Source organism: Emydura macquarii, unplaced genomic scaffold, assembly GCF_026122565.2.
Source record: "Emydura macquarii macquarii isolate MOO-44397 ecotype Brisbane River unplaced genomic scaffold, CSIRO-AGI_Emac_v2 contig_2636, whole genome shotgun sequence".
NCBI classification, from domain to species: Eukaryota; Metazoa; Chordata; order Testudines; family Chelidae; genus Emydura; species Emydura macquarii.
In genome coordinates this window covers 24254384-24326472 of record NW_027132773.1, presented here as the reverse complement: position 1 = coordinate 24326472, position 72089 = coordinate 24254384, and the positions used below count along the sequence as shown (strand labels likewise).

The following is a 72089-nucleotide window of genomic DNA, read 5'->3' as shown; positions in this document are numbered from 1 at the left end:
TGCTATACTCTTATTATTCAAGCATGGAATTTCTATCCATAGAGATTCTATGGTACTGTTTGATTCATTTAAGACTTTTACTATATTTGACTCTATGCTCTCTTTCACACATAGTGCACACATAGTGCCACTTCCCCACTAGAATGACCTATATTGTCATTCCTATATTGCCATGGGGTCTACAAACCCCACACAGTTTGACCAGTTTGGTGAGTTTTGAACATGTGCTCTTAACATCGTACAGGGGACTCTTATTACTTCACATACAGTGTTGCCACATAGTTTATCTGGACAATACTGACCAGCAAATTATTAGTTTTCAAATCATATCTTACAAGGCATACCTTGTACAACAATTATTACAGTAGTGTGTAGGCTCTGAATACAAGGGTATATTCTGTCATGGGTGTGGCATCAAATTTATTGCACTAAATGCAGAATACGATTACCTGCTTTGTGGGCAGGTGGCATAACTGTGCATATAGTGCTAGCAGCTCATACCCTTAAGAGGTACAGGATGGGCTGTTGAGGCCAGAGTGACTGAACTGCAGGAGCCAAGGGAGTCAGAGACGTAGGTACATGAGACTTTCAGGAACACAGTAGAATAATCCCAGTCTGACAGTCTCTCTGCTGTTAACAAGGATGAAAGTCTCAGGGAAGGAGAATATTGAGCTGGAGCAGAGGGAAACAATTCCATAGTAGTTGGACCCTCCTTCAAGTTGATGTCATGATATCGTCTCACATTGGGGATACACCTCCTGAGAAAGGACCCCAAGTTTCTAGGAAGAGCGAGGTAATGGGGGATTCAATTATTAGAAATATAGATAGCTGGGTTAGTGATGACCAGGAGAACTGCACGGTAAATTGCCTGCTGGATGCAAAGGTCTCAGATCTCACAAGGTATCTGGAGAGATTTATGTGCAGTGCTGGGAAGGAACTGGTGGCCACTGTACAGCTAGGAACCAGTGACATAGGAAAAAGTAGGAGAAAGGACCTGGAGGCCAAATCTAGTTTGCTAGGTATTGCACTGTTTCATATTCTTAAATCTTGGGTCGAGTGTTGTAGCTATCTCTAGAAATCTCATATTAGTACTTTCTTTGCGTTTTGTCAACTCTGCAGTGAAAGTGTTCTTAAATCGAACAACATATGCTGGGTCATCACCCAAGACTGTCATAAAATGAAATATATGACAGAATGTCGGTAAAACCATGGAGCAGAAGATATTCAATTCTCCCCCAAGGAGTTCAGTCACAAATTTAATTAATGCATTATTTTTTTAAAGAGTGTCATCAGCAGGGAAATGTCCTCTGGAATGGTGGTTGAAGCATGAAGGGGCATACAAATGTTTAGCATATCTTTGCCTGAGGGTATGTCTGCACTGCCGAATGAAGTCGCCTTACTTAAAGTCGACTTTCACCCGTTGATTTTTAAAAGTTGCAACAGCATGTACACACCATGCTGTTTGCGCAGGTCTTGTGTGTCCACACTCACCATGCTTATTTTGACTTTCAAAGCAGTGCACTGTGGGTTGCTATCCCACAGTGCAACTAGCCGCAGTGGCTGTTGGGACGAGTGTCATTGTCCCATGATGCAAAGCTGCTTCCTCCTCCCTTCTTCCCCCAAACAAACAGGAAATTATTTTCACTCCATTTTTTTACTCCACGCGCTCACCGTTGCTGCGGAGACATTGTGCACTATTATTGTGAGCATCACAAATACATTGCGGCTTATCATCAAGTATTTTCAAAGTAGAGCAAGAAGCTGAACCAGAGGCAACAGCGATGTCATCGAGGCTGCCCTGCTACAAGCCATCGAGCAGAACAATTCCCAATTGCTACAGGCTGTAACGCATCATCTGCAATCCGTGGAGCGCTGGTTCTGGTCCTGGGAAACAAGCACAGACTGGTGGGACCGTGTTGTTATGCAGCTGTGGGATGATGACCAGTGCTGCAAAACTTTCGTATGCGAAAGGCAACTTTCCTCGAACTGTGCTCGGAACTGGCACTGTTCCTGAAGCACGTGAATACTCACTTGAGACAAGCTCTGACAGTGGAGAGTCACCATCACTCTGTGGAAGCTGGCAACCCCCAACTGTTACCAGTCAGTTGGGAATCAATTTGGAGTTACTAAATCTACAGTGGGCACCGCTGGGATTCAAGTGTGCAGGGCCATCAGAAGACTTCTGCTACGAAGGATAGTGACTTTGGGAAATGTGCAGGACATAGTGGACGGGCTTACCACAATGGGGTTCCCAAACTGCAGGGGGGGGGGGGGGGAAACTGATGGGACGCACATCCCTATCTTAGCGCCTGCCCACCTAGCAACTGAGTACATAAACCACAAGGGGTACTTTTCCATGGTCCTGCAGGGCCTTCTGGATCACCGGGGTTGTTTCACCGACATCTAGGTGGGTGATCTGGGAAGGTGCATGACACGCGCATATTTCATAATTCGGGGCTGTTCTCTAATATGCTGGAGGGCACTTTTTTCCCTGACCAAAAAATTCACATCGGGGCTGTGGAAATGCCCATAGTGATCCTGGGGGATCCTGCTTACCCCTTCCTCCCTTGGCTAATGAAACTGTACACTGGTCACCTTGATAGCAAAAAGGAGTGTTTTAATAGCAAGTTAAGCACTTGCAGAATGGTTGTAGGATGTGCCTTTGGGCATTTAAAGGGCAGATGGAGGAGTCTCTTCACTAGTCTGGACATAAGTGAAAAGAACCTCCCTTCGGTGATATCTGCTTGCTGTGTTCTTCATAATGTGTGTGAAGCGAAGAGTGAGAAGTTCCCCCAGGGTTGGGCTGTGGAGGCAGAAAGACTGGCCGCCAGTTATGAGCAGCCAGATGCCAGCAGTACGCTGAGAGCTAACCGCAGAGCGGTTTGCATTAGGGAAGCTTTGAAAACCAGGTTCTGCAATGAGAGGCAGGACTGATTTATGTTCCTGTATGTTGTATGCCTTTGCTAAACATTCCCCCCAAAAATCAATATCTGTACCCTCCAAATCTCTCCAGGACAACATATGATTTAATAAAGAAACCTGTTGAAATTATGCAAACTTTTATTTATGAGCATTCAAGTCATGAGTGAAGGGGGGAAGTGTTCATTCAGTCTCAAGGGGTAGTGCGGTTGCTTGCTGGCCCGCTGTCAGTGAGGCCATCGCAGCTTTCTGCTCATCTCCACCAGGGTGGAGGCAAGCACATACTGCAGCCTGGCCATTTTCCTCAGAGACCTCTTGGGGTGGGTGAGGGGCAGGGCAGCACAGCCCTAGGTGGAGGAGCATTATGGAGGGGCTGCAGCGGGACTCTGTCCTGCCTCCGCTCCTCCTGAAATTCCACAAGCTGTCGGAGTATGTCTGCCTGGTCATGCATGATTCACAGCATCTCCTGCGTGGTACTGCGATCATGCTTCTGCATTTCTCTGCCACTCTCCCTGTCCATGTCCATATTCTGGGACAAGGTCAGCCGCCATGCTCTGAGCTCTGTCTCTGCAGCCACGGAGGCGTTCATGAGCTCACCAAACATGTCATCTCTTGTTTTTGTTTTTTTCCCCCCTCTTTCTAATCTGCAACAGTATTTCCACAGCATTTCTTTAGGGTTGGGCCAAGGCAGAGGTGTCTACAGAATGAAAAGAAAGTAAGAAGGTAGCCATTGTTAGCAGACTGAAGAAAATGATACAACTACAACAATGTAGACAATACTCCCCATGCAGTGCACAGGGCAAACAGACCCTCATTCCATTCCTGACATCCCAGAAGGGTCGGCTCGTTGTTCCTTTACAGAGATGGGAAGCAAGGGGATCTGCAGGCAGTGTGGGGGGGGAGGGTATATAGTCTCTGCTTAAACCAAATAAAAGTAATCAAATTTTTTGGTAGGACACTGCAATGTACAGTGTAAAATGTACAAAGGTACAGGGCATCTGCTGTATAGCTCGGATATTTTAAACATGCGCCGTGAGATATCAACTGATGATTATCAGAGCATCTCTCATCACATAAATAATCTGTTCCGTGGGTAATCCCCTTCCTCTCCTCCTTCCCCCCTCCCCCCCCGTAAAAGGACAGAACTGCTAAGAAGAAAAAAACTCACCAGATGTGCCTTCCCCGGGATCATTATTGGTGTCTTGTGTGCTGCTGGACTGCTCTGGGGTCAGGAATAGGTCCTGACTTTCAGGGAGAATGGACAGCCCACTCTCCTGCACCCTGCTCTCCTCAGCCTCCTCCTCTTCCTCGTCCACGGAGTCCTCATCATTGTCCATGGACTGTGACCTAGTGGAGGTATCGATGCTGCGGGGCGGCACCGTGGTGGGATCGCCACCAAGAATTGCATGCAGCTCCTCGTAGAAGCAGCATGTTTTAAGCGAGGAGCCAGAACGGCTGTTAGTTTCCCTGGCTTTCTGATATGACTGCCACAGCTCCTTGATCTTCACGCGGCACTGCTGCGCATCCCTCTTGTGTCCCTTCTCCAGCATGCCCTGGGATATCTTCCTATAAATATCCAGATTCCTTTTGCTGGCTCTGAGCTGAGCCGGAACAGACTCCTCACCCCACAGCCCAATGAGATCTAAGACCTCTGGTCAAGTCCATGCTGGAGCACGTTTGGGCTTTGCAGTAGCTATGAGGAGTACAGCAACAAAGCTCTCTCCACGCTGGCAGCACAGGAAGTGAAAATTCAAATGTTCCCGGGGCTTTAGGGGAGGGGACATTTCCGGGTAGCGTGACCACAGTACAGCACAGCGCGAATGTCCAGAGGTCACAACGGGGCATTGTGGGATACTTCCCAGAGGCCAATAAAGTCAATTTAAGTGAAGTTGTGTCTACACTGACACTAAATCAAACCAATAAATTTGAATTAGGCGCTACGCCACTTGTAGTGGTGGCCTTATTAAGTCGACTTTTGCCACGACTTAAGTCGACTTAACTGTAGTGCCAGTGTAGACGCAGGTGTTCGGAGATCGACCTAAGTGACTTTACGTCAACCTCCGTCGCCAGTGTAGACCAGGCCTGACTCTTCTCTCCTTGATTTCTGCTGCATCAGACAATGGAAGAAACAGAAGTTTCACAACAACAATACTAATGTGTAGCGCATGTTTACTGAATTGGGGATCAAGTCATGACAGAGCTGGGAATAGAATCCAGTCCTGTTCTCTAACCCTCATTGCCTCCAGCTTATAACATTTCCTACCATTTTACTAAACCAAAGAGGTCTAGATGAATTCAGAAGCAGTGAAACGTGTTCTGCTTAGCTGAACCTCAAAACCTTTTGAGATTCCCCCTTCAGTACTAAATACTCATTCACAGTCCAAGATAACACCAATATAAGAATCTTCCATAGACGATGAATTTAATATTTTGAGAAATAGAAATAAATCAAAATGTCAGTAGTAGTTATGGCACTAATAGACTAACATGCCTTTTGGTCATACTCTGCTCTCCAGATACAGATATTAGGAAATTTTTTTCCTTGTTAATTAGTTGTAGAAAAGAGAAAACATATTCTTGATTCCCCAGATGAAATCTTTCCAGTTCTGTAATGTCCCTCAATTACTGGCAGTCCTTCAACTTTTCATTTTAGAACAATCTTGTATCTGCCCACCAACAGCTAAGAACTGATCAGACTTTGGCACAAATTATCAAAGACATTCTTGGTGAAATCCAGCCCCTTTCAAATCAATGGGAGTTTTGCCATTGACTTCAGCAGAGCAAGGATGTCTGTCTAGAATTTCAGTAGTAATTAAAGGGATTCATTTCTCTCAGTGAAGTTAAATCTGTTACCTCATTCCAAAAATTAAATCTTTGGACAAGGCAGTAACATTTGAGGCAAAGTTCCCTGTAAATGGTGTAGAGGGTTTTTAGAGATGTACAGGCTTTTAGGGAATCACACAATGCACCATTAACTTGTGGAATTCATTCCACAAGACTTCATTGAGGTCAAGAGTTTCACAGGATTAAAAGAAGAACTGGACATTTATATGGATAACAAGATTAAAAAGAGAAAGAGTTCTGGAAGGTTATAAACCCTCAGAGGTCAGAGTATAAACCTGTCTCTAACTAATAGTGATTAAAAAGGAACTGTCCTTGTCTAGGTTAGCCCATAATTGTCTATTGCTGGCTTTCATTGCACCTTCCTCTAAAACAGTATTTCTCAACAGGTGGGTCTTGATCTCCAGAGGACTCACGAAAGGCAATTAGAGAGATCACAAGCCATTAAAAAATTGATTCCAGTCTGAAGCAAACAAAATGTCCCTACCACACTCCCTGTATACCCTTACCCTTCAAAGTCAAGAATTCTCTGTTAACCTTTTGAAACACAAACCCAGAAAATGACATAGCTTATCATTGTTATTGTTGAGACTTTTTTGTTCTTCCTTCTATAGAAATGGGGTTGAACATTTTTTACTTCCAACCTGAAAAGGCTCCAAAGCATTTGGCATTGGTCACTGTCACTTGCGAACTACAGGACTAGCTGGGTCACTGTTCTGATCCAGAATGGCAATTCCTATGTATATAAGCAACACCCCGTCTCTCTTTCAGAGTAACTACATTTAACATGAGGGGAATAGGAGACCACTAGCACAGCTCCCTGTCCTTTGTTTCCTTAATAAAAGGGCTTCTCCTCAGAAGGAATTTTAAAGAGAGTGTGGCAAATGGCTAGCTTCACCCCAGGGGGTCTCGTGCTTTTGTCTTTATAGTGGGCCAGGACGTCACCAGTCACCCCATATCCCCAGGAAGGGGGATAGGGACCCAGGCCCACCCACTCCTCCAGGTCCCAGCCCAGGGGCTCTGAGTAGCAGCTATGTGCTGCTGGCACCATACTCACAGCTGCAGTCTTTTCCCCTGGGCTAATTTTCCCCCTTGGTCCTTCTGGCCTCTCAGGCCCTGCTTCCTTGCTGCCTGGACTGGGCTTCCTTACCCAGGCACCTGTGCCTGGGGGAGTATCTCAGTCCTGCCAGGGGCAGGTTTCCCCCTACTGGGTCTGATACCTTTTTCAGCACTCCTCTTTGTGGCGTGGCGTGGCGTGGCGTGGCACAGCTACTCTTCCAGCTCACCTGCTGTCTGTTTGGAGCATAGGTTTTTATCAAGCACCTGGCTGGGCCTTAATTGGCCTCAGCTGCTCCTAATTGCCTTCTAATGACTTCTAGCTAGTTTGCAGGGAAGAGCCCTGAGCATTCTGGGGCTTACATACCTCCCTTCGAGTACTCTCCTACTGCCCTCGCTATATCATAGGAGAGAGACTGCGGTAAGGCTCTTGTGAGTGGATGACTTTGAAATGGCTGGCTGCATACCAGTTATCTTTATTATTGTTATTTATTATTTGTAGTACAGTAGCATCTATTCACCCCAACCAGGGATTGGACTCCACTGTGCCAGGCCCTGATCAGCCAAATAACAAAGACAGTCCCTGCCCCAGAGAGCTTACAATCTTGGTGTCAGACATAATAATACAGGTGGGTAGTGGGTGGGGAGGAGAGGCTGAGGTAAGAAAATCAACAGTTTAGCAGAAAAATGAAGTTTTTTCTGAGTTCTTGCCTAACCAATGTCAGACAAAGGTTTGTTAATATTAGTGAAGTTTTTTAGCTGGGCATAATTCACTGTTTCATAGATTCCAAGACCAGAAGGGACCATTATGTTCATTGTCATTAGTACCTGGCAAGTGGCAAGAGGGAGGATACCCAAGACCCTTTATTTGTGTTTAGCTGAAATGTGTTAGAGACTTCTTAAATAAAAGACCATAGCAGGCAGGATTTCTTCTGATTTGAACCAGTATGACTGGAGAACGTATTGATCCATCACAAACTTCTGACCTCTTGCATTCCCTTATGTCTGAAGTTTCTGCACATCTGTCTGATCTCCATTCTGTGAAGTCTGTCTGGGAGTTGATTAAAAACCTAAACCAAAATTTAGCATATCACCATCACACTACAGATAAAGTCAATTGTTCTGAGTGTAACTGAATCTCTCTCTTCAATTCCAAAAGTCAGCACTATGGACTCCTATTGTTCGACAAAAGGCTGTTACTTTACAGAGAGCACTTGAAAGCTTTCCACTAAGATTTGTTAAATTCCATAACTGAAAAATAATTATTTCCATTTTATTTGGGAGCTGAATGATAAGATGTTAAATGTTGCTAGTAAGGACAATTTTTTTCTTCACAGGGAATTCAGTTAAAGTTACACTTAATTTCAATAGGAGTTGGAAGCCTATATACCTTTGAGAATCCAAGCCTAAATTCTAACATTAGCTATTGAAACTAATCTATTGCCCCCAAAAGAATTATGAATAGTAAATAAGGCCTTTTTCCTTCATTATAGTGATCAAATCATTATAAAACAGGGAACAGGACTGCTGCTAGTTGACCATGGGGAATTCACCTGGTCCTTAGTGTCTCTCAAATTTTAATCACAGAAGAACTTAAAGGCTGATGGTTTATGTCACTTTCATCTGAGTAGAGTGAATTCTGAGGAAGTTTAATGGCAGAATCTGGTCTGTGCTACATCCATCGAATGACAAAGACAAAGTTTAACCTCCAATAAATTACCAAAGAGAGAATATAAAGTCCAGTAAGACTTACAAATGCAAGGAACCCCAAGGCTTATCAAAGATTTATGTTTTTCTAAATAGATTTATCATGTTGCAATATCTTCAATTTGACTCAGGGTCTTTCATAAGCACAAAAGCAATGGCAAATCCCACTATTAATCTCAAGGAGGAGAAAGGTGAAAGTAAATCAGATGGTGGCATATAGAACAAACGAATGATTCTGGTCAACTAATTCATCTTTATTGCACTCAGATGCTCTAGCCTGGAAATATATAGATATAGCATCTGTCCTCAACTGAGATTGCACCATCAAGAGCAGGCTGAAGTTTGTTTTACATAACTACTGAATTTTAGCAGCGAAGTATATATCTAAATATCTTAGTTTATTTTTCTCCCTCTGAAAGGATCACAGGGCACATAACACATCTCTCACTAGAGCTGGTACATTATATTTAACAGGAAGGCCATTGGTTTCCACACATTAAATTATTTCTTTTTAAAAAATCCAATCTCTGTTACAAAATAAAAATAAAAGTAACAGAGGCAAGAATACTAGCAGCCCGTGAGCTTACAAAGCAAATTGCATTTAATTAGAGCAAGAGAATTCCCTTTGATGCTCTTTGACTGGCTGTAAATGACCCCAAAGCTAGAGCAAATGAGGACACATCCCCTTTGTAACCTAAAGCTATTTATAAGGTTCCAACTCAGCAGTTATATCCAGTTCACCCATTTAATAAACATTACGGTTCCAAACCTCTCCAACTGCCAGCAAAACCCAGTGTCTCCAATAGACAAGAGAGCTCTGCTTGACTCAATCAGCAGCAATGTTTATATACATCAAAAGGAGCATTGTTTGTTGACAAATCAAGTGGATATAATCAAGTATATGAATTTGTCTAATGGGAACCAAACATTTGTAAAAATGGTCAGCTTTTGGTTGACGAAACCTATACAAATATCCTTTCAATAACAGGTGATAACATGGTCACACCACATGAGCGAAAAAGACACGTGCAATACAAACCCATGTTTCGATTTTCTGTCTTAGAGCCACATCCTGGAATCTTTAAAAGGACTACTTATGAGTAAGGTCTATAGGACCAAGCCCTTTTGTTAAGGCTCCCCCTTCCCTCAATTCTTGGTCCGCTGACAGAAGCAGAAGTCCAGAGTCCAGCAGCAGGCAATAGAATAGGTTTATTGGGATAATTAAGCAAGCATTAATTCCAGTTCTTCAAACCAGTAATTTTTTCCACACCTACTTCCTGTATGACTTTAGTTTTTATAGTGTATCTTAACGAATTATTTAAAAAAAAATATTACAAGGTAATTCTTTAACCAATATTAGCATAATGTAACATAATTCTCATATCATACCCCCACCATCTTAATTGATTACAATTAGTTATGGGATGGACAGAAGCCATCAAAGAATTAGACAGAAATGATCAGAACAGTGGGTACCATAATGACCAAATAATATGAAGTGTAGATTTTACAACCACAACTGTTGACAAGTGTTTAAAAAACAGATAGAATGCTATCAAACAAAGTTTTTTTAAAACATTCTAGGATCTTTTCTTTATTTGGAGGCATTAGACTGGATCGCCTTCTTAACAGCCTGGTACTACCTTGTTTTAATGTCATTTCTTTGGAAAGTGTGGATATGACCGCACACTTCCCAGCTTCTGGCTGCCCCTGCTGCTTCTGTTTTTGCTTAGCCAAAGTACAAAGCCTTAGACTGTAACAGTGAGAGAAGGCCCATAGACAGGTGGCCTGTGATTTTGAGTCTGTAACTATTTAAGTGATAAGAATATACTTAAAAATCATAGGCCTTTACAGGCATGTCTGAATATCTATATTCTAACACTCCACCCTTTTCTTTTCTTTTCTTTTCTTTTCTTTTGGATCCTCCTGCCCAGATATTCCTGGAAAATCATAGGACATATGCCGACACATTTCCTGATAGGGCCAGGCATCAAGGTGAAATGTGTTGATGCTCCATCTGCCACACTGCCCCCTGTGCCTTCTTTTGTATGGGCATACTACGCCTTCTTTAATTAGTGTTTCAGACTTTCCATTATAGTGGGCCTGAAAAGGTTGGGTCCGGGTTGTCTGTTACACTGGGAGGGGAGGGCTTACTACATTTCTTATGTGTTATAATTAGTGGCTGTGCTTTAGAGGGTTATGCTCCTCCTTGATTGTTTTCATATGCAACATAACTTAAGTATACTTAACAATACACCAGCCTCCATAATAATTCACAGCAACACTGAGAGTTCTGACCACTGCAGTATAGTCCAACATCCCAGCCACCATCAGAAACGCTGCTTCTCCTTCCTTGACAGGGTTAAAATCCTGTCAATGCCATCCTGAAGTGTGTATTGCAAGTGTGTTCAACTATTGGCGGTTGCAGTGAGTTGCTCCTATAACCTTTGTGTACTTTTGTTCATATCGTGTGTCCATTGAATATTGAAACAGTGACATCTGGAATTGTTTAAACCAATTTAACTACTTATTATGGGATGGAGAAGTAGGTGCTGCGTCGATTGTTTATAACAATTAGGTCCACTGATTCATTACTGCACCATAGTTCAGATGGCAACGTATAGATGTTTATAATCCGGTTCTATGCTGGTGTGATTTTGCCTCCTAGTTTTATATTACAGGATTGCATATATTCCCAACAGAATACTCCATACCCCATATACATTACATTTAAATGCCCTCCCTTGCAACAGGCCACTGATCCTGGACGTCCATAGTTATAGGAGAGGGGCACATCCAGATGTTTTCTCTGGATATACAGTTGCTTAACTTAATGATAGTTCAATTCAAACCATTCCACCCTCCCTATCTATCTCCCAGTGGTTCCCAATGCACTTCTTCTTTTTTTGTTACTTCCATAGGGCTCAGGGGGACCACCTTAGTTGCATTCCTTTCCCACAGTATCATGGTAACTATTACACAAGTGCTGGCCCGACAGGTTGAGGATGCTATTTTTCAGGTGGATGGGTATGTTTTTGCAAGTGTGGATAGATATGGGCTAGACTCGTGATTTAACACTGAAGGCCGTTGTTTTGACCAAGCATCCCTCATAAAACAAGGTTACTTACCGGTAACTGATGTTCTTCGAGATGTGTTGCTTGTGTCCATTCCACTATAAGTGTGTGCATGCCTCCGTGCAAAGTTACCCAGAACTTTTTTCCCCTTAGCAGATCCTGTAGGGCCAACTCCGCCACCCCCTGGAGCCCCGCGCACATGCTGCGGTATATGAGGCGCTGCCGGCCCTATGCTCCCTCAGTCCCTTCTTTCTGCCAACTCCGGCAGCAGGGATGGGGGATGGGCTGTGGAATGGAAATGAGCAACACATCTCGAAGAACAACAGTTACTGGTAAGTAACCTTGTTTTCTTCTTCGAGTGCTTGCTCATGTCCATTCCACTATAGGTGACTAACAAGCAATACCTTTGGAGGTGGGTAGGAGTTACAGGTGAGCTGCTCTCAGCACCGCTCTGTCGAATCCCACGTCCTCTTTCGCCTGCTGGACGATGGCATAGTGGGACGTGAAGGTATGCACCGACGACCAGGTGGCAGGTTTGCAGATGTGCTGCAGGGACACTCTCTCCAGGAAGGCTGTAGATGAGGCTTGAGCTCTGGTTGAGTGCGCTGTGATGGTTCCCAGAAGCGGAACCTTCGCGTGCTGGTAGCAGAACTTGATGCATGATGTACTCCATGAGGAGATGTGCTGGGTGGAGACAGGTGAGCCTTTTATCTGGTCGCCCACTGTGATGAAGAGCTGCGTTGATTTCCGGGACGGCTTTATACGCTCGATGTAGAAGGCCAGGGCTCGTCTCACATCTGATGAATGCCATCTCCTCTCCTCCTCCGAACCATGCGGTTTGGGAAAAAACACGGGGAGAAAAATATCTTGATTACAATGAAATTGGGAAACCACCTTGGGTAGGAAGGCTGGATGCAGCCTCAGCTAGAGCGTGTCCTTATAGAATACTGTATAAGGGGCCTCCGAGGTCAAGGCCCTCATGTCGGGGACCCGCCTAGCTGAGGTAAGGCCACCAGAAAGACTACCTTCCATGAAAGCAGGAGAAGAGGGAATGAAGCAATGGGTTCGAAGGGGGGCCCCGTGAGTCTCGAGAGGACCAGGTTGAGATCCCAGGGAGGCACCGGGTCATGGACCTGCAGATAAAGCCTCTCCACCCCCTTGAGGAACCTGACCGACATGGGATGGGAGAACAGCGATCTCCCTTCTAGCGGCTGATGGAAGGCTGAAATGGTCTCCAGGTGAACCTTCAATGAGGCCAGCGCCAGACCCTGGAGCTTTAGCTGGAGCAGGTACTCCCAGATTGCCTGCGCAGGCGAAAGACTGGGTGGAATACCCCAGGACTCCGCCCAACAGGTAAACTGCCTCCACTTAGCCCGATACATGACCTGTGTGGAAGGTTTCCTGCTGCCGAGCAGGACTTGCTGGACCTGTACTGAGCAGGCTCTCTCTCCCTTCATCAGCCACGGAGCCTCCAGGCCGTGAGGTGCAGGGACTCCTGGTCCGGGTGCAACAGTCAACCGTGGTCCTGGGATAGAAGGTCGTGCCGCCTCGGGAGCTCCAGGGGTGGGGCGATCGAAAGGTCCAGCAGCATGCTGAACCAGTGCTGTCTCAGCCAGGCCGGAACAATAAATATAACGTTTGCCTTGGCCCTCTTTATTTTCAGCAGGACCTTGAGTAGGAGCAGAATGGGCGGACACGCATACATGAGGGTCCCCATCCAGTCCATGAGGAACGCGTCAGAAATCGACCCAGTTTCATGACCCCGAAGCGAGCAGAACCTTGGACACGTTGTGTCCCAAGCCAATGTGAATAGTTCCAGTCGGGGAACTCCTCACTTCTGAATATTCTTCCATCATCTGATTGGATGGCCTCTTGCTTTTTCCTCATTTGGGATCCCTCTTTCCACCACCATCACCCCTGTGCCGAAACAAACCCTAGGGCCCCTACTTGTTATTGCTTTCGTCAGAGATGCCTGGTGTCCCTCTCTCACTTTCCCATGGGTCTTTGGAATGGGGTGCCAGCTGCTGATTGCCCATTATGCTCAGGAAGCACCAGATACTGTTCAACTGTTGCCAAATCTCACAGTCTTATTTCAAGTCTCATGATATTGGTGGGATTTTTAAGCCTCAGCTTCCATAATCAAAGAATTGTGTGATAATCTCAGCTTTTAATTTTTTTAAAGTAAGCTTCTAGCCTTCTTGCTTGAGGAGAGAGGCTTTAAAATGTGAATCCCAAAGGCTCAAATGAAAAGAATCCCAAAAGTACTATAGCTTTAAAAATAGTACTTTTGGGATTCTTTTCTGAGGCTTAAAAATCCCACCAATATCATGAGAAGGGCTTGGAAGGAGCTGGTGAGCAGGAAGTATCCAGATCCCAGCCCTTTCAGGGCAGCAGGACAGAGAAGAACTGCACTGCATTGAGTGTTGCTTCTGGTCCCCGACTGGATGACTCTAAAATTCACAAAGGTTTCAGGAACAAGTATGTGTGACACATCCTGTAGGAATATAGGACCACATTGGACCTGGGTGAACTATGATTTTAAATTGAGTTTGGCTTTTACCGTGAGTGATAGGCCCAAAGCATGTGATCATAAGGAATGAACTCATGAAAACAATGGATTGTTTGTATTAAACTTGTAGTGAATCTGGAAACACCAATGTTATCTTATTAAAGATTGGGACTGAGCAATAGAAATAAAGAAAACATAGCTAAGAAGGCAGCAGGTGTAGCCAATAATTGGTGAGAAATGCTTAGTTCAGTAGCAAGGGGAAAATATGGCTAAATGAGATAAGGAGAAAAACCTTTAAGAGAGCAGAGTGCAACCCTAAACTGCTTCAGATGACTTTAGCTAAGATCCAATAACCAGCAATGACATCACTTATATGTTGTCGCGTATTAAAAAACCATGGTTTTTCAGGGATTATTTGTCAGAGCTTTTCTTTGCCCCTCTAGATTCATGCCATGATGGGAATGTGTCTCCCAGGTCTGAGTCAGCTGTGAATATTTAGCCAATTCTTAAAGCTGTAGTGTTGCTAGGATATAGAACATTTGAGTGTATATTCTTAAATTGATATTTTGGGTGTACTCAATCCCAAGTGGCCTTTGAACTAATAAAGGAATGCTTGTTTGGCAACCAAATATGTCCTCTTTCCCTAGCTAAACTTGTATATTTGCTGTCACAAATGTTAGTAAAAGCCAATAGAAGAGATAACAAAAACCTGCTGAAACAAATTCTCAAGACGTGTTCCAATAAAACTTTGCAAACCCTTTCACAATATTTCCCCAAGTCTCCTCTGCATAATTTTCTATAAAATGCATATTGATGCCACAGAGCCCTCCTTGAATACGTGTTAATCGAGGCAAAAAGAGTTTTACCAGGAATAATTGTTCTAAAATTAAAAGCAGAAAACCATATTTGTTGCATATTATTTATTACTTCACAGCATCCAAGCAATTGCCTTATGCTACAAATAAGAGGACAGTGGCCCTTGTTCCAAAGAGCTTACAATCTTATTTCACACATGATGGAATTAAGAAAATATCAAGATAGCAGGAAGGGATTGTGGGAGGATTGACAGAAGATACTGCAAAGAGATCACATGGTTATTCAACAAAGCTTAAAGTGCAATATGGTAGAGCAAAAAGTTTTGTTTTGCTTTGCTTTTGTTTAAATAAATGTCTTTATTGAGTCTTACCTTATAAGCATCATTGTTGAAGTGGGTCTTAAAGATAATTAAAGGCCTACTTCAATTTTCATTAAAGTTAATATAAATCTTTCCAGTGACTTAATGGGCTTTGGCTCAAACCCTAACAGAGACCAGGGCCGCTGTGGACTAGCTCAGGGAGAGCATTCCATGTGTAGTGAATGACATGGAAGGAAATGCAAAAATCTGTAGGAGAAGTAGACAAATGGGGCATCGAGGCTGGCATCAGTGGTAGTATGGGGGTCAGATAGAGAAGGGAGCAGTCACATAAATCTTCATTTCACTCGTTTCTATTTTTTTAATTTGCATAGTTTTTATTTTTACACAAAGACTTTCCAAGGAGTGTTGTCACTCGTCATTTGCCATTTGAGTGGTAAATCTGAGTCATCATAGCTGACCTCTAACTCACCTCTCTCCAAAACTGCCATTCTGATGTTTTAGGCGTTTCATAGTATATACCTTTATTTATATTATGAAAAAGATCATACCGGACACTCTTAATACAAAACAAAGAGCCTGATCTAGCCCAGAATCTTTACTACATTAACTATGTATGGCAATTTTTAAAATGTCGTCGAGAAAAGTCTTCCTCTGTAATTCTCTGGGTGCATCTACTAAATATAGTTAAAACTAGACAATATAAATATTAATACATTGTTCTGTGCAGTGAGAAAATTACTCCCACTGAGCACTAATCTTTAATCCATTTTTTAAAGAAATTGATTTGTTAGTTTAGAGTTTCAGTAAAGCTCAGTTTTAATATTCTAGGAAAGTCTTATGCTCTATCTTTCATTAGATCTAGTCTCTGGCTCTTGTTTCTTAACAAAAGTCTGTACTTTGAGTCTTACTTTTCCAATAGCCTTAATTGGAAATCCTTTTCCAAAAGTTCCAGTATTATTTTATTAGTGCTTCTCTCTTTTATATTAAATTTAATATGAACTGAACTGCAGCTTTTAAACTTTATTTTTGATCCAATTAGCCCAATGTAACAATTCCAGATTTGGCCATTTACAAAAACCCAATAATATACATCAGTTAGAAAAACCTAAGCAAACAAAGCCCCTTTTAAAGTACAATTCCCCAAAAGAAAGGACTCATAATTCTTGGAATTCTTCATCTTTCCCCTGAATTTTCAGAGATGTGTGAACCCACTTGTGAGCTATTTTCTGATTACACACACTCAGGCAAAAAGGGCATTATGATCCTGCTGCAGTTTTTGCTGGAAAAAGTTATTACAAGGAGCAGTGTAACAGCAAATAAAGTGTAAATGGGGGTTTGATTAAAGTCTGGATTTCTTTAGACTTGTCTAGATGGTGCAGTGAAAGGCACAAGTATGTTGCAACTTATTTTGCCATTACAGTGTACCAACATGTCTCAAAAGAATGGATTTAGTTTCAGTACCAGATACTCTTCTGTCTACTGTTGGTTAAGCTGCTTTCTTGCAACATTAAGAATACTATTCTGCCTGGATTTATGAGCCACTCTCTCTAATTTTTGCATAGTTGATATAAATGAAGTATGCAATGCGTCTTTGTCAAGTGTACAAAAAATGGCTGTATGTTATGTGTGACTTAGAGACCTTTCCAGTTATATGAGGGAAGGGGAGCAAAGGGGATAGAGCATATCATGGAAAGAGTTTGAGGAACTGGTTAAAAGGATTGGAACAGACAACCTAATTTCACTTTTCCATAATGTGAACACACTGAAGATGGGTGTGTTAACTTATGTCTGTTTGATCATAGGGTCATTTTATAAACGATAGACTTCAACAACTAGCAACACCCCAGATGTTATAAAACATGACATTTATACCCTGCTATTTGTTTATAGGAAAAACAACGAAGACCCCTGAATTGTAGACTAATAATTCCACCTTCTACATATTAACTGAAAAGTATCATTCCTTGGCCAAATATGGATGTTTGCATTATCAGTGTCTCCATTTATTCTTTCCTGCATTCAGCACATCTAAAATAGCAGCAAACCAGAGTATACCTCAGAACTAAACCCCAGAGCCTAAGATCATGATTCTGTGGTTTCAGAAGCCCAAACGCTCTGGGCCATAAACACTCAGAGAGCCCCAGGCATGCAGGGGAAGCCTAATGTTTTCTTATTATTTGCATTCTCACAGAGACCAATGTAGCTTTCCTGAAGGAGAAGCACGTTCCGACTCTAGCCATGCAGTGGTAAGAGGAAACTGAGAGGGCGTCGACCCGCGCAGGCACATAAGACCTCGGATGTACCACGTGGATGATGCGAGGCACGCACGTGGGTCAATGGACGCTGCTCTGAACAGTTCCAGCTCTGGTGCACGACGCACATGCACACCCAGTTCTGGAATCCACATAGGGACCAGCACTCAAAGAAAAATCTTGAGTTGTCATTAACTCAGATGTACAACAAGCGAGACAGAACATTTAGTCCCCAAACCAAGAAAGGAAGCAGGTCCCCCATTAGTCATTCTTCAGCACCAAGGCAGCCCAGCACTGGGGTGCCTATGGTACAAAGTAATGCATCTTTACCAATCCTTAAAGGTAGTCTTATGGGGATGGGCAAAGTTTCTGTTTTGGCCAAGCCATTTCCCCATTCCCTGGGAGGAACTGCAGCATCTTGTGTCTTGTACTTAAATGCTGTGTAAGACATGTGTAAGACCCACTTTTCAGCTGTGACATGGCTCCCAATCTGTGTCTCTTGGCTGTACTAGCTTGTTGTAAGGCACAGCATAGGAAACCTGAAGAGCAGGTGTAGGCTGTTCCCATCTTTTTCCTGACATACTGCTGGATCTGAGCGTGTGCAAAGAACTGCCAGCATGGCATTTCTGGAATGCTTCTTGACTTTGGAATTTCTTCACATCCTTGAGGTGGCAGAGTCTGGATTTGTGAGCCTTCCTGGCCCACTGCACACGCCATTTTTGTTCATAAGCATTCGGGAGGGGACAGAGGAGTGGGTTTTGTGCTGGAGTTCGAAAGTTTAAGGACTGGGATTTTGTGCTGAGATGGCGTACAGTGAAGGGAATAAAATGTAGTTGTAAGGAGCGGAAGAATATCGTAACGCGAAGGTAGCGTAAGTGGCAAGACTAGGCCTGAGTTAGCGTAAGTAATAATAGCTAGGCCCAAAATGACCTAGACATAACCTCAGGAGGAAAGCAGAAGTAGGCTGATTGCAGAACCAGCTTAAACCAGCTAGGGGCCAGCTATAGCAATAAAAACAACTAATGTCAGCTTATTGCGGATTGGCCCCTAGCTAACTGCCAATAGACTAACAGAAAACAAGTGTTAAGCCCAATCCCTAAATGGATTGAGACATACATAACCTATTGCTAGGTGAAGCCCATTGCTTGGAGTAGCGGATAAGGGGTATAGTAGAGACCCCTGGGAACCGGCCTGTTGAGGCTCTCTGTGGATCCATCAAGATACTTCTGCACATAGGTCCTTATTTCCAAAAAGGAGGCTTCAGGCCTACCCTTAAATAGCTTATATAAATAGCCATTTAATGCCCACCCTATTTAAATAGCTAGTCAGGTGTCCAACTATCTATTTACATGCATAATTACGGTATTTGTACAACCAGTTAAGGGTGTGCATGCAGTTACGGCTGCACTTTTGCTTGTGGACCCAGGTCTCTGACTTTGGCCCACAGTATTGAAAATAAATTTAAAGGATAAATTATCAAAACTCCGTTTGCTTGTCCCAGATGGCTGAAATTGCACATTTTGCCAGATAAACTCTAATCTGTATCTCTGTTCATTCGTGACCTTAAGAACAAATTAATAAACCAAGTATTTTTCATCTTTTTCCTGCTAATATGTGCTTAGTGTCTCAGTTTGTTCTTTAGAGCTAGGTCTTAGCATTGCAAGCTGTATATTGACAGATATATGTTTGACACAGGCCCATTCATTTCCCTAGTTGTTCCATGACTGAGGAGGAAGTTGAGCATCTGTGGGCCAGATTACCTCCCTCTTATCCACAAGGAAGTCTTCCATACACCAAAGAGGAATTCCATCAGCACCATCACTCCTCACAACTGCTGTGTGGCCAGGGTCCATGTGAGGAGGGGAGTGGAAAAAGAGTAGGTGCATTGAGGTATGCCACTCCCCACTCTCTCCAACCTCTAGAAACCTTACGCAGAACGAGAATACAGCCCCAGAGCGTTGTAGCAGCTGACAGTTCCTTTTAGAATGACTTTACTGAAGTGGCACTATCAGGAAACTAGAGGAGAAAAGACCGGGGGTGGAGGAACAGGACTCTGGGATCGACCACAGCCCTTGTTCTGAGGGAGGAGAACCCCTCCTCTCACCTGTACAAGGAGGAAGAATGTCAATTAGGGATTGATTGCAGATTTTTTCTCCCCCTCATGACTTTTAGCATGGGAGGAAGGGACCTGACCCAGTGGCTGGAGTATCTTTTATGCTTGAACTACCCTGCATAGCAAGGCCTGTGGCCCAATATGGCTCTGATGTGCAGTCAGCACAAATCCAGTGATATGCTACCAATATAGTCAACAAGAGTTCCCACAATTCCTGTCCCATAATCAGTGAATTAACCCTGCATGCCAGAAGTGCATGAGCTTGCACATAGACTGGATGAGGGACTGAGGAAGTGTATTAACTTGTTTTCCACTTAAACACTGTCCATGTCATCTGTATAATAACCTAGGAGTGAGACAACACAGCTTGGCCAACACTCTTATTATAAGTGCACTGCATTGTAAACGTTTATACATTGTTCCTGAAAAATATGCTGAGTATATTGCTAGCATAACATAGCACTCAGCTTGTGCAACTGGAAAGGAGATGAGTAGTGTTCCTCTGGGACCATATTTTGAAGTGACTTACCATTTGGTGCAATCCGGTCCATTCCAATGGCCAAGAAAAGTTTTCCAAATGTGTATGTATGAGCCCCAGGGACCAGTTGTCTCTGCTAGGGATGATTAAGCAGTATTCAAAGAAAGGCAGGGAAATCACTTTACTCTCCTCGGTTCACTGGTAGAATTTCAACAGCGGTCTGGACTCTCACCAGCTCATTCCAGTACAGAAGGCAAAAGCCTCATTTGGAACATGGAATTGTCTAAAGCAGAAGTTCTCAAACAGTGCTCTAAGAGTATCTGGTGTCCACAGAACTCTGGCTGGTCACACAGACTTGGCTCGCATTCTTATTTTCCAGCTGTTTAAATGCATTAGAAGACAGCTATCCATATGCTGAACACTCTCCTAATATCATTGCATGTAAGAAATTGCTGTTGTTATCACAGGCATGCTATGTGATTGCAAATAGGAGAAAAGGTGAAAAAGTTGAAAACCCATGAACCTGGGAAACATCATTTCCATATTGTAGCTAAAATAAGCCTTATTTGCTGCTGTTTATTGGAGAGCTGCCCCCTCCCATCACTGGCAAGACTTCTCTCTTACTGTATTGTTTTGGGAGTTAGTTAATTTATTTGGCCACTTACACATGAACTCAGTATTTGTACTAAAGACCTGCTCTGAAGACCACTGAGAACTGGTTAGGACACTCTGGGCTAGAGCATATAACAAAGCTATTCAGTTTACTATTCTGCCTAAGTGACTGAAGTACCAGCATTTTACAAAATGACTTATTCAGAAACAAATTATTTATGAGTCACTGCTCCCTGCCACAACGGTACTATTTGGGTTCCAGGACGTGGGTGGGTGCAAGCCTAAGGAGAGGAGCCCAGGACTCAACTGATTATGGGGGACAACGAATGAAAAAACAGAAACAGGCATGAAAGTCAAAGGGCCAAACAGAGGGAACGTGAGGGGGACACTGAGCAGAGAACCCCAGACAGTGCCCATTATTCCTCAAAAGTAGCTAAGGAGTCAGTGGACACGGCCCAGAGGAACTCTGCCGAGATATGTAATTGGAGGGAGGAATGGAAATAGGCTCCACAGTCACAGAGCACCTCCTCAGCCAACATCCTCTCCTTAGCGTTATAGATGGCCACCTTGGCCAAGGCAAGGAGGAGGTTGACGAGGAGGTCCTGCGACATTGTGGGGCCATGAATGGGATGTGCATAGATCAGAAGGGGGAGAAGTGCAGCCAGAACCTCAGGAGGAGGTTCAAGGAGCTGGAATAGGGGCTGCAACCTGACGCACTCCAGATAGACATGCGCCAGGGTCTCTCTTATGCTGCAAAAGGGACAGGCTTTGGGATGATGGGTGAACCACACCAGATACATGCCTGTGCTCACAGCTCCATGAAGGAGCCACCAGCCAATATCCCCAGCAGGCTGTGGAACCAAGGTGGAATACAGACTGGCCCACCGGGGTTCCTCACCCTCGACAGGTGGTAAAAGGTTACACTACTTGGTATCAGGCCAGGACACAAAGGCAAGGAAATGGAGAGTGTGAGAGAATGGAGAAATGGAGAGCACAAGTGTGTATATATGTCTGTGGCGCAGTTCAGAAGTGTACTGACTGCAAATCCTGCAGCTGGCTTGGGGTGTGCGGAGGTGGAAGCTGGCGGGGCAAAGGCCCAATGAAAAGGTCCGGCGGGCCTGGGGTTAGGTGCAGGTGGGGAGCACCATCCCTCAGGACCCGCTCAAGGTAGGCCCAAGAAGTGGGTGGCCTGCTACAACGGTGCTGGGCTGTTTTGTGTGCCTGGTAACTTGAATATCCTTTCCTTTGATTTTTTTTCATCCCATTTAACTACAATTTTATATTCTAAGTTTACAGAGTTATTTTATACAATATATACAAACAAAATGGAAAGGAAATACAGAGGATACCTTTCAAAAAGCAAAAAAATAGGTACTAAATGAAAAATAGATGTGACAACTGGCCGCTCTACATGGGCCCCAGTTCTCTCATGCTGTTCCAACACTTGGGACAGAGAAAGAGGTGGGTCAAATGTGCCTAAGTCACTTTTGTGCTCCTTGCATGCTGGGCAGTTCAGGACCCTGCCCAGCCCCTGCTATAAGCTAGAGGAGCCTCAGAGCTGCTCTAACTTAGTAAGCTTCTCATGGTCTCTTGTGAGTTCAGGGAAGCAGAGACTAACCATAGTATTCTGGACTGCAGCCTGCCCTTGAAAGACTCCTATATGGCTCCCACACAAGGGGATGGGGCTGCAGGTTTGTATATAGCCACTAACACCAGCTGTGTGCTAGTTGAATGGCCCCATGCACAGAGGGTACTCTCAGGAAGTGATTTACAACCCCTTTTAAGTCTCTTGGTGCTGCATACCATCTTATTATTTAACCTCTGTGCTCCTATGTTTTTGTGTATAACTGCCGAGTTAGGATGAGGCCAATCTCTGCAGTCAGACTCCCTAGTCATGCTATTGTGTATGACAGTAAAGGCCCCTCTACAGTTAAGTCCACTTTGAAAAATTACCTTAAGGCAGAAAAATGGACAGGATGTTTTGAACGGGGACAGCAAGGCAAGTGTCTGCACTATGCAGGCTGGGGCTCAGAAACAGGGCCACACAGTAGGGGGGGATGGGAAGGAATTCAGTATATGCTGTGTAAGGAGACATTCTTAATAATCAAATCCCACATTCACACCCCCTATGCTCTGGGATCCATTCAGCTAGCTCCAAACATGAACCTGATCCCTCCCAGGGGGCCTTGACTTCAGCTTGCAAAGGAGGATGTGTGCTGCACATAATTATGCTACTTAGTTTCTCTATCTGAGTAAAGAAATGAAAATAACCATAAGCAAGGGGGAGGGTTGAAAGCAAGTAAAAAGGTTGAAATGTCCAAAATCTAGGACTGAAGCGGCAGGAATCGACACACACCCTTGGGACTCCCCATGCAGAAACAGTAGCACAGTGCGTTCCCAGGGAGTTGTCCCTAGTGACAAGCAGCATAGTCCTGGTAGTGATGGAGACCTTTGGCGTGGATGTGGCTTGCTTTCTGGTATCTCCAGAGCCCGCTGCAGCAGCCCCACCCCTTACAAAGACAAAAACTGAGCATGGCTGGTAATCACTGTTCAAGGTTTATTGTTTGGGGCATTAGTGTTGGTTTTCAAAATACCAAAGGCAATTAGACTAGACTACGGTTACTTGTCAAAGTTTGAAATCAAGGTTAGATGTAAGAAAACAAAAATACCCCAGACCAAGACACTTGCATTTTTTTTTCCATGTTCAAAGTTGCAAAGTGGCAAAACTGTTTTCTTTTAACTGCTAGACAAATTGGTTTCCAGGCTGTGATTTTGCATGCAAATACCAGTATGCTGCAAACATTTACGAACAAGCCATATGCCCCTGAAAATAGGGGCTTTGACAGAAGTGACAACACAATCTTAATAGCAGTGGCACCGGTATGATACTAAAAGAAGATTCCATCAGTTTTATTGTGTGTGGCAGGGGGAGTGACTCACTACAGCTACATCCAAACAGCATTGTCAAACTGAAGTTGCATCAAAACTATTACCATTTTTATTGTTTGTGTGTATAATTTATAAGTAGTGCTTAAAATTTATAACAACTTTATGGGGAATGCTGTAACCATCTGTCCACATTCCATCTTTACACCACTAAAGCCTAATAGCTTTTTTCCTTCCTCCATCTGCAAACATCTAATGGAAAGATTTAGCCCTTGGTCAGCCCTACTGGTTACCTCTGACGGTCTATTCACAATTAGCACCTTAAAGTTCCATTAACAGGATCCTATTGATGTGTGTATATACGAACAGGTTCCATTAGAATGCATTTCAGGGCGGGGGGATGTCACCAATGTATGGGATTGAAGAATAAGGTACATACAGTAACAAGAATTAACCTTCTTTAGCCTGTTTGCAATGGAGCGAATCCTAATCCCAGTACAGAGCCCAAGTAACTAGGCTATGTGCTGGGGAGTTCTGCAACGGAGCCACTCATGAGCGCTACTTCAGCCTCAGGGAGGAAATGGCCAGTGGATCCCAGGGTGTTGAGGGTAGAATGGCTAGTCAGGCTGTGCAGTCATAGATCCATGGGCTCTAGCCTACTCCTTTACATGCTGATGCCAATGGAGAGCCATTGTAGGCATCTAATATACCTACCTCCCTGCATGAAGCCCTAGCATCCTGTCCCACCCATGAGGTTGGACGACATCACTTCCCCCACTGCAGTCACACTCTCAATGTCTGCTGTGGAGATGTGGGGTGGGATTTGCCGCAACATGGAGAAAGTGATTTTTATTTTTTTAAAGAACCGACAAAAATGAATGTGAGTCATTTATACTTGTGCTGGGACTACGGTACCAGATTATAAATGTGCAAATTCTTAAACAGCTCGTTTCTGCAGCTGGCCATTTAAACAACATTTTGATTGATACAGTCTTTTTTTTTTTTAAACAAAGGTTTGAATATTCATAACTAATGCAATATTAGCACTTGAAAAGAGATATTAATAGCAACATAACCATAAACATTGCATGCATATGCTTATACATCCTCTCTGCAATACGCCTCACAATAAGACACACCAGTTTCTATTGTACAATTTATTCAGCTTCATATTAAAAAAAATTACTAAATAGTTGACAATTCACATGCATAAACTCAAAACATTACTGCTCAGAAAAAGTATTGATTTTTTTCAGTTTTATATTAAGGCGTTTAGGACAGACAGACAGACATTCTGGATGTATGTATGTTTGTTTTTTAAAGGCCATAATTGACTGAAATTTTACATTTGTTAACAAATCTGGTCAAAGTGAGTCCTGGTAATATTTAGTTTCATTCCTTATCTTTTCAGTAGTGTATAGCAGATGGAGGCCAGTGTGATTTGGAAAGAAAAGTTATCTTCAGCAAAAGTTTTCTTCAACAGTGTCTTGATTTGGAGTGCTGAATAAGCCATTGTAATGTTATGTCTGCAAGGACAGATAAAAAACAAATCTATTTACAGAGTATGAAGGGAAATAAGAATCCTAGCAGGTCATTACAATAAAAAAAACAGAAGCCATATGTTTTACTTTATATCCATTTCAAAATGCAGTTTGATTCAGGCTTGGGTTTCTTTCATTTGTTTATTTTAATTAAACGTATTTAGTATTTGTGAAAGATTAACTGACAACCCTGGAGACTGAAGTCTGCTTAAGGTATGTCTACACTGCAATGAGACAGCCATGGCTGACCTGTGCTCCCTGATTTGTGCTCACGGGCTCGAACTGCAGTGTTGTTTCACTGCTGTGGAGACTTGAGGGCTCAGGCTGGAGCCTGGATTATAGGATCCTGCAAAGGGGGAGGGTCCAGGAGCTTGGGCCGCAGTCCAGGCCTGAAAGTGCCCGAGTCCTGTGAGCCTGAGTCAGCTGATGCAGGCCAGCTGCAGGTTTTTTATTGCAGTGTAGACATACCCTAAGCCACAGAGCGGTACACCAGCTGGAAGAGTAAAAACTTAAGATGACTATAAAAGAGAATTATAAAGTCTAGACAGGAATTAAATAAAACAGAGATTTCAACAGCGGCAGGAATCCATGATTAGAGTTAAAGAGCAGGTTATTAAACAACAAGACAATAGGCCAAGCACTGCAAGTAAGCTGAAAGCCACACTGGAAGCAATCAAGAAAGTGATATCATTAGACCACGTTTTTCAGAACTGAGGAAAGAGAGGGGCAATGAGTCAGCAAGTGAAGAAGGGTGTGTTTAATCAGGGTCAGGTGGTAATATTGTGAGAGATAGGAAGGGACCTTGTGGAAATGGAATGACTGACAAGCACATATGCAGAGCAGGGCAATGAGGCTAGAGAGGACAACTTATGAGGGTACAATGAGGAGGTGGTTTCATTCCTCAAGGATGTAGATAATTAATTAATTGTCTTTATGGAGATGTTGGAAGTGACTTTGAGTTCACTAAGGCAGAACCAAGTGTCTGGATTCTAGTCAGAAATGGTAGTTGCCTTGGTCCACCTTGTAAGTTAGTGACAGATTCCAGAGGTATACTTTCTGCTGGGTTTGTGATCTAGGAAGAGTAGTTTCAGGGCTGTCATTTTTTTACTCTGACCAGCTTCCCAGGTGGGGTTTCAGCCCCCATTGCTTTTCCATCCTTAATGGGGCTTACAATGCTCAACTCCCTCTAGTCTCTTGTTCTTGCTGCTGCAGCCCATGTCACATGCAGCATGTCAATCCATCTATTGTCTGGGATCTAAGAGCATCATCACCACAGTTATGACACTCTGAGCAGCGGTTATAGGGCTGCTCTCCAGGAAAAGAATTAGGGTGGGTGAGGTATCTTTTATTGGACCAATTTCTATTGGTGAGAGAGACAAGTTTTTACTGAACAAAGGAACTTGGTCCAATAAAAGATATTATCTCATCCACCTTGTCTCTCTAATATCCTGGGACCAACAAAGCTACAGCACTGAATATAACAAAGGAAAAGAGCTGTGATTGTGCTTTCCTTGACTATAGCTCTAAGGAAGGGACTGCTAATGTGACAGTTTTATTTGTTCCCCTGTGTAAAGCAAAAGTTGTGGGAGTGGGGAAGGAAGAAAATTCCTGCAGTCTCCCTCAAACTGAGAACTAGTTTTAGAAGGAGATGTGAATGGCTGATTACATCATCATGCTTTTTGGTGTGTTGTTGAGGTATGTTTCAAGACCAAGACCTTCACAGATAGCTTACGCTCTTGAGATGTGATATGCTCAAGATGGGAGTTCCCACCATTTCCACTACTTGTTTATCAGGCTCCAGTGTCTGAAGAGGGAGAGACTACTGGGTTAGTGCATGGTAATGATTTCTATTGCTCTGTTTAGGACAAGGGACTACTTCTCCTTGCCCCTGATGTGCTCCAGCTTTGTATAGGATAGAAAATCCTTAGCTAGCATAAATCAATATAATTGCATTGGAGTCAATGGAGCCCCACTGATTTACACCAGCTGAGAATCTGGCACTACATTGCTGAAGGATGGAGAAACATCCAATATTTAAATAACTAGTCTGGAGAAGTGGTCTGGGAAATACTGAATTACTCAGGCATTGTTAGGAGGTATTTGAACACAAAGGCATTCCAGTACAGAGGACTTAAAGCCTGAGAGTCTGCAACAGCACATAGGGGTAATATCTACTTGACAGCTGCCTATGAAGAGGAGTATCCATCACAAGATTATTATATGCTAGCTAGTAAATTACTAGATAACATACTGATATCTTTCTATCCTGGTAATAACAGTCTTAAAGTATCACAAGTTGTGTAATATATTTAGTTTATTTTTAAGATGCATCTTCAAGAGTTCAGTTAAATTAATCTAATAATTTTCTGCAGAACTAAATGTCTCTCCAACTGACTAGTCTATTTGCTTTCTAAAATCTCTACACTGATTAGAAGGATGTGCTTTAATACCAGGCTTGGGTCAAAACCTCTCCAACCATAAAGGCAAACAGATTTTTCAAAGCTGCCAAAGGGAGTTGGATGCTCAATCCCCATTAAAATCTCAATTATAATGTACGTAGTGTACTGAAAGCATTGTCAAAACAACATGCTTACCTATGTTATCCTTCTCTTTACAGGAAATAGAATAGCAGCAGATTTCTCTGTCTTGAATTGCTGAAAGGTTTCTATAGAAAAGAAATTCCATTAATTTCTACAAAACCTGACCCAAACATTTTCCACATAATCCACTAAATTACATGTTTGCAAATTTGTATTCAAGGGGCCCAATTCTAACCTCTGATATGCAACTTTAAAACTCCACTATTGCTTAAAAGTTCATTTTTTAAAGTATTAGAGGTTTAAAAGGCTTCAAAACCTTTATGATTAAGACAGGTTTAACAGAGAAAGATAGCAAAAAGAAAGCATCCATATATGTCTGAGATAATATTTCTCAGTAGTACCTGGGAAACAATGTCTTGTCTTAAAAGGTCAATTTTCACTCTCTTGTATCAGAAACCAAAAGTTTTTACAAGTTATTACATTTTGCAACAATAGAATTCAGAGGATCTCAATAATCTTTGGGAAGTTCAGAACACCACACAACATTTACTAGGTTAAGAACTAAGGTAGCTAAGATTCCTGTATAAATGTTGATGCTGCCTATGTAAAAAAAAAGAATCTGCATCTTAAATAATATTTTTTAATCTCTTATGTACTTATATGACCCCCGCTACTGAGAATGTAAAATAGAATCTGTCACTGCTGGTTACTGCAGAACACTTCCAATGATTTGCCTTTATACCACATCTTTTCAGAGTGCCCCAGCTATTTAGACAGGCCAGCTACTTACAATTTCTCAATTAGCTGTTTTTCATCCAGTGCACCGGGAAGGTCTCTTTTATTTCCAAGGACTAACACCTGTGAAATAATTCACATTCAAATTAATGTAAATAATTTCATGTAAGATCTGGTGGGTTTTTTAAAACTATTTACTGTCACAATTTCATTCTGTTAGCTTTAACACCTAAATATTTAAGACAGATGGCCTACATTAACAAAACTGGTGATTTTCGAGTGCCAGATTGCAACACACTTTAAAGGGCCTGATTTCCAAAAAGGGCTGAGCTCTCACATTCTGAAAAATCACACCCCTTTAAGGTGTTTCAAGTTAGGCACACAAAAGCAGCCAGTGTCACATTCCTTTCCCCCTGTGCCCCTTCCATGCAGGACCATCCATTTAGAACTAGGTATGAGAAGTAAGGGAAAAAAAATAGATGCTTGTGCTCATAACACAGCATAGAGAACATAAAGTACACCATGTATAACTTAAAATTGGATAAACATCTTTTTATTTTATGGAAGACAAAATAAGAGATGGAGGGGTTTTAAAATCATGGTCACATTATTGTTTTTAATTTATGTCACAACCGCAAGTCAAAGTCCAGATTAAAATTAAATTACACATTAAAATGTATAACTTGTCATCCTCAGATTAATAACATTATTCAACTATTAAGCCAAGGAATAACTATAGTAAATAAAGAATAGTTCAATACTAGTTACTTTCAACAAAATAATAAGTAAAAATGACACATTACTGCAACGTGGAAATTACTGTGCCTGTCAGGCAGGCCCACAGACTGTGATAGAACAACACACAAAAAGGAAAGGGACTTTATTATGCAATGCTAAAAATCTCAGATGCCCACTGAACATGAGGGTGAAAGGGAAGGGACACAACAGTATGTGGAAAGCTGATGAAAAACTGAAATAGGAGCTCCCTGTCCTTGTAAATCCTGCAAGGTGCAGCCCCACCTTCTCTTCCCTATATGACTGGCCCAATAATATGCAGAGAGGTTCTCAAATCTTTCTGCTGCACAAGTGGGTGAGATCAGAAATTTTGCCTGAACTCATTCTGTAACATTCAGTTTAATGCAATGGTTTGGATGTCGATCACCTATCTAATCCCCCTCACCTGACTCACTTTTAGCTAGCATTTTCCTAGGCCAATGACAGAACTGAAAGTAGCTGCTCACAGAAAATACTCAGAGCCAAGCAATAGCCCTAGGTTCCTAATACTCTGTGTCCTGGGTCTATTTTCCTTCCCACAACAGCATCCCTGTGGGTGGGCCCCAGGTCCTTATTTGCTGATATCAGTACCCAGGTTGAAGGATGATATAAGGCTGAGGATAACCAATTCTAAAATTGCAGATTATCTTTTAACAAAAGATTCTGTTCCACCTCCTCAATTACTTAATGGTGCTTCAGCAGCTCACATTATTATTTGCCAAAGTCAGATCCTGCTTGAAGATAAATTAATTTTTGCATTCCTTTTTTCGATTCACATTTTGACTTTGCAACAGGTGCCAAGGTCTTCCTTTTTAATATCAAAAAACAATTTTGCTTCAAAATACAATTTTGAAACAAAAAATCGAAGTAGTTCATTCTGAATGTGTCAAAACAGGACATTTCAACATTTTTAAATGCTTTATTTCTGTTTTTTCTAAACAAAATTCTATCAAAATGGAAGTGTTTTATACAACATTTCAATTTTAACAAAAATAGCATTTTTCATCAAAAAACCGCTTCAATGAAAAAATGTCCAACCAGTAATAGTATTGAACATAGCCAAACTGCATCACATTTAGGCTGGGATTTTCAAAAACTCAAGGGAATGGAATTCAATGGGAGTTGGGTGCCTAATTCCCTTAGGTTCCTTTGAAAATCTCAGAGTCAGGCTACAAAGTCTAAATTCACATTTGAACAAATAAGTACATAAATAAATGTATTCGTGTCTGAATATCGGTGACACCATAGCAGAATGATTACATAAATACAAAAACTAAAACACTTACTGGAATTCCATGCAACTGTGGCTTGTCTATCAAGCTGTGTAGTTCATTTTTCGAAGCTTCTACTTTTTCTAAATCTGCTGCATCCACCATGTAACTAAAATGGGAAATTTGTCACATGTACTTTTGTCCATTACACATAGAAAACATTATTAAAAATATCTGAAATGTGTCAAATGTACCTGCTCCTCCCCCCACTGAGCAAATTATTTTTAAAATATCCATTTTTCCTATTTCATTGGGAATAAAGAAAAAAACAGAATTAAATACAAGCTGTGGGAAGGCAGAAATTTCTGGAAAATGTAATTGATCATATACAAAGGATTCTGGGTGTACAAAATATGCCACAGACATGTGCCAGGTCTTTTTACTGAATGACCTGTCAGATCCCAACACGGTTTAAAAAAATATTTTTTGGAATAACCTTCTCAGCTGGCAGGAGATGAGTAGATTACACTCCAAACATAAGGAAACAACATCTATTAAACAGTATTGGGCAAACAGATGTGAAGCATATGCACCAGGCAAATATGTATGTAGGAATTAAAATCTCCAGGAATATTTGAAGTATAGGGAATAACCTTGCATTTGCTAGGGGGACCGACTGGGTAATTTAACAGATCATCTTCATCAATGGCCTGATTTTTGGGCCTGATCTTTCTACTAACGTGAATGGGATTTGGATCATGCCCCTAAATTCTACAGGTTTATATCCTTCTAATGCTCCAATGTTATTTCCAAATAGCCCACGTGAAAGAAATTTCTTCCCAACCTTCTAAATCTGGCTATCAGTTTAACTCACTACATATCACCTAGAATGACTGGGTTAAGAATGATCCCACTTTTACACAAAAGACACTGTTAGTGACCTAATAATTTTTTCTTGTTGAATTGTATTATGATTAATTCTTCTACTTTGGGGCCAGAGACTAAATGCTGAAAAAAACTACTCCATTTTTTAAAGCTTTCCTTTATCTTTAAGGCTTAAAGCACTGTCTACCAAGTTAAATTTAACATATCACCATGATGGACGAAGTAGTTGTACAAAAGAGGTAAATAATGGAGGAATATCTGTAGATAGAAGGGACTGAAAGTGAAAGTTAGCAATATTACAAAAGATATTTAAATCATTGATTTGTAAAGAGATACATAAGGAAGCTTACACAACTGCATTGACTCCTCTGCAATAGCGTTCCCACATGCTTCGGAACCTTGGCTGCCCTCCAATGTCCCATACCTGGAGGAAAAAAGGCTTCCTATGTTATTCAGAATATACTCTTGGTATGAACAGAGATTTAGACATTAAAACAGAAGTCATAAGTTAAAATCGAACATCTACAGAGATGAAGTTGTTCAATCACATGAACAATGATAAGTTGTGTGGCAATGAGGAGAACAGAAGAGAGAATGAATTTGTCCTCCAATGACATGAAGGACAGACAGTAAAAAGTTAGGTGGGGAGGAGAATGAGCCAGTGTAATGATGGATTAATCTGGCTAACTCTACTATCTCAATAGCTTTCACATTTGGTCATTGAAGATGCTTTTAAAAATATGAGGTCCAGATAATCAGAACAAGAAAGAAAATGGTAGTTAATCACAAAGTTAGAGAACCATTCAGTGATGAGACATGACTGATCAGTGCACCACAGGAAAAGAAAAGCTCAAATATACATACATTCTAATTAAGAGTTTCATAAGTTGAAAATAATCACTCAGGCCCCAATCCTGAAAACACATATGCACATGCTTACTCTTAAGCATGAGTAGTCCCACTGACTTCAATGGAAGGAGAAAACAAAAAGCAAAACACATTCTAAACTAAGCTTAACACTTTCAGCAACCTTACAAACTCAGATGATTCTCACCACATGCTGGCTGGTCTGATTTCAGCCAGACTCTCCCCCTGTGATCAGCACTTCAATTGGGAGAGAGAAAAAGAACAGCAAATGTTTCCCCTTTTAAAAATGTTCTTTCTCCCCTCTGGGGTTTCCCCCCCAGGGTCAAGTAACAAACAATGGCTGAGTATGGTTCCCTCCGTGCCCTGAGTCAGTGAAGTCCTTTGTGGATTCATTTGTTGACGTCTAGGCCAGTCCTGTGTTCCTGGAATGTTGAGCTGGGCTGTTCTATACAAGCCTTAATGAGGTGTGAAGTGCCCCTCTGCTCAGAGAGTCTTGTTTGGATATGTTTTAAGCCATAAAACACATCTTTGGGTATATCTCATAGGGAAGCCTCATAACCATACACATGACATTGCAACAAACATATTACTATAAAAATAATGTTCAGTATGTCATGAGCATTCCAGAAGTATCTTACATGACAGACTCTGCATTAAACAATACACAATTACACTATAAGGGTGATCATGGAGGGTTGCAATGTGTCACAGTGCTCCACTTCAGGTGCATGCACCTCTGATCATAGATTTTTGGTAGCATTGGCTGCATGGTCCATGCCCTGTACCTCCTCATGCCTCAATTTGATGGTATAGAGGGGAAAGGCGACATCACTCCAGTGCCCTCTACAAGATGAAATCCAGCCAGAAGCAAGGGCTCTGAAGTAGAGGGGAAGGAAGGAGGGTAGTAGAGCATCCATAGCAACAAAACATCTCAAAGAACTCCAGCTACTGTACAAGTAAATAACCTCTCTTTCTTCTTTGAATGGGGTCCCTATGGTACTCCACTTCAGATGACTCTCAAGCAGTGTCCAAACTATGGGGACAGGTGCTGAAGAGCTTAATCTAGTACAGATTGAAGAACAGCCATTTCAAAGACTGCATCTGCCCTGGAAGCACGCACAATAGTGTAGTGCTGGGAAAAGGTGTGAACAGTTGACCAGGTGGCAGCTTTACCATAGTCAGTGATGTGAGTGTTTTTAAACAGGACAACAGAGCTGAATTGCACCCTGATGAATGGGCAGTCCTCCTAGAAAGGGAGTGGTACTCCAGAAATTTTGTTGCATGACAAAATGCAAACTGAGACCTATGTGGAGAGTCTTTGGGTGGAATAAGGGGGTTCCCTTCATTTTGTCTGTGAAAGAGACAAAGCTCAGGAGAGGCTTTAAAGGGCATATTTCTTCGTACTAACATCTCAAGTGTGAACACTAATTTTTCCCCCAGAGTTGTGAGTTTTGGGGTAGAAGACTGGCAATTGAATATCTTGGTTAATAAGGCAGTCTGAGGAGATCTTTGCCAGGAAATAAGAATGGGGGCATAGGAATATAGGGTAGATCCTCCACAAGGGCTCCCAACTCAACTACTCTCTTAGCCAAAGATGGCTATGACCAAGGAGATTTTGAAGAATAAATGAAGTAGAGTGCAGGTCTTTAGGGACTTCAAGGATGGTCTCCTTAAAACACTGAGAATGAGATTAAGGTCCCAAGGCAGTGTAACATCTCTGACATGTGAGAAGAGGTTGGTGAAGCCCTTAACGAACTCAGAAGTCACTGGATACACAAACACTGAAGTCCCATCAACAGATATGTGAAAGGCTATAACAGCAGCTAGATGGACTTTGATGGGGCTGAATGACAAACATGAGGTTTTTAAATTCAGCAAATAGTCAAGTCTGTGAATGAGGTGTAACTTGGAAGGAGACAATGCTGCTGGTTTGTCCAGGAGTGGAATTGATTCTGTTTTTGCGAATAATTCTCTCTCATGGATAGTTTCCTACGATTCAAGAGTACATTCCATACTTTGAAAGAGCAGTCCATTTTCTATGCCTAAGAGCCCTCCAGGAGCAAGACCATGAGATATAGTATGGGGAGATTATGGTGCCTCAGTGTCCCCAGTTCTGGAGTCAGTAAGTCTGCTGTCAGAAGTATCAGAAGAGGTGGCCATAATGACAGATGAATGAGGTCTGGGAACCATATCTATCTTGGCCAGGTTGTGAAATGATCTTAGCTTTCTCATTTTATCTTGTCAGGATTTTAAGAAGTAACAGTAAGGGGAGGGGGGAGGGGGGAACAAGCATATAGCGAAGTTTGTGGCCAAGGGATGAGGGAAGCATCTACTAGGGAATTGTGTCCTCCCCTCAACCAAAATTTGTGGCACTTCACAAAAAGGTCTATCTCTGGGAAGCCCCAGGCGAAGAATATTTCCTGTAGGATTGGATTGCTCAGCTCCCATTCATGGTCCTGGCAGAAACGTGTCTATGGTGTTCTGCAGACCTGATCGACATCTCAGAGACAAACCTATTTGTGATTTATACACCAGTTCCAGTTTTATTGCCTGTGTGCACAAAGATAGAGATTTTGCTCCCCCTTGGTGGTTTATGTAATATGTGGCTGCTTTGTCGTCTCTCATGATCCTGACCAATTTGCCCTTGATTATGTGTAGTAAGTGGCTGCATGTATAATGGACTGTTCTGAAATACAGTATACTGATGTGAATGGCAGATTCTGGAGGAGTCCATCTGCCGTGAGCCAGGGGGTCCTGAAGGTGAGCCCCACAGCCTAACAGGGAGATATCTGTGGTTATAATTCTTGCTGGTGGAGGAAGAATGGGCCAAGCTTTGTGAGGATCCATGCACCAGTTGAGAGAGTTGAAAACTCTCTGGGGATTAAATAGCCATTTGAACAAACTGTATTTGTTTGGTATATAGACAGTCCTGAACCAGGCTTGAAGGCACTAGAAATGTAGTCTAGCGTGAGGTGTTACACATGTAGAGGCTACCATATGGCCCCGTAGTTGCAGGTAGGTACTCACTGTGGCTTGGGGGGCTCAGCTGGAGATGAGGGTGATAAACCTGTCCATAGGTAAGTAAGCCCTAACAGTCAGGGATTCCAGGGTGTTTCTACTCTACCAGTGAGTAGAAAAGGGCATAAGCCTTGCTAGTTGTAGACTGAACCTCAAGGAAAGACCAACCTTTGAAGAGGCGGTCATCTAGACAGGAGAAGACCATTATACTCAATTGTTATAGTTAGGCCACCACAACCAAGACAACCTTCATAAAGCCTCTTGGGTAAGCTGAGAAGCCAAAAGGAAGCACTCACCAGTGACCGTGCTCCTTGCCAATGACGAATTGCAAGAAGTGTTTATGAGTTGGATGCATTGCTATGTGAAAATATGCATCCTGAAAGTGGAGGACCACAAACCAGTACCTCAGATCTAAAGATGGTATTATTGCTGGTAGGGTTACTGTCCTGAACCTCTGCTTTTATATTAATACGTTCAAAGTTCTGAGAGCCGAGTCTGGTCTTCATCCTCTTCTCTTCTTGGGTACCAGAACATATCTGGAGTAGATCCTTTTCCCAAACAAGGAAGGGGAACTGGTTTGACCACCCCCATGAACAGGTATTTCCTGCCTTATGTCAGGTCGAAATGGGTAATTTTAAATTGTTGGATGCCAACTGATTTTATTTTAAAAATTAGTAAAAATATTTTAGTCCAGTGAACCAAGAAATGGTAGACCAGATTTTATTGTTTCTCTGAAAGCCAACTCAGTGTGGTGGCTCCCACTACTTAGTCACAGACGTTCTTTTACATACCTTGGAGGACATCATGATCAAGACTAAACAATATAATCATAATTATTAACCATGGCTATTTCATTATTAAAGAAAGGAAAATAAAACCTTAAATAAAATAGAAATGACAGAATACAAGCGATAAACTGGTGACTTCTGTTACAATCACTTCTGTATATGTCTCCGTGAAGAGCTTTAATAGAGATTACACCCTGAGATTGTAATGCAGGGCGTTCTTTGTCTGGTAATTTAAGACCAAAGTATATTATTTGCAAAATTATTGTGAATTTAGTTTAGTATCCTTACTTACATACTTACACTGTTCACGTATGTGCAAAATATTTAGTTCAAGAGCAAGTGGATCCTGTTGGTTAGTAACCAAACAGTTTATAATTGGGGAAAGAAAATAGCCTTAACTAAATCCTATAAAATTGAAGAAAATATTTAAATTTGTTTCTTAGAGGAAGCCATTTAAGGCACTATCTTGAGACAGGCTAATTAACCAATATTAAGAATCTTAAATTGAGTTAAATCCCACTATTTCTCTGTTTATCAATGTGTAGGCCCTGTCTCTTCTTCAGGAATACATGGTCTAGCCATCTGGTAATTAACATGAGAAATAGTTAGTAATTTAAGTTACAACAGCTTTTTCATATCCCAGTAAAATCATTACAAGAGTTTAAATCTAATTCATTGGTAGTGTCTTATTTATTGTTCTCTCACCAATCCATGCTGATGTTATAGGAAAGTTTTCTTTGATTGTTGTTTTCTTATCCATCTGTGGCATCTTGCTTGTAAACATGGACAGGATGAGCTATGGAGCGCTTACTGTCTAAGTAGAGTAGCAGGACGTGTGTGTAGAACAGAGCTCATTTCAGAATCTTTTATACCCTTCTCCTTATTTAGAGTCAAGTTGGTTGCTGCCACCCTTTCACTAGCTCCATGCCTTCATGGATAGACCTTAGGACCTCATCTTATGAATATGTAGTCTATTAATGAACGTATAACATTTCTTTAAGTGTCTGTTTTTCTTGTGGCAGGCAAGCATCAGATAACTTTAAATTTTAAATGCTAATTTTAACTCTTTTATTCAGTCTGAGATAGTCTTTCAATTTTTTATTTTTTTTTAAATAATTTGACAGAAAATTAGATTGTTTTCAAAAACTCCAAACACTCCTCCTTTATAAAATTTTTCAAAACAGTCTTTTAAAATTAAATAACTCTTGGAAAGTGTTGAGCCTAAGTTGTTGATTCTACATGACAATTTTAGGAACAATTATTTTTCTTGTCTTCCTGAGTTGGGTGAGGGTTTGCTTGTGCACTGCCAGTAAACAATTAATTCCCTATTAATATAAATATTCTATACTTTAATGGCTTCTGACATTAGTAATTCATTTAGGAAGGTCATTAGATTCCATGTCAGTACGTAAAATATTTTACCATTTACACAAGGAGCTTTGCATTTAGCTAACATATTTGCAAGTCTGCATTTCACAAAGGTGTTTGTCATTTCAACATTTCATAAAGGTGTTTATTTCTTAAATGCTGAAACAACAAACAAATTTAAAACATTTCCAACTACACATTTTCCTCTAAAGTTTAAGAACGCAAGCAGATTTTCTTGCAAGAGGGTGGGGGTTGGTGGAAAGCACTTTACCTAGATTTATTGCTCACATCCTACATTTCTTTTACAACCAGACCTCCTCCTAAAACATGATTTACCTGGTTTATCTTCTTGATGATTGCTTGTCCTTGGGAGCCAGAAGCAGAAATCTTCTGGAATTTCTTTCATCAACTTTAACATTTTGTTACGTAATTAGCAAAACATCTGTCTTGTTATATTTCTAAGCATCACAGCTATAAAATATTTGTAGATAGCTTAACATTCAGTAAAGGCACAAAAAAGTTTGTAACAACCCAATTAAAAAAGTTATATTATCATCATTTTTGCATCAATACTGAAGTCTCTTCCCTACACTTGTGAGATGGGGCCCTGAAAAGAGAAGAGGAGAATTGGGGAGGGGGAGGATTGGTGCTGAAATGAATGGATAGTCTGATGTAATGATTTCCAGTACCCATCTGTCTGTGTGATCTGTTCCCATGAGAGTCTGAAATGGGAAAGACGATCCCCATAGGGTGGGAGCTGTCAGGCAGAAAGATGGTGCAGCATCAGAGCCAGATGGTGGAGTAACTTGTGGCTCTTGACCAATATAACACAGTGACTGCTTGCAAGCAATTGCCGGGTAGGTGGTGGCAGTGAATCATTAGCCTTTCTTGTGGAATCTAGATCTTTCCTTGGGCAGTTCTACCGTCCTTTGGTATGTTTGGAACTGGATTGGGTGAGACCTTTGGACTGCCTGTTACCTGCTGAATTTTCTCTTGGTTGCAGGGTGTAAATGCCTAAGGATCAAAGGACTGCTCTCAAATCCTTTAATGGACTGTAGGGTCTCATCCATGACATCACTGGTTAGAGAGTGGGGTCCTCAAAAGGGAAATCCTCTACCACGTTCTGGACCTCTCTGAGGAGTCCAGAAGACTGGAACCATGAAGCACAGTGCATTACTATGGCGGTTGCCACAGAGCAAGAGGCTGTATCTGCTCTATCCAGAGAGGCTTATAGGAGCCATTTGGTCTTTGGTGATGAGAGCTTCAAACTGGCCCTTTTGATCCTGTGGCAAATAATTAATAAAGTGAGTATACTCACTATAATCTGTATAGTCAAATTTAGCTATTAGGAGATGGAAGTTACCTACCCTAAAATTTTAAAGCAGCCAAAAAATAGCTTTTGTGGCCAAGGTCCAGATGCTTAAGTTCCTTGTCGACAAGGCACAGTTTCTCTCATTGACAGCATCAACTATCAGATGTGTGTGTGGGAGAAGAGGTATTCTGAGCCTTGGTGGGTACATAGTACTACTCCCTTGCAAGTGGGAGGGATAGTGGCCAGTGTCTGCCATACTGCTTTAGATACTGTCAGGAAGGCATCATTTGGTAAGGCTGTCTTGCCCTGAGGAGAGGTGTGGAGAATACCCACTAGGCTGTTGCTAGGGTTCTTACACTTCTTCCAAGGGGATTAGTAAGGACTCTGCTATCCCCTCTTCATGAGGTCCTGGAAGACTTTGAAGTCATCTGTGTAGAATGGGGGAGGAGGAATTACTGCTTCATTTGGTGAGGAAGATGACTTGTCAGATGGTATCACTTTTTCCCCCAACTATCAGTTCTTGCTCCTCAAGGAGCCCTCTTGAGGAGGGGAGAATAGGGCATGGTCCTGGGATACCAGTGGTTGTCCCTCCTGATGGATTCTCTTATGTGAGGGTGCTCTGTAGTACCGATCTCCATATGGGGCCCAAAGATTTCAAAACGACTATTGAGGGGAGGCATAGGCAAAGGGTGGGGGAACCCAAGGGCACTCCTGCCCAAGGAGGTTGTTGAGTGACTCATCGACTAGTTCCTGGGAGCTCTTCTTCAAGATACATCTCAAGTGAGGGGGGTCTCAACTGGAAAGTAGTGGTACTTCTGAGTCCAAGGAAGTATCCTCCAATTTCTAGTCTCTGTATTTGTGAGTGGGGGGCTCAATTGTGTTGGTACCAACATCCATGTCAGTACCAGTGCACATGCCGGCATCAGCATCAAAAGGTGCGACAGCACCTGCAGAAGACTCTTTTTGGTACTCATCAGAAGAGGGGAGTCAGTTTCCGAAATACTCAGAGGTTCATAGCTGTGGAGAAAAGACCTATTACAGATCTTCAAAAGTTTGAAACCTGGGGTTTCAGGCATATGCTGTAAAAAAGAGAAGACCTCAGACAAGGGAGAGAGGCCGAGAGCAGATGAGATGTGTGTGAAGGGGAATATCATGACTGCTGGAGGAAATAATAGCGTGGGGTGAGAGAACAAAATGCACACAAGGGGTGATGGGGAAATAAAATAAACACAATTAAGAAATAATGAATAAAAGACAAAACAGACTAGCTAAACTTGAAAGGCTAACTAATGGACATTATCACCTGAGCTCCGTCTCAGGCCACAGGCAGCTGAGAAGGAACTGGAGTGGCAGAGGGTCTGCCTTCCCCTAAAAACCCTCAGATCAGGGCACATGGATATGCCAGGCACAGCTGCAGACCATGTGGACACTGCTACAAAAAAATTCTGATTAGACGCACACAGGCATGCACCTGAAGTACAGCACCCACAGGGACAACCACTCAAAGAACAACAATTAATTAATTATTCATGTGTTTGTAGAACTGAGATTTTAATTTTCCTACCTAAAACCTATTTATTCTGATTTGTTTATATAGCGGTGAATTTCACCCAGGAGGAGAATAGACCCAAATGTTAATAATCATTAAGTCAGTTGGTGCTAAAATTGCATCTAAAACAAAGTATCACTGTAAGGATCTAAAACTTATAATCACATATGGGGAACTTGGAGCTATATGGAAGTAGATGTTATGTTATAAGATACCCACCTATTAAAATAGTGATGACTACTGAAAATAAAACCAAAGTAATGTATTTGTTCTCAAGACAGAGGCAGAGAGAAGAGTTTATTTCTTAAACAGATTTAGTTAACAAAGTGATAAGATCTGTACCAGAAATAGGAGGCATATGCATTTCAGATCATTTTGGATTTGTAAACAACATATAGGGCAGAAAAGATTTATGCCTTCTAAAAAAATTTTTAAGAATTGTTTTCAAGTTTATTCTCTTTCCCAAATCCACCGTGTTGGAAGCTGCTAAGGCACTGCAGACTCATATGAAAGAGCTGGACTTAAAGAGATCCCTGGAACTTTTTCAACTAGCATGGACCTTACTTTTTATTCCATAGTCTACAAATCATATTCATGTATTGAGCTCTATCATTTGCAACACTTTAGGCTCATATTTTAGATAAAAATACTTCCCAATTCCCAATTATATAATTCCCAGAATGATATGTTACTGCTCCCTCTGGCAACGCATTAATATAATCACATAAATGTAGATTGCTTTTGATCCGCTTTATCAGATTAAGAATTTACACTTTAAGGATAGCAAAATGACCGTTTGCATATACAACATGAGTATCAATTATCACTCTCCCTGACCTTTTGGGGGATGTTTCAGAAAGCCTTAATAAAATCAACCAGTTATTTATAAAACATAAAAAGGGATGAGTACAAAGTTCAATAATGCAAACCTCACACCAATGCCAATATCACACTAGGTCATGAGGACCTTGAAAAATCAGTTCCATATGGTGCAAATCTGTCTGAGTGGGGAGAAAAAACAAGTTATTTTCTTAAAGAAAGAGGAGGAAGGGGGGGGGGACGACAGAATCCAGTCTTAAGACTAGACTTTAGAAAACTATAACGTGTAATTACTCTTGAAAACAAAGTGCTACAGGATGGCGTGGTTTGGAGTAAAAATGAGAATCTGAGATACAAAGATATCAATTCCACCCCTGTCCAGTGATAAAGCATACCTGATCTAGGCCATATTTCTTCAGTTATATGAGCATTAGTCTAATCAGTAGAATCATCCTGAAACACTGGAAAAACATTTTATCTCCAACTGTGTATGAATCAGCTTTCTCAATAAACCTGTTTGCAATCCATTACAGAATATTGTACGGGATGCAAAATGAAATGAATGTATTTGATATGATTTGGAAATCAATGAATCTATAATTGGAGACACTGAAGTTCTCTCTACTAGGGAAAGAAAATAGACAAAACTGATTAATTAGAAAAATGGGTTGAGTCTGAACTGCCATCTGTACCTCTTTGCCTATCCAAATAAAAATGATTAAGTAACTACTGATCATCCTAGGACCGTCCTTTTAATGCTTATTTATTATTTTACGGAGCCCACAATTGTGGTAGGTGCTCAATAGAAAACACAGGCCTCTACCCCAAACAGCACACAATCCAAATGACAAAAGTGACACACAAGGGAGGATATAACATACACCAGAAAGGATAAAGGAAAGACATAGGTTAAAGATACATGGTGATTCAATTGAGACATACATTCGACTTGGTTGTAGAAATGTATTCTTGTGCATGCCCTGTATGCTTGGTACATCACTCATTTCTGCATCACAATATTCAGTGTATAGTGAAAACATATACGCTAGCGATATACTGGTAGAGGAGGGAAGTCATGACTTAATAGCACAAGATACAACTCACTATAAAAATCAATATGTCTAGGTGATATTAAAAGTAGACTTGACTTTAAATCGTTACTGAAGTCTTCTTTGGTCCATCATGATTAGAATTTCCACATTTTAGAGGCAATTTTATCCCAAGTTGACCAGCACATCTGAAGAACTGGAAAATGCCCAAAATGAATAGGGAAAAAGCTTTTTTGCTAGGTGGATGCATTGCTAAAGAGATTTCAATTACATTAGGCAGATGTTGTTCAGACTAAATCTCAAAGGCAGATTGTATTCCCATAGAATTTTATAAATAATTGTTTTATTCATTCCTGTCTGTTTCTGTGGAGTAATAATTCTTAGAATATAGGAAGTGTTTCATATTCTCATGGGACTACCCAGTACAAACACTAGTTAATGTTTTAATTAGTAAATTATGGTAATCAGTATGCTTTAGATTCATCATTCCTTGTAGTGTCCTTACACTGATCTGTTAAATCAAATTCTTCAAGAACAGGAACTGCTCTTGTCCAATTTCCATACTTTATCTGAGCAGAAGACTCCTTCTTAAGATTGCAGCTATCAGACTGCAGAATAGGTTTAAAGGGCAAATCTTTCCCTTTTGTGCACAGGAAAGTTTTAGCAACAGAGCAGGGACGCAGCTGGAGGCATGTTGAAGAGTTTGGAAAGCTGTATGTGGATTAGGGACTTGATGCACTGGTTTGTTTTTGATAAGTGTTTATTGTGAAAGGATTTGACTGCTATTGGGAAGGTTGCAGGAAGGGAAAGGATAGTTTTGTCTCATGCTGTTCTTTCACTTTCTGCCTCCGCACAAACACCACATTTATTTCCACTCAGGTGGTTATCTTTGCAACCACACAAGATTTGAAGAAGAAAAAAAAACCTTCTCAGAGGAAAAAAGCTTTAAATCATGTAGAAATAGAGTTGGGAACCATAAACTCCACAGGGAGAGACTAAATCCTTGGACAATTGAAAGATTACACAGATTTCTAGTGTGCTGCTAACAGGGCAACATACACCAGCAATTTCTGACATTATACTGTACACTGACAAGCATGGAGGAATAAGACGTTTCTACAGAGATCCTAGGCACACCTATCATATTTAATGCCAATTCCCAAAGTCACAGTACAAAGGCAGTAATGATCAGTAACCGTTCATCTAGCACAGTGGGGAAATAGCACATCCAGAAATACTCAACTTGACTGTCAAAAGAAATAGGAAATGGGGAAAAAAATAAATTCAATTCAAGAAAAAAGAGAAATTTCTTTCAAATCTCCTGTATGAATAGATATATAGGATATCTAACAAGAGATGCCTTCTTTTAGTACTAGCCAAATTAGCTGCTGTGGAAGATACACTCCCCTGCTAGATGCAAATAATGTGCTAGATGTACTTCCTATCACTCTACCATCTCACCTTTTGCAGTGTAGATTCCTTTTATGACTAGCTCTGTAAACACTGAAAAATAATATTTCACAGGACTACATTTCCACCAGGCAATACACCAGAGAACACCACATTCTTTGAAATAATTCCTGGCCCTTTGAAGAACTGTGCTGTCAGTTTCTGTAGGCTGATGAAGCCCTATTTGTACAACATTTTTCCAGTTAGGTAACAAGATTAGCAATATTGTGTTACTTCTAAGAGAAACAGATATTTTCCCACATACACACTTTATGCAGTATATTATTATTAAATTTAATCATGATACTTTTCTCTAATGATCACATGGAAAAATATTTAGGGCCCGAGTCTCAAAAGTGCTGAGCACACACAGCTCCTGAAAACAATGCTAGGAGTACATTAACAGGAAGGGGTATAACTCAATAGCAATGCAGATCATCATGGACATGAATGGTAGCCAGAAAGAGAGAATGATGCCAGAATTTTCAAAAACTGGACTTTTCAGAGGGGACAAAAGGGAAGTCTATTCCCATTGTACAAAACTGACATTAATGTTGCCTCCAGCCACATTCTGATTCAGGGTCACTATTGATACCCATTTTTGCCATGGCTCATGAAATCATTTCTAGATTACACAAACCCAGTGAGATGCTGATTCAGCTATACATACAGTAGGTCCAGGATGCAGCTGGAACATGTATTTGGGAGTACAGCGGGATGAAATATTTGTAACCAACAGTAAAATTGCTGATAGTTTTTGGAGCCCCCCAAACATGTATCTGAATTTAGGTCAAATTCAGCAAATAGTTTCAGCTGAAAAAACCCTGAAAATAAAAACTTCAGAAATGCCAAAAGTTTGTTTAAAATAAAAAAAAAAAAATTAAAAATTAAAAAGAACCATTTAAAAAATGTCATTTTGAATTGACATTTAATTAGGAAGTGTCAGTTTGAACACACATTCAAAACATTTCATTTGGACCTGAACAAAAAAAATTTAAATTTCCATGTCAGCCAAAAAACCCCACCAAAAATTCAAGTTCAGCCACCAAACCAAAAAATCTGTTATTCACTCAGCTTTATTTGGGAGACTGAAAGCAGGACAGAGATGGCTGTTGGCCCACAAATATGGCTCAGTGTAAACGTTCCCTGGGTGGGAGTGGTGGCCCTCCCTCGCTGTCAATCTTTGAGGGAGGCCACGCCTCCCAGCACCTATGTCCTGTGGGGAGTTCTAGCAAAAAAGGAGGGAAGTTAGAGGTTCTGGGCCTCTTTGGCCCCACTGGGCAATCCCACCGTCCTGGGCACCCTGCCAACCCTTAGGCGGGGTGATCCAGTAGGTTGGGGCCCAAACTCACAGTCAGGGCCAGGCAGGCCAGGTAAGAGCCTTCTAGCCCTTGGCAGGGTGAGCACACAATTCAAAGCCCAGGCCCTTAGGCGGGGCGGGCAGACAAAGGGGGGCTGCCTCAAGCTCTCCACACAGCAAGCAAACAGTTTCTGACCCAGGCCCTTGGGCAGAGCTGGGCTGATAAAGTGTAGTAGTCTCTAGCCCTCTGCAGGGCGAACAAACAGCTCTCTGCCCAGGTCCTTAGACAGGGCAGGCAAAAGGGCACAGTCTCTAGCCCTCAGTAGGGCAAGCAAACAGTTCACGGCCCAAGCCCTCAGATATGGTGGGACAGGCAAAGGGGAGCAGCCTCTAGCCCTTGGTAGGGCGAACAAACAGTTCATAGCCCAGGCTCACCGGCGGATCGGGTCCCGGTGGGGTAAATGGGCGGCAGCCCTAGGAAGGACACGCAAATAGTCTAAAGCCTGGCCCTTAGGCAGGGTGGTTAGGTAGAGCTACGAGTCTTTAGCACTAGGTGGGGCGCAGGCCCACCCAACTCCACTGCATCCTAGCCCAGGGCCCCTGGCAGTGATGGGCTGTCCTGTCACTGAGTCAGTGGGGCTCCAGCCGAAACACGCTAACTCAGCTATAAGCCATAAAACAGCCAGATGGGTGTCTGGCTTCCCTGGGCTCCTTCCTTCCCCCCTTTCCCTGCAGTACCTTGTGTCCCCCGCAATCACTCTCAGTCTTCTCGGGATACTCTGCCAGGGGGAGATTCCAGAACCCTTCAGCCTTGTCGATCGGCGGCAGATCCAGGAGCTCCACGGAGGGCAGCACCTGCAGGTCGCAAGGGCCGTTTCCTTGGGTTCACACACTGGGGAGGCAGCTCGGGAAGCTCCTCCAGGTTATAAGGCCCAGGGGTGTCCTCTGGCTCGCAGGGCTCAGGTAGCTCCGGCAGGTCCTCAGGGCCCCAGCCAGTTGGCAGCCTCTCCTCAGGATAACGTTCAGGTCCAGGCCCAGGCCCCAGCACCAAGGGAGAGACAGCTTTCTCCCTCGGCTGCCTTCTCTCAACTGAGCTGGAAGGCCCACCATTTATTCTTCCCCTCCCTGTCCCACCTTTCTGCTTCTGGTCAGTTGGGGGTGGACTCCTGGGTTCCAGCCCCCAGAAGGGGTTTGGCCCTTCCTCACCATCAATCTCTGAGGGAGGCAACACCTCCCAGCCCCTACAGTCAGCAACTAATGTAACGATTATTAATTTGTCTGATGGGCTTTGAATAACTTTAATAAAGATCTCATGTTAGCTTTCATGAAATAACAGTGAGGAGGCAGCAGGACTCACAGCAGTATATGCTCCATGTGAACAATAAGCTGTTGCAGCAGTAGTTAAAGTAAGTTAGAGAAGGAGCAGAGATCCTGGCATGCCAGCTTCAGCTCTCCTGAGCAGCTCACAACTTTCTCCACATGCCTCCAGTTGCTCCATCCCATTCAGGTCTGGGGTCTACAAAGTGGTTCTCCTGCTCCCTCCTCTGGCGGCTGAAGCCAGCGCTCATTCACTTTCTGCTACTCCCATCCACTTTCTGCTACCCCCATCCACACTCTAGTTCAGCATGGAAAAGAGGCTTGAGACAGTTGAGATTGAACCTCCACCAATTCTTCTCTAAAATTCCTCCACTCTGTGCCTCCCCTCAACAGTTCAGTTCTCTGTCTTCAGCAGTGTTTCTCAACCTGCAGCCTGCAGGCCACTTGTGGCCCATGTGACATCCTCAGGGCCATACAGGTAGTATTGGATGCGGCCCACATAATGCATATGCAGCCCACAATAGTACATAGGCTGAGAACCACTGCTCTTTAGTCTATTCTGTGTTCCCATCTTTATCAATTAAATTCTCTCTCCCTAAATCCCATATTTATCTGTCCCGTTCCCCCATCCCTCCCCCAAGACCGAGTACTATATTCTGATGGCCAGGTCCTACCTGTTCATCCACAAAATTCCTCATTACCTAGGATAGGAAACAGGAAGAGATGGAGGGGCATCTGGTCATCCTCTCTCTCCTTCTCAAGTTCCTCCTTTTCTTTGTCCCTCTCTATTCCACCTATCCACCCACCTCTATCTTTTCCAGGACCGACTATCCTGAGCTGAAAAAACATGAAACAGGACAAAAAAGTCATGAGATTACAAAAGCCATATTGTTTTAGCTAAACTTCCACTGCCTTTTGATCTTTTTCTGAACTCTTAGGGGGAAGAGAGTCACCCCCTGTAATGTACGCACATTTCACATTTGGGAGGACCTACTCATTTTTACTCCTGGTTGATAGGCAGGACACTTCAACACCTTTACCTGATCCCCTCCCCACACACTGTCCCTGTGGCTCCTCATCCATGCCCTTCTCCCCACAGACCTCTCCATCCAATGGACATTATCCTGTCTCATTCTCTCCCCTTCTGCTGGGCACAGCCCCGGCCTTGCACCTTCTCCCATCACCAGATGTTGGCCTTGTCCCAGCACTATTTCGCCTCTCAATCCCTAGCACACACTGCTCAGATCCTCCTCCCAAAGCACTGCTCCTGTGCCCGGCTCCCTCCCCACTCCCTATTACTGGCCCTGCCCAGCCCCTTCCACAGTGGAGCTCAGCAGCAGCAAAAAACTCAATAGCAGTGGGGGCGGATGAGGGGGAGAAAGGAGAACTAGACCTGACTCCCTATAAGATGGAAAGGCGGGATGCACATACACCTGGGGCCCCCTTCCTCCTCCCACCCCTGTTCCAGCACAGCACTAAAGGGGAGTGAGAAGGGCTGGTGTGGGAACTTCCTGCTATCCCTGAGCTGCCTTCCCACTTCCTCGGTCTGCCCAGCAGGTGGCAATTCCTAAGACTGCATAGGCACTGGCAGCAGCTCAAGGGAGGGAGCAGACTCCACAGCAAGCAGAGGGGCCGCCTCTGCTGGCAACACATAGAACTGCAGCTCAACGTGCCAGTGTCTGCCTCTGGCCTTTCCAGCCAGAACTGCAGCATCAGTTACAGAGAGTGGCATGCCTGGTGCTGGGACTGACAGCAGACTAACCTTCCAGCTAGCCCAAGAAATAGTCTCAGGCCAGTCTTATGGAGAAGGAGGCATGCTCCTCAGACGATACAAAAGACAGGAGAGAAGCAACCATCACATGTACCACATAAAGGTGAGTTCTGCCCTCTACCACCCGTCAACCGTGTTAACATGACTAACACAGTCTGCACTTATGTGTGCTGCCCAAATTAAGAAAAACGCCATGTGCGTGCACACAGACTGATGATGAGAATTCAGGGTGGGCCTGTAATATCAGTTTTTAAAAATAAATATTTAATGAGATGTTAGAATTTGTGCAGTTATGGTTTAAAACTATTCTTATCTTTATAATTAATTCATTATTCCTATTATTTATGCAAGGGAATTTATGAAGGAGTGATTAATGTTATTGATATTAAAGGAACTGTCTCAGTGATGTGCTAATTGCATCCGTTTTTCTCCAAGATTCTAATTCATTCTACACAAACAAAGGGGCACACTGGCTGTGATAGCAAAACAAACTAATATATTTACAGTAACAAGAGCAACAGAGATATTGCTTTATAAGTTCATTTCACTGATACTCTAATTTTCCTTGCCTTCTCCTTTACTAGAACAGATAGGCTGTGCGGGGCCAGTCCACTCAGTGGCAGTATTCTGATTCATACTGTATGTTGTTTCAGGAAGATGGTAGAGGCCTACATGCAAAAGCCAATTGTTTCAATTTAAGCAACAATGTAAGCACTCAAGTTTTCCTGAGTTCTTATATACTCAACAGAATCTATTTCCCCTTCAAGCCTCAACAGTCCTGCATCAATCCCCCATCCTCTTGCCTAAACCTGCCCTTTCTTTCAAGAATCATCTTCATTTTTGTGTTCCTTGAACCAGTACATTCAAAGTCCTGTATGTGTCGCTATGTGTGTCTAGGAGTAGCTGTTCCCTACTCTATTTGTTCCCTGGTCCTCTGTTTCTTAAGGATTTCATCACTGGGACTCTCATCTGCCTTTCCCCACCACTGTTCAGAGAAATCCATAGCACTGCCATGGCGACTACAGTGAAAAAGAAAAAACGACCACAGTTAACCACAGAAATGCTATAAAAGAATCTCAGTTCAGTTTTCAATTCCAATGTCCTTTCTCCTTGGCCTAGAATTGGTAAGGACCTATAATTAAAATTAGCATGTAGCACTTATAGGGATAATTGAGGATCCTAGATTGTTGTCAGAAAGTTATCCTTGAAGGTGGGGGAAAATGGTGGTGGTGAGTATAACAGAACTAATAAAGGTTAATGCAAGCAAACAGGAGACTCAAACAAAACCACACACCCGCACACACAGCCTTTGCAGAAGGGAGAGAGGGGAAGTTTGATAAATTTGTACTAGAGTTATTCGCACAGTGACATTACAGAATCAGCTCTCTGAAATGCTATGTAACTTTCTGTAAGGAAGGAAGGAACTTTGCCTTGCTCACTGATTTGATTACAAGGGTCAAACGCTTGTTTTATGAAAGGTTCAATGACACAATTCCTGAGAATTGAGCAACAGTAATGTTCAGATTCATTAGTATCTAATATTTAAATTTCTAAAAAATGTGTTAGCATTTGAAAATAGATGGGATAAGTAGTTCACTTATTCCACCAAATCTCAGAGTCTGACACTTTTTTAGCATAATATCATGTTACAGAAATAGCATATATGGGAATAGAGATTTCTTGATCAATATGAAACTTTCAAAGATAAGCTGTTTGATTTATGACCTAGCTCCTAAATATCAAGATTACTAAATTGTATTGTTTGCTAGAACAATATCTGATCATAATAGGTTCCATTTTATTTTTAATTTTGTTGATGGATGAATGTTGAATGGCTGGTTGTTGCTAGGATCTTTCCAGTTATTTTTATAGAATTTTGGGTCAGACTTATTGTAAACTGCTGACAATGAATAATGAAACCCTGTAATCTCAGTATCTTATTTTTACTCTTTCCATTTTTGTCTTTGTTTTTTGTTAGTTGGAAGACATCCCAACCTTTTTATATTCTAGTTTTTAGGTTGTGGAAGTATGGTTGTGTGCATGCACATGTGTATAAGCATCTGTAAAAATCCACATGAGGAAGGCACCAAAAAGAAAGTTCACTAGGTTTAAACAGCCCTAAAACAGTCTCAAAAGATATTCATTAAAATGTATAATGTCCTGAAGATCTCAGCTGTAAACTGCTAAACAAATGTTTTGTCAAACTTCTACTTGTCAGTGTTCTTTTAAGGTTTGGTGTTGTATTATCTCTGTTTGGGGGTAGGGTAGGAAAGGGTTAGCTACTATACAACAATTGAAATCTAAGGAAGAAACTCAGATAGTGGTTTAGACTTAAAATAATAATTTGATTTCACTATCAAAATATTTAGCCATCTTCAAGTTATAGATCTGACCAACTTCAGAAAACGTCTAACAGCTGGGGTTTATGGCCAAATGGCCTGCCACCTCCTTGGATTCCTTCTTAGAATTTAAAATTTATTTGTTTTATTAATCTCATAAATAACTAATTTTATTATTTAATTCCAATCCAATATTGAAGTTAACTTGTTGAGTACATCTTAATTCATTTTTGATTTCACAGTTGCATTGCTTTAGTCTTACTTTGAGTATTATTAACAGTATCTTGGTTTTGGGATGTTTTCTCAATTTTATTAAAATCATTAATCAAAATAAAATGTATAAAGATGTCAGTCAGTCACATTTCTTTCCAAGAGCAAACATGGGTCTAGAACCTTTGAGGACCTGGGTGGACATCAGCTGGTCAACCTAAAAGCATATCTAGTTCCCCCTAATTAGCCTTTGGTTCTCACAATGCCTGGGAATAAGTCATGTATCAAATAGAAAGAGTGAACTGTGATTAAGGCGCAATGGCCTGACAGATGCAATGCAAATATTTTAACTACAGAATCCAATATGAAGAATCTTACAAAAAATTCCCTCTCTGTAAGTGTTTTACATTGCAGTTTCTATTAAAAGGTAAAGTACTTTTTTGTTTTTGTCCTCCATTTTGAGTCCAGACACGTGACATGGCACAGCAACCACTGTGCGTGTCCATCTGGGCAAAGGCTGAGTATTACCAAGGGAGATGCTGACTCTGGGGCAACAGAACTAGGAGGGACAAAGAGGCGCTTGGCAGTTCCTGCTTGTGCTGTAGACATAAGGAAGGGGTGGGAAGGTAAGGAGGAACAGTTTAAGCTGAGAGAGGTAGGGACTGGAAGTGGTGCATGACAGGTAGTGATACTGATGTGAAGTTATGATTAGCCTCTAATTTATACTAATGATAGCATCCATAAAAACCCTGAAAACAAAAACAAAAATATAAAAGTCGAGGGGGAGTGTCAGAAGTCAGCCTTCGTGGCAAATACTTAGAATAAAAAGATGCATACTTATTGTATACAGGTGTGGGTCCCTCAGCCATTATTTTCTTTTCCCAGTTTAGTTGCCATTTCCTCTGCTTTGTCTGGATCCCCAAAAATAGTTTCTGGTAGTGTTTTGGGCACCTCCCAGTTGGCTCCTTTTCCCCTCTGGTTCATAGACTAGTGTTTTTTTCTGATCCTCTTTGTCCCTCACCATTGCTCTGAAAGGAACATCAGTACTACCAAATAGCACTGTGGGCTGGTTGGAGGGATGAGTTCTGAGGATTTGGTCCAATTCATTATACTTCAGACATGTTTTCCAGACTTATTACTATTGTCACAGGCCTTGTCATATAGGAGCTTAAGCTCCTCTTATCTTTTCTAAGCAATGCTCCAAGTAATGCAAGCCTTGTCAAGCTGCTCAGACAGCCACACACCAAAGTGACAAAGTTTACCTGGCTATTAAACCTATCTGCACAAATTGCCCACCAGTTCTCACATGTCTGCCTCAGACCAGTTGGTGGCACATTCATAGGAAGGCCTTTTCTGAGTCATGCTATTGATAGAAGCAGAATGAAGTCCAGGACAACACTGCTGAAAAAGATGGTATCTGAGGAAACAGTGCACAACAGAGCTCCAAGACATGTGCCTGTTTGTAAAGGTAAATGGCTCATCCAGTCTCCAGCCCAACTCTGGGGAAGCTAGGAGAAATTGGAAGGCAGAAATATTCTTCCTGGGCTGCTCCCAATATCTGTGGGAGTATTCCCACAGTATTTCCCGGTATAGAGTGGGATCATTCCCTTCTTTATAACTTGGGGAAGTTTGTTCTATAACACTCCCAACATTTACTCTTCTTTCTAGAATATGAAAAAAACCAAGCATTTTATTTCAAATGTACAGTATTTTGTATTTCTGAAATATTTAGGGACCATTGTGATCATTTAGTATGACCCCCTGCACATACTGTCATATCTTCAGAGGGAACATTTTTTGTGTCACTGAAAGATTTGGCTAGGTTGGATTATATACTGAAATTATGTTCATGTAATATATATGGTTTTATATAACAAAAATTTATGTTGAAAGAATGTTATTTAGATTGCAAACTCAAACACTTGATATTTAGGAAATACCAGATTCCCCTTGCATCAGTCCTCTGCATGAAAGGAGGCAGGGATACTACAGAAAAATATAGTGTGTGGTCATGTATTTAAAGACTGTATTATAATGCTTATGCACAAGTCAGCGGAATTAGGTTGTACAGACAACTGCAAACCTCACATTTGCAAACTTTAAGTGCAGCAGTGGTTCGGTGTTCATATTTACTAGTTTGCCATACTGTACTGCCAAAATTTTCTCCACAAGTGCAAGCCACAGCAATCGATTGTGATTTTTAAATTTATATCTCAGCCAAAATTGAATAGAATTTCATGGACCAAAAAAAAAAAAAAAAAAAAAAAAAAGGCAGTTCTATAGCCTGAGGGCTTTCACTCTTCCTAATTTCAAAGATCTGCCACAAATAGAGACATTAGATCTTCTCAAAAAAAAGTTGACAAGCATTTTTTATAATGTAATTGTTTAGGTAACCTAAATATATTGGTAACTAACAGATATCCCTATGATTATTCTACAAGCTAGTAACATTAAAAATTGAATGCAGAAGACTAGGATATTGAAATGCATGGTTTAAGGCCTTATTTCCTATTTGTATAACTTTTGTATCTAGTCCTGGACCTAGTCATGGTCTACTTTAGTACCATTACTCCTATAAGTGGAGCTGAATGAGCAATAAGAGTATTTTCCTAAAATGTCCCATCATACACAAGGTTTAAAAGAAGTCCTGTCCAGTCTCTTAGGAACATTGCTACAAAAAGCCCTAGCCATGCACCAAGACCCCACTTACTAGGTGCTGTACAAACACAGAACTTGTCTACATGGAAAAGTTTTGATAGTTATACTGATACAGCTATACCAGTATAGCCCACTCATATGGACACTCTTATTCCAGTGTAAGTGGCTTTTTTGGTTTAGATTAAACCCGCATCCCAAGAGACACAAACTAAACCAAAAAAGGTACTCGTACTGGAATAGGAGTGTCCACATAGGGTTGGACACTTTAACAACAACAATTTAAATTGATATTTTAGATTATATAAAACAAACAAAAACCCCACACACACTTTTCTGAATGGGCAAGGCCTTCAATCAGGTGCAGGAAACCCACAAATCCAGAGGGAAGAGACACAATTTCCAAGAAATGGAGGAGAAAAGAGGGAGGAGAACAGAAAAGAAAGATCCAGGAAAAAAAGAGAGGTAGATGATAACTGCTTACATATAGGGTTGAACAGTAATTTGAATATTTTCGATACTGCTCTAATTTAAATTGATTGGAGCCAAAATAAGTTCCCTCTGTCCATCCTACCATTTTTTAACTTCTTCCATTTTAAAAGGTATGTAGGGGAGGTTTTGGCATGGAAGGGACTTCCCTGTGACAAATTAAATGAATGCAATAATAATACAAATAAAATAAGAATATATTTATTGGAGAACAAGTGACATCATGTTTTGATCTGAAACGTCTAAAAAGGAAAATTGTCAACTTAGACGCTTGCCTGCTTTTTCCCCTGTACTGATGTTTTAACTGTAAGATTACTACCATTGAAAGAGATTAGAGAAAAAATATCATTTTCAGTTTAATATGTCCATTTGACAACACTTTGTATAGTCAGTTTCATTAATTCCTTGTATTGTCAAGTAAATTTCTCCTGTTTTTCACACAGCAAGAGAGCACAGAGAAAAACAGCTCACACCTACAAGAGTTATTGAAAAGTCACAAGAATCGGTAAAGAAGTGCAGTGGCAGATATAGAAAATAGTTTTAACACTTGGTTTTTTTAAGTAGACTAAATTTCAAGTTTGTTGGTTTACTTTAATAATGTGTTGTTCATTATGTTGGTATGTTTTCATAAAAGTGAACATACTCTTCTGTTGGTTTCTTGAAATAACTGACCATAGTGAATATTCAAAAGAAGTCTTGATAAAGATTATTAAAAAGAATAGTCCATCCTATTATTTCACAAGACAGAAAGGATAACTGTAATTAATTATGTTAAGTGCAGCCATTTTCACCACCCTCACTAAATATTACACACTCACAATCCATGTTGAAAACCTTTGGTTTTAAGAGTAATTTCCTCTTTAGTATAGTTCAAATAAGAACACTTACCTTTATGGTAACATTGCCTTTTGTTATTTTTCTCATATTGAAGCCTACTGTAGGAATCATATCTTCTGTGAACTGCCCTGACTAAAAAAATAAACAAAAAAATTGGTTATAACTAATACAGAACTAATACAGTTAGCATTTGTAATCTAAATAATCTTTCATTTTCACAACAAATTGAGAATTATGTAAATTCTTTAAAATAATATGGGCCAGCACTTTGATTAACATACTGTCCTGTCGTGTGAGAAATCTGACCATGTTCCTACCTCTTGTTCCTAGATTGATTATCCTGAATAGTCAAGGAAACGCATCACGCTTCATCTGGTTCCCTTAGCTAATCTGGGGGCAGCATTGTTGGATTACAATGAACCCTGGACAACACTAGGACTTTTCTCCTAAAGTTCCTCACCATTGCCACCAGGAGTTCAGCTCCACCAAAGGCAACAATGATGAAAGTGCTAGTGTGATGGTGCTGCAGGGAGTAACCGGCATTTTGAGTAGCATGGTGTTGGAAGCACCACCTACCCGCAAATTCCTACTATTACTATTGTAAATGGAGCTGAATGAGGGATAACAACTTAGGAAGTTTTAGGAAAATACTCTATCATACACAAGGTCTAAAAAAAGTCCTGCCCAGCCCCTCACAGTTGAAGGAACATTGCTATAATGTCAGCCCCTAAACTTTCTCCAGTTAATGAAGGAACACCAGGCTTGTTACATCTTGTGACCAGTGATAACATTAGTGTTTAGATACTAAAGTTATTCATCAAAAGGACAGAGCATGGGAAAGGAGGTAGTAAAAAAAATGAGAACCTAAGTAGAGGACTCACTATGGCCTCTCCCCTCATCACCTCCAAAAATGTACCTTTAATAAATATAATAAGCATTTTGTTCCATTAACAACGACACCTATTTTCTATGCCACTTGACCAGCTGACTGATTCCAAATGCTATCACAGTCATGCCAGACTTGTTACATCTTTCCCCTTCATTAACGGGAGTTAAGAGGATAAGATTCCATCTCTCTATCCTTTGGCTATGTCTACACTGCAGCACTAATTCGAATTAGCTTAATTTGAATTACAGAAAGCGATTTATAGAAAGCGCTGCAGACTGTCCACACTAGTGTTTGTGCTGGTTTCTTGCATCCCCACTGGCCAGCCTTAATTCGAATTAGAAAGCAGTGCAATGTGGGAAGCTATCCCACAGTGCCACTAACCATTGAGGCTGTTGTGACGAGTGTCATCATCCCAGGATGCAGCGCAGCTTCCCCCACCCTCTTCCCCCACCCCCAAACAAACAGGAAAAGGATTTTTATGCTGTTTTTTTACTCCCCCAATCGCCATTGCTGCAGGCACATGGAGCCAGCTGAACTATGCTCTCATTTTGACCATGACAAATACATCGCAGCTTATCCTGGATTACTTTAGAACTGTATGCTGTTTGCCTTTTATGCTCCCCCTCCACCTCCTGTATACTGCTTGCCTTTGATTTTTCCCTTCACCAAATGAACCCCCCACCTGTATGCTGTTTGCCTTTTATGCTCCCCCTACCACCCTCTGTATATTGCTTGCCTTTGATTTTGATTCTGCAGGTGTCTGTAGAATGTAAGATAAATAACAACGGAGTCAGTTAGTATATTAATACAGTGATACAAATGTTTCCATTTCACTGATGGAAAACATGATATAATGTAACCACATGTAGCACTGTGAATAAACTCAAGAAAGTATCAGTTTCCATGATTGGCCACTGAAACAATGTAGCAAAGAATTTCCTCTCACTGCTGGCATTTAAAAGACATTCACCACCACACGGGGAGGGGGAGGGGTGGGTCGTGAAATCTTTCAAAGGGTCAAACTTTAAAGGACTAAACTTTCAAAGGGACAAATCTTAAAGGGACAAACTGCAAAGGGCTTGCTGGGCATTTAAAATGCATTCACCACGCGGGGAGGGGGGTGGTGAAATCTTTCAAACCCTTTAAGAGACAAACTGCAAAGGGCTTGTTGTGTGTGGGGTGATCGCAGCTTGGATTTTAAACCCATTCACCGCAGGAAATGAAGATTTAAATCTTCCCGGGGCTGCTTTGGGGGGAGGGTACTGAAATGGGGCATCATGGGATACAGTCTGGAGGCCAATTCATTCGAATTAAGTTCCATTGCATCCACACTCACACTAATGCGAATTAACTGATGCGCTTCAGGCGCTAATCCACTTGCTGAGGTGATTTTATTAATTTGATTTTAAAGGCTCCTTAATTCGAATTAACATTGCGCAAGTATAGACGCAGGAGTAATTAATTCGAATTAAGGGACTTTAATTTGAATTAAGCCACCAGTGTAGACCAGGCCTTTATCTATCAACTATGCTAAACCAGTTTTAGTCTTAAAAAGCCACATAACTTTCAATAAAGACCTGTTACTCCCACGTCATGATTTTTTTAATGTTCTCTATCTTTCACATTAAAAAAACCTCTATCAGTTAATTCTTTGGTTGGTTTAGGGTGTATTGTTCCCATGGTACCAAACTTTCCTATAGGAAGTCTTATGGATACATTTTCTCCCATACTTTGCCCCCATCCTTTGTTTCTGTCTGTCTCTCTGTCTGTGTGTGTGTGTGTGTGTGTGCGCGCGCGCGCGCGCGCACGCCATTCTTTGTTTCTGTCACTTTCCGTACGTGCCTCCAGCAAGGTGGGAAAAATCATCACTAAACACAATTGTACCTATTCTCCTATATAAAACCATATACCTAGCAGTAACTAGCAGAAATTTGGAATGGAATAGAATCAGACAAAGCCTAGCTAGTTTCAATCTTCTGGAAAGGCGCTGGTCTAATTTGTTCAATATATATTTTATGCTGGACTGACTTTCAAAGCGAGAAACAAGAAGAAATGTGATTATTATTAATACTAGAATCTTGGGGGGAAGAAAACTAGAAATTTATGCCAGGAATCCATTAAAAGCCATGATTTCAGTAAATCTTAAAATAAGTCTTCCATTTTTATTAGCAAATTATACATCAGACATGTTAAATAGGAAGACATTCATAATCAAAAAGTCATGCCCTGGCAGTGGAGATACTATGTATATATTGGGTTTCTCAAACAGTTAATGTCTCCTATTTAGATATTTGGTCTTATCTTTCTGAGATGTTTTTATTATGGTAGAAAGGAAACAGTTACAAGCTGGATAACATTATTTTTATAGTTCTCTTCTCCATACACCATCACTTTCTAGCTGAAAGACAAGGATGGGGGGGGGGGGCGGAGAATTACAGATTTTTTGCCCAATTAACCTATAGTTTCTTATCAAGCAAACTATTGTGATAAGACTATTTGTTTCAGGTGCTATAAGGAGTCTGGAAGTGCAGAGAATAATCTTGATAAAACAGATTTAGTTTCCTGGGTCCCACAAGCTTGTTTTTGTGAATATTCAGGAGTGTGCAGTCAGACACTCTTATTCTATCATATTTCAAAAACAAACAACAAATGACAATCTAAAAGAGACAAAAGGCTTGATGCTTGAGGGTTTTTAAATGAACATTTTTCATCGCTTTCAAAGCCAGAAGTGATCATTGTGATCATCTAGTCTGAGCACCTGTATAACATGCCTGTGTGACACATGCCTAAACATTGATTTATAAATGCTTTGGGATACTGAATTAAATGCCTTCAAATACTGAGGTAATTATATTGACTATTGTCATTAACAGTCACTCTTACTATTAACAATGGCCCAAATTCTGCTGTGTTACACTGGCTCAAATCCAATTACACTGTTACATCCAGTTACACTGGTTCAAATAACTCCTTTACAGACAATGCAATTTCTCTGGATTTACACTGGTAGAACAGGGCAAAAATCTTGCCCAAACTCTTGAGGGCAGGGACTGTCTCACAATGTATTTGTACATAGCTTAGCACAATGGGACCTTGACTGGGAGCTCTGAAGCTACTGCAATACAAACAACATTGTATGACTGTTTTTATGGTCCACAACAGCTTAGGTTTAATACACTCAGTCCTTTGTCGTGATGGTTTCCTCTTTTCCAACCCAACCAGCCCCCCAAACACAGTTTCCAACCCTCTCCCCTCAGGTCTATTGTATTCAAGAATAACCCACTGTGAACTATTTTATCCTGGACTGTTTACTTCAGAATTGGTCCTCAACCAACCCTTTACTATCATGATACCTTATCTCCAACTTGAAGGACACAATACATGAACTTTTCCATAGCTGCAATCTGTGCCCTTCCCCAAATCAGAAAACATGGTCAAAAGTCATTCATCTCATAACGTTCTTCTTAGACTGCATTTTTGCTGGCAGAAATTAGACAGATAAATCTTCACTAGTGCATCTCCACTGATGATAGCAATGGCAGAAGTTGTAGTGTACATAGTGCAGATTTCTATTACCACTATAATGTCTAACGCACTCTGAGTAGAATTAAATAACATGACAACAAGAAGTTGAGATTCCTGTCTATACTCCACTTCCAACATTGCTACCACTGGTTGAGCTGCACAGGGACGACTTATAGATACAAAGTTTGCTAATGTAAATTCAACCCAAGACCAAAAGGTGTTATTTTTTAGCTAACTTGTTCTTCTCTAACCTACAGCAGAAGGTTTAGAGTTTGTGCCACTCCCAGTGTACCATAAACATACTGCTAGTAGGAAGCCAAGTCCTTGTAAATCATTAAGCACTAACACCCACACTTATTATTACACTAATGCTGTCATCTTATTGTAAGACTATTTTTATTTTTATAATGGTTGCAAGTGGCAAGATGATTTATTGTTTGCCAAGTGAGAACTCCCAAGGGTAGAGCAAGCCTTTGGAACTGAACACTCTCCTCAGCTGGAGTCTAGACTAAAACAGCAGCAGCACTGAGACCTGCATCATCAGATCACCTGAATGCCAATTATCTCACCAAACTGCCTTCTACAATCTGAACTGCAGATGTCCTTTTCTGTTTGCTGATCGATGATTTTCCCCACAACACCCCCCCCCCCCCCCGGTGGCCCCACTGCTAGCCTCATTTTTCCATCCCTCCACGCTTTCGTTCATCCTTCCATCTTTCTCCCCTTCTTTCCTCCTCCTATCTCATCCCCCTCACCACCATTTCCCTTCACCTTTGTCCCCAAATTATAAAGTAAAACCTAAAACAAATGTTGGACTAAAGTTGTATGCTTATCACCAACCCAATCACTTGCTTATATGTTGTATCCCTTCCTCCCATTTTTCTTCTGGTGTTTGTCATCTTAAACTGCCATCTTTTCAGGGTAGGGACAGGCTCTTCAAGTGTCTAGCACATTATAGGTGATACTGCAACATAAGTCACTGGTAACAACAGGCAAAATGGAGACAATGGGATGCATTGGGAAGCCCAAATGAAAGACTGACTTTGAATAACGTGAGTGTGAGTATGTATTAGTTGATCGGTATATACTGACCAGCTCTACTGGTCAAAAGTTTTCTGATCGAACAATTTTCTGTCAGAAAACACGACCTGATGTAATCAAATGTTGCATTGGAATGTGTCAATTCCACTGAAACTTTCAACAGAAGTCAGATAGGATGACAAGCCAGCTGTTTAGCACCTTTGCTGCTGGTGAGCTTGTTTATTGGCCAGTTCCCTGGCTGCCATGACATAATATAATAGTCAAAACCTTTCAACCTCTATATTACATCAAAGCTTTTATGTAATATTATAAGGTCAAAACTAAATGTTTTAACTGTACTGTATCAAAACATTTAGTGTTGACTTTATAATGTTTTGATACAGTCAAAATAAAATGTCATTTGGATTCTTCCTAAATTAAATTTCAGAATTTTAATCCACTGGCCATTTTGAAAAATTATTGTTTCATTCCACTTCAGGTAAATTTTGGAACTCTGCACAGATCGGGAATTCCATCTTCCAACCAGCTCTAATATTCAGTTTATATCTTTTTGGCATCAGGGAAGCAAATGTTTAGGAAGGACTTGAATGTGAAGAGTGGTGGCTTGACAAACTGAGATGGAGAGGGCATTCTAAGTACAGGGACAGAATGGAAAAGGACACATAAGTGGGAACAACAGAAGGAGATGAATAGGACATTGATGCCAACATTGTGTGAGAAGGACACAATGATAAGACACAAACTGACATAAACCTATTGAAGATAAGGGGGGAATAAAGTTTAAAACTTGATGTGATGGATGAGTAGGGATCACTGGAGGGATTCAGTGAAGGTAGTGATAAAGTCTCAATGACAGGTAAGAAAATTATTTTATCAGGTGCATTTTGGTTGGATAGGTGGTGTTGATGTGAGAATTTATATAAACAAAACAATATTTTATTATAGAAAAAGTGACTCTTTATATGATGTACAAATATTTTTGCCTGTGGATTTGCAGTGAGATAGATGAACCTGATAATGAGAAAGCTATTTTCTCATCTCTAACTTAAACTCACATCTGTTGGTGGTGTGAAATTAAAGCAGTTGCAAAAGAGTCACTGTCCCAGGATTTCTCCCAGCCCCCACTCCCTACAGAGATCTTATGACAGGATGAGGACTTCACCACAGGCAGTTACCCTCTCTTGGGGGGGGGGGGGGGGAGGAGGGATAGAGATGAGTGGGAGGAGAGAGAGGTGACAGGCGTTCAGCTACAAGTCACTAGACATCCTGACAAAGTTTCTAGTGACCATCTTGTTCCCAGCCCCAAATATAACCATGTCCCCCTCATGTACTACTCACCACCCCAAGGGCTCCCTCCTTCCCAGGAGGGAAACCAGCCACAAGCAGGGCTTGGCTCTGCTCTGCTGCATCCAAACCCAGGGCCAGACGGCCTCCATTTCCCCCAACGAGAGACAGCCCCCAGACACAGCCCCCTCACCCAAGACAGGACCTCCCTGCCTCCTTAGAGAGGCAGCACAGCCCGGCCCCCGGCCCAGAAACAGGGTCCCCTCGCCCCGTTAGAGATACAGCCCCCCACCCCAGAGACACAGTCCCCTCCCGCCCGCCCTAGAGAGAAGGTTCGCCCCCCCGTCCCCCCGTTAGAGACACAGCACCTCCCGCCCCATTAGCGACACAGCCCCGCCGCCTCGTTACAGACACAGTCATCCCGCCCCACAGACAGCGTCCCCCACCCCCTCCTCCCGGGCCAGGGCCCCCTCCGCGCGGCCGAGCGCCGTACCGCCAGCACGGTGAGCAGGGTGGTCTTGCCCGAGTACTGCAGCCCCACCAGGGTGAGCTCCATCTCCTCCTTCCAGAACAGCGAGCGCAGCCACTCCAGCAGCCGGGCCACCAGCGCCAGCATCCCGCCTCCCAGCCCAGCTCCGGCGGCACCGCGAGCTCCCCTGCGCTCAGGCGGCCGGTCCGGCGCTAGGCTGCGGCTCCAGGGGCCAGACGGCGGCACCGGCCTCGGATCAGCTGAGCGAGGAGACGCACGTGACCCCGGCCACCGCCCTTCTCCCCAGACTGCCGCTGGCTGAGTCGCCGCAGAGTGGGAGGGGCTCAGGACGGAGCGGGAGCGGCCGGCAGGGGCGGGGGTCTCAGCGGCACCGAGGCTGCGGGAAACGGGGGGAGGGGGGAGCCCGGGGGGTTACAGGGCGGGTCCCCGCGGGGGTGTCACGTGAGCTGTGACGGTGGGTCTATGTGGGGGTGTCAGTGGGCGGGTGTCACGTGAGAGTTGATACACGGTGGGCGCCTGCGGAGGCGTCACGGAGGGGTGTGGGCTGGGGGTCACGTGAGGGGCGGTGGGTTACGTGGGGGTTGACAGGGTGAGTCCCTGCAGGGGTGCCATGGGGGAGTCACGTGAGAGGTGACAGGTGGGTCCCCACAGGGGGTTGTTACTGAGCGGCGGGGAGGACGCAAAAGGAGCAAAAGGGGGGTTCTCCCAGGAAGAGTCACTGAGGGGTGATGGTGGGTGGTGAGGGGAGGGGGATCACGTGGGGGGTGTCACTGAGGGGTGACAGGGTGGGTCCTCATGGGGGTCACTGGGAGTGGGGGGTGACAAGATGGGTCCCCATAGGGGATTGTCACTGAAGGGCAAAGTGCTGGCTCTGTACAGCAGTGTTGTGCAGGGGAAGCAAGGCATATTGGTTGGGGTCTTGGGTCACTAGCCAAGTTCTTGGGAGAATCAAGGTTCAGTTCCCTACTCTGCCATGGATTTCATGTGTGACCTTAGGTAAGTTACTTAGCCCCTCTCTGCCTCAGTTTCCCATCTGTACAATGGGGCTGGCAGCCCTGCTCTGTGTCACAGGATAATGGGAGGACCAATACATAAACATTGTGAAGCACTTGGATATTACAGTGTTACAGGCCGGAGAATTACCTAAGATAGACAGGGCTGGTGCAGTGCAGGGGAGTGGGTTTTTTATTTGACAGGTGATGGCCAGGCATCATCTATAGGTGTTGGGGGTCAGTCTGTAATTGGAATACCCCTCCGCTCTGTCAATAAGGTCAGCCTCAATGCCCCCTTCAACCACATCTCCTAAAGCCAGCTCAAAGCCTTTTCCCACATTATGCCTTACGTAGGGAACCATTATCTGACTCTGGTAACTAGGCCCCATCCTCTCTTCATTCTGATCCTTTTTTAAGACTCACTTTTTGGTGATAGCCATTTGAAGTGACATGCTAGCCTGTGGTTAACCAGATGTTAATGCCTACAGAGTCATCTTTATAAGTGCTTCAAAGATAACCTGAAGAATAATCTTCAATAGGCTGGTACCAACTTTAAGGAACCCAAGCAAGTGGCTCAGAACAGGACTCATTGACAGTCTCTGACAAGATCAGCATGTAACAGATTTGAGCGGAAATGACAAAATCATCTCCAGGCTGCATGTGAAAGGCACCACAGAGCTGCATCATTAAACATCCCGTGCCCTCAGTGTGTCTCTGTTCATCAGTGTTCGGACTTCATAGTCATATGAGTAGCCATAGATGTGAATTGCGACAATATCGTCAATGGTGGACTACCAACAATGCCAAGAGAGTGGGTTTTCACTATCAGAAGGAACTTTCTTTTGTTTGCAACTTATAAGCAAGCACACTAGTACTCACCACGTTATTTTGACTCACAATATTTCATAGAACCTTATGTCTCCCCTATATATACAAAATATATCACACACTGAATCTGAAATTATTTGTTAAGGTCTCTGATGTTATAATTAAAGATATACATTATACAGAGGGAGATTACTGGGTTATGTGTAGTTTCCTCACTTTTTAGAAGCAGAAGAAAAATCCTTTTGACAATGCATCTGTTGCTGACAGTAGAAACATGCGGTGTGGCATTATGGTATGGTTAAGAGGTGTCCTATAACTTGGAATTTCCTTGCTTTTTTAGGGTTTGGGGAGATGTCACACATTTTTAATTATGTTTATTATCATAATGCATGAGGGGACAACAACAAAAAATCAAGGTGGACGGTGCCTGGCACAATGGAAAATAAAATAGTAGACAGTCTTTGACACGCAGAGCTTAAAATCTAAACAGACAAAATAGGGAAAGACAATATAGTATACAAGCCAAGTGAACAGCATAACGACCTGCAAATGTCATATTGTTCCATGAGTTTTCTTTAAAAACAAACAATGTTAAAGGTGGAGTTTAGTTAGGGGGTAAGCTAAATGGAAAGAGGACATTGAAGGGAAGCAGAGGAGGGTATAACGGGCAAGTGTAATGTGAAGCTGTGTGAAGAGATGGAGAGCAGGGGGAAGGAGTGGGCGATGGGAGAGGGGGTTTTGGAACAAACAGCCAATCACATATGGCAGACAGTGTCCAGTCAAAACTGGAGAAAAACTCTGACGAGATCAGTGTCCAATGATTGCTGCTTATCCCTTTTCACCGAAGTTTTGTTTATAGAATTTCTATGATGAAATGTAATTGCCTCACCAAGATGTGCACATGATCAAATTGATTAACTGTATGATCTTATTGCTGAATCCCTGACCTCCTTACTCACTGAGACTTACAATCATAATGTTGTGTCCAATTTACATTGTAAGCCCCCGGCGGCTAAGACCTCTGTAGTGTGTATCACCAGCGCAATTTACGCACTGCAACATAATAAATACAACTACTACCACATATTTTCCTATTCACTGCAAAGACAGGTCATATGAAATACAGCCAGTTCAGTTCATAGGAATGGTTTGTGTGGAATGCAGAGGTTATGATTCATGGATGTAGTGGATGACGTGAAGTTCAGTGATTTTGGTTTGCAGGTGGGCTCATTTTAAAAAACACTATTTTGTTTCAAAGAGGTCTTTTAAATTGAAGTTGCTAGAATTCACATCAAGTAGGGAAGTGTGAAAAAATTCTATTTGTGCAGGACTTTTTAAATGCTTGGGTGATGCTGAGGGCATGTCTACACTACAAACAAGTCGACTTCACTTAAGTCGACAGCCAGCCACCACAGTAATTACGTTGGCCTGTGTCAGTGGAGTGCGTCCTCACTAGCAGCGCGTGCACTGATGCTGAGAGTAGTGCACCGTGGGTAGCTATCCCACAGTGTAACTCGCTGGAAGGGATTTTGGGAAGGGCTTGCAATGCCTCATGGAATTAAAACTATCTTGCAGTGGTGACTGGGAGTGTGACTTTTCTATGATGTTGCAAGCACTGGTGGATCATGGGGGCGGAGGGGAGAGGCATTTAACTGATATCAACATAGGCTACTCCGGGGAGGTGCATGAAGCACACATCTTTAAAAACACAGGTCTGTTAAGAAAGATTCAAGCAGGGGCTTTCTTTCCGGACCGCAAAATCAACATTAGTGACATAGAAATTCCAATAGTCATTATCTAGACCATCCCTGACAGGTGTTTGTCCAACCTGCTCTTAAAATCTCCAATAATGGAGATTCCATAACCTCCCTAGGCAATTTATTCCAGTGCTTAACTGCCCTGACAGTTAGGAATTCTTCTCCTAATGTCCAACCGAAACTGCCCTTGCTGCAATTTAAGCCCATTGCTTCTTGTCTTATCCTCAGAGGTCACGGAGAACAATTTTTCTCCCTCCTCCTAACAACATTTTATGTGCTTGAAAACCGTTATCATGTCCCCCTCAGTCGTCTCTTCTCCAGACTAAACAAACCCAGTGTTTTCAATCTTCCCTCATGTTTTTTAAACCTTTAATCATTTTTGTTGCTCTTCCCTGGACTTTCTCCAATTTGGCTACATCTGTCCTGAAATGTGGCACTAAGAACTGGACACATACTCCAGTTGAGGCCTAATCAGCACAGAGTAGAGCAGAAGAATTACTTCTCGTGTCTTGCTTATAACAGACCTGCTAATACATCCCAGAAAGATGTTTCTTTTTTTGCAACAGTGTGACATGGTTGATTCATATTTAGCTTGTGATCCGCTATGAGCCCCAGATCCCTTTCTGCAGTAGTCATTTCCCAGTTTGTATGTGTGCAACTGATTGTTCCTTCCTAGGTGGAGTACTTTGCATTTGTCATTATTGAATTTCATCCTGTTTACTTCAGACTATTTCTCCAGTTTGTCCAAATTATTTTGAATTTTAATCCTATCCTCCAAAGCACTTGTAACACCTCCCAGCATGGCATCATCCATAAACCTTATAAGTGTATTCTCTTTGTCATTATCTAAATCATTGATGAAGATATTGAACAGAACCAGACCCAGAACTGATCCCTGCAGGACACCACTCAATATGCTCTTTCAACTTGACTGAACCACTGATAACTATTCTCTGGGAACAGTTTTCCAATCAATTGTGCACCATATTATTGTAGCTCCATCTAGGTTGTATTTTCCTAGTTTGTTTATGAGAAGGTCATGTGAGACAGTATCAAAAGCCTTTCTAGTGTCAAGATACACCATATATGCTGCTTCTTCCCATCCACAAAGCCGGTAATCCTCTCAAAGAGAGCTATCAGGTAGATTTGACATGATTTGTCAAATGCAATGTGTGATTAAAGTCTTATGAAAAGCCCATAGATGGTTTGTCCATGTTCTTAAGTTTATTATAAAGTCCTCATTCTGAGACAACCTTTCTTGCTATAAAAGCCAAATTCTTTAGCTTTATTTTACAGATAGACTAACAAAGTATTGCATTTAATACTGGGAGAATATACCTCTCTACAGCTGTAGCGCAGAAGAAGACTGGTCTTGTGCTTTCAGGTACTGGACTGGGACTCAAAAGATCTGGATTCAATATTTTGTGTAACTTTGGGTAAGTCACTTAATCTCTCTGCGATTTAGTTGCCTATCAGTAAAACTATACTTCCTTTCTCCTACCCTTTGCCTCTATCGTCTATTTAGATTGTGTGCTGTCTTGGGCAGGGATTTATGTGTCTGTGCAGCATTTAGCACAGTGGGTCCTCTAAGCACTCTTAAGATTTAGCTGGTTCATTATTTTTATTGTCTCCTGTTGTAATAATTGGGCCTACAAATTTAACCTAATTGTGAGCTCAAATGTAAAAAGTCAGTTAAGTTTATAAGATGTCACGGTAACCCTATCACAGATGTTGATGGGAAAAGGTGCAAAAACAAAATTGAATTAGTCCAAACAAAAAGGCATACTGATGTCATTCAAGGACTGTGTTAAGATCATGCTTGGTAAACAAGAAGAGTATGGAACCAGAGATCAGTGAACCAAAATTGACAAAATTGGTGTGTCAGAAACTAGGCCTAATTGGTGAACAAGTTAATAAGAGGACAGGCTGTTACACCCATCATTCCACTTTTAGCATCCTCAAAAAGAGATTGGGGGTGGGGAGAGGAGCTGGCTATTGTGACACTGGCTGAAAGATGAGAGAAGGGGAAGGAGCAAGGTTCATCATCAGGGCTGCCACTCTCACCTTTTCCCTTGACCTAGGGCCTTCTTCAGCCTAATCCTGAGAGATGTCTGGGCCCAAGAAAGAGAGACCTAGAAACCACCAGCTCTGGCTAAATCCCAAACACCATTTACACTTCATCTCCCCTCCCATCATGTGTCCTTTTCCTTCCTTACCTTTATTTCTTTTCTTTCCTACCTCTCTCATTTTTCCTTCTGTTTAATAAGTCTGACTTAGCCAGGCACGACTGCATATTTTGCAACACTGCTGTGAGCCTGTGACCAGAACAAGGCCGCTAAAAGTAGTGCCCTAAGCCGTGAGGTTGCTAGGTCTCAGAGTAACTGATAAGACCATGTGAAGTGCCTGTGTTTTTCCAGCAGTCAGGTAGCAAGTAGAGTTGACACCAGAGAAAGAAGCTGCATTTTCTATTTTTGCTGTTCTTTTTTCTTCGCTTTCGTGCGTGTTTGTCTTGTGTTGTCTTCTAGAAAATGTGATCAGACTTTAACAACATTTCCAGTTCATTAAAACTAACTTCCTCTCCCCCTCCCTTAAAAAGGGACAGCAGTTACCATAGATAGTATCATTTAAAAAACTGTCAGCTGTGGCGGAGAGACGAGTTCCTTTTAAAAACTCTAGGCAGCGAAAGGAAAAAAGTCCAAGTGATGTTCAAATGAGCGCCTTTCTTAATACCTTACATTTCGAAGGCTTTAACTGTTTTCCCTTCTTTTCTGTATCTTTAATAAAGGGTTAAAGAGATTTTTAATGGTGTGCTTGCCATGGTACTAAGCAGCCTGACGCAGACCCCAAACCTTATTAAAAACTATTTAATGTTGGACAGTTTCGGGGTCCTGTTAACACCCTAGACCAGGGGTGTCAAAGTTATCTGGCCACAAGGGCCATTTAAGACAAAATTGTTCACTTGGCAGGCCGCACTGGGGAAAAATAAATTAAAGGGGCAGCACACTGGCGCAGCGGGTAGCACTCTTGCCTCACAGCTTCAGTGGCCGGGATTCAAACTCTGACCCCAGCTCTGTCTGTGTGGAGTTTGCATGATGTTCTCTCCATGTCTACGCGAGTTTTTCCGAGCATTCTAGTTTTCTTCCCACCCAGCTGGAGCCCAGACCAGACAGAGGGATTTAGGGGCTTGGGGCCGGTGCTCTGGGGCGGGCAGGTCCAGTCCAGCTCTCCAGTGCTGGAGCAGCCTGGCCCAGTCTGGCGCTCTGGGCTGGGGTGTGGAGCAGCATGAGCCGGCACAGCGATGGCACTCCGGGAGTTGGGGGTGCTCTGGGGGCTTGGGTGAGTCGATGCTGTGCCACTGGGGCAGGCCGGACAGGCTCAGCATTCTGGCAACGGGGACAGGCCGGCCACTGGCCAGCCTGGGGGAGGGGTGGACCAGCGCTTAGTGCTGGGGTGGGCTGGCGCTGGGCTGCGGTGAAGGTTGGCAGTGCTTTGGGAGCTGGGGTGCTCTGGCTGGCCAGCCCAGAGCCAAGGTGGGTCGGCGCTGTGCCACTGGGACAGTCCAGGTAGGCACTCCATCAGTGGGGGCAGAGGTGGCACAGGCCAGCAATCAGGCAGGCCGGTACTGGTATGTTGCATGGGCCAACGGTGCTCCTGGGTCTGGGGTGCTCTGGGGTCTGGGGGCACTCCAGGTGCTGGGGCGAACGCCGGGTTGGGTCAGTGCTGGTGCTGGCCGGGCTGGCACTCCAGCAGTAAGGGGAGGGGAATATAGGCTGGTGCTCAGGTGGGGCGGCCTGCATGGGGTCAGGGTGTGTTGGAGCAGCGCTGAAGCAAGGGCTCCGGGAGTGCTCAGGCCACCCAGCACTGGTGCTGGGGCGCTCGGGGCTCCGTCGGGGCTGTGAGTGACAGGAGAGGGGGTGGAAGGGACGGGGCTTTGGGCAGAAGGGGCAGGGCTGGAGGATAGCCTCCTCACACGGGTGGTTCACGAGCCGCCCCTGCAAGACAGTATGGAACATAAATACAATATTAGAAAAGAGTGCGTGGGCCACGAAAATTAACCACAGGCTGCATGTTTGACATCCCTGCCTTAGACTCTTTGGGCCCTTTATTCCATCTAAAAGAATATAACATGCCATTCCAGAGACATAGTTGCGAACATAAATGTTTTTAAGAGGATGTGTATGTATCCTTAGAATAAGATAATTTTAAACAATGATGATGATGACATAAATGTATATGAGGTAGGCGAAGTTAGACCTGAATCCCCATATCCAAGCACTCCTAAACTTTAAGGATGGCAGAGAGTTCGGGTGAGGGGAAGGTGTTGCAATCTGAATCCAAATTTTGTGGCTCAGGCTCATTTCTAGTGGTATCTGTTAAAATAATCCTGTAATTTAAAGAAATCTCTAGGGAGGCCAACATGAACAGAAATGATTTAACTGGATCCTGGTATGTGTGTGTTTAAGTTTATTGTTTATTCTGACATAGTAATACCAAATGTTTGGGGAGGAAATCTTCAATGTAAGCCATATATTTTTCTATAATGAGACAACGCACTAGCATGTGACTAGTTGCCACTTCTCTTTTTAACAGCAGGGTCAAGCACTTGGAAATACAGAGGCTTTAATGAACTTATCATTGGAAGCATTTGTTGATCAATACATGCTGGCTAGCATATCTATATCTATCACATTAATAATATATATTATCCACACCATATATGTTAGTATGCATTAAGCACAAATATTACAGCACTTACCTAGCCTAAAGTGACCTATAGTGACCTAAAGTGACTATAATCTTGTTCACTTATGCTAAGTATCCCATAACATCTTGCATTAGCTGAAGTAAGCTTTGGTTTAAGTAGATAGGAAAGCTGTCTGGATCAGAACAAAGAGATAAGGGATACACCACGGTATCAGAAAAACAAAGTATAAAGCCAACTGGTTAAATCCGGTTTCAGATGATGTGCACAGCACCTTCTAAGTTAAACAGGCAGGGTATAAAAGATGGTTTTAGGGGTGTAACTTTGGGAGCAAAGTTTCTGCGTTAGGTAAATGTAACAACGTTGCAGGAGGTAGCTTCCTGGAGACTGGTATTGCATAGAACCTTTTTCCTGTACTGTATTATTATTGGCTCATAGTAATAAATCTGACTGACTTTGGTTACTTGCTCTCTTTAGTATATTTCATAACGAACCAAAGTGTGGTCAAGCAATTGACTGTACAATTTACCAACACGCTGTAATGTACTATTAGTGTTTATGTGCGTCATCGGTGCCCTCTACTGGATAGAACATCAGAACCTCTTTAGTGTTTTTCTTCTTTATAATTTGTCTCCTGATCTAGTGGCTAGTGAACTGTAAAAGGATATAAGAGCAGTTATGACATGCTAAGGCAGATGATCTTTTAACTCAAGAAGTCTCTTTTGGAAGCTGAAGTTTTGTGGGTTCTGTGCATTGTAAATGCAGCTTCATTCACTGAGACTATGCTTATGATAGAGGTGCTTCAACCTGAAGTCTATGAATTAGGTCTGTTCCCTGCTAGCTTGTCAAGCCATGCAGTTAGGTACTGGGTCCACTGTTGGTGACGTTAACAGTGTCTTCCCTATAAAACTACAGGATGCCACCTGCCTTCCATTAAGTGAGTGATTATTAGACCTCTGACTCAAGAAACCATCTCTTGACAGTTACAGCCTTGCCAGCTATCTCCCCCTCTCTAATTGTTTTTAGCCTGAGGGAGCAGTGAATGTAGTGAGGATATTAATACTGTTAATGAGTGTCACTTTTGCACTTAGGGCACTATCAAACAAACTTATCATAGCATCTAGGATACCTAGTCATGGACCAGGACCCCACCGTGTTAGGCAGTGTACAAACACAGAACAAGAAGACAGTTCTTGCCCCAAAGACCTTACAATTTAATATTAGAGGCAACAGTTGGACACAGATAGACAGAAGAATATTAGGAAACAATGTCACTGTTGGTTAGCATGATAGGCAGTAATCTCAGCACACCAGAAGCCTCACCATTGTCAAGGGTTTTTTTGTAGGCATCATGGCAAAGGAGAGTTTTATGGAGGGATTAGAAAGGAGAATAATGCATTTGTTTTGAGAAGGTTTATGGTGAGTTCCCTTTATCTCGGAGGGCCACCATGGGAGAAATCATGAAGGTGCTTGTTTGAAAATTTAAACAAGTGAACAATGGAGGCTGGCATCATGGATGAGTTGAGGTAGTCGCTGACCTCTCAATAGTGAATGAAAGATAATGGGTGGGGTCAGTTAGGCAGTGAAAGACCTTGAAAGTGAAATATGTAGGTTATTTTTAATGTGAGAGAGAAGGGGGAACTAGTGAAGAGATGGAAGGAGAGCAGTGACAGGGTCAAAATGACAAGCTAGGAAAATGATCTTTGCAGCAGCAATTGGAAGGGATAAGAGTGGGACAAGATTGCATTTGTCAAGGCCAGAGAAAAGACTGTTGCAGTAACCAAGAAGCAAGTTGAGAGTCTGGATAAGAGTTTTGTCTGTGTAGATGGATAAAATAAGGCCATATTTTAGAGATGTTATGCAGAAACGATCTGTGAGACTTCCATATAGCCTGGATGTGAAGACATAGAGAGAGGTCTGAGTTGAAGTTGATGCCAGGTTATTGGCTTGGGTGACAAGCAGGCTAGTGATGGTGTTCATAGTGATTGAAAAAAGAGGTAGTAGGGGAAGGCTAGGGTAGTAGGGAAGATTAAGAACTCTCTTTTAGCCATGTTGAGCTTGAGCTGATAGACATCCACAAGGAGATGTCAGAGAGATCAGCTGAAATTTTATAAATTGAAAATACATGGTACAGCATGTGATTATGTACATATTAATTGGAGACTGTATGCATATA

At 42.2% G+C, this 72089-nt stretch overlaps 1 protein-coding gene across 2 annotated transcripts; it reads right to left on the bottom strand.

Annotated features, from left to right (window-relative positions):
* Window positions 1-23233: 23233 nt before the first annotated feature.
* On the bottom strand, window positions 23234-61986 carry LOC137163882 (ADP-ribosylation factor-like protein 8B). Of its 2 annotated transcripts, XM_067564312.1 has the most exons (7): window positions 61638-61986; window positions 54457-54537; window positions 31619-31692; window positions 30459-30552; window positions 28454-28521; window positions 27718-27788; window positions 23234-25108 (listed from the first exon to the last, which is right to left on the bottom strand). In XM_067564312.1, the coding sequence occupies exons 1-7, from the start codon at window positions 61758-61760 to the stop codon at window positions 25059-25061; spliced, it is 561 nt and encodes a 186-aa protein (XP_067420413.1). In that variant the 5' UTR covers window positions 61761-61986; the 3' UTR covers window positions 23234-25058. The 2 variants fall into 2 exon arrangements, with proteins under 2 accessions (XP_067420413.1, XP_067420414.1); XM_067564313.1 differs by lacking the exon at window positions 27718-27788 and having other exon boundaries at window positions 61638-61894.
* Between the last annotated feature and the right edge of the window lie 10103 nt (window positions 61987-72089).

Excerpts from the sequence above, each read along its gene's own strand:
- LOC137163882 (XM_067564313.1), bottom strand. The coding sequence starts at position 61,760 with ATGCTGGCGCTGGTGGCCCGGCTGCTGGAGTGGCTGCGCTCGCTGTTC. Across the intron at positions 30,553-31,618 it reads AGAGGAGTCAATGCAGTTGT|TTACATGGTGGATGCAGCAG; the intron begins GTAAGCTTCCTT and ends TTCCCATTTTAG. Across the intron at positions 28,522-30,458 it reads CACAGTTGCATGGAATTCCA|GTGTTAGTCCTTGGAAATAA; the intron begins GTAAGTGTTTTA and ends ATTATTTCACAG.